The sequence below is a fragment of the Nelumbo lutea genome, chromosome 1 (genome assembly GCF_056320005.1).
Source record: "Nelumbo lutea isolate HS-2025 chromosome 1, American lotus-T2T, whole genome shotgun sequence".
Taxonomy (NCBI): domain Eukaryota; kingdom Viridiplantae; phylum Streptophyta; class Magnoliopsida; order Proteales; family Nelumbonaceae; genus Nelumbo; species Nelumbo lutea.
In genome coordinates, this window is record NC_142684.1 from 73758675 (window position 1) to 73830454 (window position 71780).

General features: G+C 40.2%; 3 protein-coding genes and 1 long non-coding RNA gene across 13 annotated transcripts; 2 read left to right on the forward strand and 2 right to left on the reverse strand.

Annotated features, from left to right (window-relative positions):
* Positions 1-3917: 3917 nt before the first annotated feature.
* On the forward strand, positions 3918-9963 carry GLX1 (glyoxalase/bleomycin resistance protein/dioxygenase superfamily protein). 2 transcript variants are annotated; one of them, XM_088964479.1, is made up of 9 exons: positions 3918-4000; positions 4690-4829; positions 4939-5063; positions 5559-5623; positions 5711-5923; positions 7657-7704; positions 8421-8528; positions 8620-8772; positions 9565-9963. In XM_088964479.1, the coding sequence occupies exons 2-9, from the start codon at positions 4714-4716 to the stop codon at positions 9613-9615; spliced, it is 879 nt and encodes a 292-aa protein (XP_088820605.1). In that variant the 5' UTR covers positions 3918-4000; positions 4690-4713; the 3' UTR covers positions 9616-9963. The 2 variants fall into 2 exon arrangements, with proteins under 2 accessions (XP_088820605.1, XP_088820604.1); XM_088964478.1 differs by having other exon boundaries at positions 4693-4829.
* A 1733-nt stretch (positions 9964-11696) lies between these two features.
* On the forward strand, positions 11697-12999 carry LOC148875352 (uncharacterized). The gene is made up of 2 exons (XR_016104976.1): positions 11697-12361; positions 12456-12999. It is a non-coding gene; the product is annotated as an uncharacterized LOC148875352 (long non-coding RNA).
* Positions 13000-13129: 130 nt separating this feature from the next.
* Positions 13130-45557, reverse strand: ADT1 (arogenate dehydratase 1). Its single transcript, XM_088964477.1, has 11 exons — positions 44788-45557; positions 43226-43293; positions 43049-43141; positions 42767-42967; positions 42375-42455; positions 42190-42285; positions 20576-20653; positions 20398-20487; positions 20210-20277; positions 19826-19907; positions 13130-14059 (listed from the first exon to the last, which is right to left on the reverse strand). The coding sequence occupies exons 1-11, from the start codon at positions 45053-45055 to the stop codon at positions 14003-14005; spliced, it is 1182 nt and encodes a 393-aa protein (XP_088820603.1). The 5' UTR covers positions 45056-45557; the 3' UTR covers positions 13130-14002.
* A 1519-nt stretch (positions 45558-47076) lies between these two features.
* Positions 47077-51220, reverse strand: LPXK (tetraacyldisaccharide 4'-kinase family protein). 9 transcript variants are annotated; one of them, XM_088964484.1, is made up of 9 exons: positions 50897-51220; positions 50660-50783; positions 50241-50477; positions 49989-50138; positions 49539-49748; positions 48072-48131; positions 47785-47865; positions 47480-47633; positions 47077-47364 (listed from the first exon to the last, which is right to left on the reverse strand). In XM_088964484.1, the coding sequence occupies exons 1-8, from the start codon at positions 51073-51075 to the stop codon at positions 47481-47483; spliced, it is 1194 nt and encodes a 397-aa protein (XP_088820610.1). In that variant the 5' UTR covers positions 51076-51220; the 3' UTR covers positions 47077-47364; position 47480. The 9 variants fall into 9 exon arrangements, with proteins under 9 accessions (XP_088820610.1, XP_088820609.1, XP_088820607.1 ...); XM_088964483.1 differs by having other exon boundaries at positions 47077-47368; positions 50897-51211; XM_088964481.1 differs by having other exon boundaries at positions 47077-47368; positions 50241-50480; positions 50897-51205.
* Between the last annotated feature and the right edge of the window lie 20560 nt (positions 51221-71780).

Below are 71780 nucleotides of genomic sequence, written 5' to 3' on the forward strand. Positions count from 1 at the left end.
AAACTTCCAGTTTGGTTTTCAGTTATTTTGGTTAAAACCGAATTTTAATAATATATACTTTATTATATATATTATACATATAATATATATTATAAAATCAAATTTTATTATATTAAATATTAATATATTATATATTTTATGTTACATATTATATATTATAGGGCAAATTTCTTAAACTACCCCTACTATTTAGCTAATTGACTAATTATACCCTTACTGTTTACATAGTCTTAAAGTACCCTTAAATTTTCTAACAATTGTCTAAAACTTCTCTTACCGTTAACTTTGTGTCACATTTAGTTCACATGTGACATCACGTGACTGGTAATTTTTTCAAAATTCCTAAAATACGCTTCTTGGACCAGTTTAATGCCCTCTTCAAAATCGGTTCAACAAAACCGGTAACTACCTTGTTTAATCTCTCTCTCTCTCTCTCTCTCTCTCTCTCTCTCTCTCTCTTTCTACAAAGGGAATAAGTCCCCCATCACGAACGTCGGAGCCAAAAAGTCTCTAGTTTGCATTTTGAAAACCCAGTATAGAGGTGTCAAAGTAGAATGCCGCATGTGCTCTACTCAGCCTCTCATTAATCAAAGAAAACAATGTTTCAATCGGTGCTTGCTGGGTGATCTCACTATTGGTTTCTTTGCTCCTGAATGGATCAAATCGATGGAAGAAAGATGCGTGCGCTCACAACACTCTACAAGCTCTGTTCTATTAAATAGAACAAAGATGTTGGGGCCTCACAACATTCACCTACAATATAAAATCATAAAGTATTTGAAATAACAAACACAAGGAATCTAATAGCAGCAAAAAGACGAAATCCAAGCAAAGACAAATAAAACAAGCACCATAAAGAATACAAAGATTTATGTGGTTCAACCTTACCGGCTACATCTACGGGAAAAACAAAGTTTGTTCTTTACCATAAAAGAAAACTAAGAACAATTACCTTACTGCTTGCGGTCCAAACCAACCTTTACCCTTGTACACCCGTTTTCCCTTTCCTAACAAAAACAAGAAAAAAAACCCACTCTCACATCAATAACACTCTGAATTTTTCTCTTACACCTTTTCTCCCCCAAAAGCCTTAACAGTATATAGAAAAGAAAGATTTTATATATAAAAACTCTTTAACCTAAAGAAACCACACCAACAAAAGAGTAGCGTTAATGCAAAAGCCACGAAACCGTTAGGACTTAGTTTCGGAGTAGGGGAGTTTGAAGGAGAAGACGATGGTGGTTCTGAGAAGCTTAGCTACAAGTCGGGAAGGACATAAAAGAAAACGTCCAATAGGAAACCAGTCTGGATGCCACAAACCAACCCCATTCAAAGCATACCCTACAAGAGAACCAATAAGAACCTATAGATCTCCCACTTGATCAAATAGAGACCACTAACAGAATCAACAACAAGGAAGGAATAAAAAATAATCTATGGCACAAGAAAGATCTAATAATACGATAGATAATAAATTAAAAAAAAATTGTAAATGGAAAGCTCAAGCTCAAGCTTCATTGGCAATACTTGGTAATGGAGTAATATAGGCTTTTCGAATCTCCAAAACCAGCGTACTTAGCTCAGGTTCAATCAATGCCTGCTAGGAATCTCCCTGGAGCTGAGCCAGAGAGAGAGAGAGGAGGTGAATCATGGCTAGATTTAGAGCAGGCTCGCCAACTAATACTTAGCTGTGATGTAGTGATTTTCTCAGTGGTTGTGCGGATACAATTCCAGAGGGCAAAACCGCGATCGAAGATGGGCCGGTGAAAGGGAACGATTTCGCAATACCGACGCTTCTCCGACTATGCGCAGGCAGTGTACGGAACAGAATGTTAGAGACATAAAGCCTTTGGTTTACGTTTTGAAAACCGGTATAGAAGTGTCAAAGCAAAACGCAACATGTTCTCTACTCAGCCTCTCACTAATCGAAGACAACAAGGTTTCAATTGGTTCTTGCGAAGTGATCCCGCCGTTGGTTTCTTTGCTCCTTAATGGATCAAATCACAAACGATAGCTATTGCAGTTACCTCTGCAACACCGGAAAAAGAACAAGAGGCAGGGGATCGATGGATGGTTGTGGGAGTCCGAAAATGATGAAAAGAAGGATAAGAGTGACGGTGGAGGAAGTAGGGGTCCAAAGACTGACGAGATGTACACCGGAGGTGGGTGAGAACATTGAGAAAGTACCGCCGCCGCTGTGGCTTCTCTGTTGTCATTGAGAAAACAATGAACGATGGCTAGACGAAGGGAGAAAGAAGAATGTAAAGGAAGATGATGAGAAAGAGAGATAGATAGAATGGAAGGAATGAAAGAGATCTGTAGGGAAGGGAAAGGGAGATAGAGGTAGAGACGACTGGGTTTGAAAGGTTAGGGTTTTGATGAATCACGTTTCGTTTCCTTTTTTTTCTCATTTATTTTGAAAATTTGAATAAGAATAAAGGGTAATATAATCTTTTTTTAACAATTAGGCCCCATCATAATAAACGCATTGAGCTTTTGACATAAAATTTGGCCAATCTGTCCTTTGGCAGACATGCATCTTATCATTTTGGGACTTTCCGCATGAGATTAAAACCCGGAAGACGTAGGAAACTTCACTTGGAGTTTCCCGAAATCAGTCCAAAATGGGTTTTCACATGCCAAACAGGAATAGACAAATTTTCGATCTTTCCAACTTGTAAGCAGTCGAAAGACCACGTGGAATGGGGCTTTAGTCAATTAGCTAAACCATAATGATAGTTTAAAAAAATTACCCTATATTATATATTATATATAATAATAAAAAGTTTGATTAATTCAGTTAATCAAATTTTTAAGAGAGAATGATTTATTAGCCCAGCTAAAAATTCTTTAGCCCCATTGTACAGGGGGATGAATCTTGACCATGGAACATGGTTTTAGTTAATTAGCTAAACCATAAGGATAGTTTAAAAATTTTACCCTATATTATATATTATATATAATAATAAAAAGTTTGATTAATTAGGTTAATCAAATTTTTAAGAGAGAATGATTGATTAGCCCAACTAAAAATTCTTTAGCCCCATTGTACAGGAGGATGAATCTTGACCATGGATTGATGCCAAATCCACGGACAGGATGTGATTTATAAGGGGGGCTACTAAATAGACTATGGGGGTCTCCAATTCAAAATTCTGCAATAAATTGTATAGTATTTTTCCCAATTTTTAATTCTAAAAACTGAAACCAAAAACCAAATTGGTAAAATACTAAATTAACCAAACCAATTTAATGAAAAACCAAAAAATACCGAATCGAACAAATCGAAACCAAAATTTCTTATTCGATTTGAACCGAATAGTTCTCACACTGCCTGCACCGTAGTCTGTAGACCCCTCCCCGCTGGTTGATCTTCTAAGGAAAATTTAGCCAAACACAAACCTAAAATACTTCGAGACAAGCCGATCTAGAACCAAACAAGCATGTCTCGGGAAAAGCAACGATTCCCTACATAAAAAGAGAGAAAGGTGGAGGTCCGGTAGCCACAGCTTTTAACAACCTGGGCCCCAAACACGTGCCCTCCTCCTTTCCCGGATACCAACAAAACGTGCAATATACTCGCATCGAAAATATCAACCGAGATTCTATTTTGTGTTTGTTTCGAATAACCCAAACAATCTTTATTTTCTTCCTACATCGTCCATCTTCATCTCACCCACCGATCAGGATGGATTTCTATTGTCCCACACCCACGGAGGACTGAACCGAACCTGGTCAGACGAGGCAGCCAAATTCATGATCGCGTGAATTGATTTTGTCACATAATATCATGACTACATCTGAAATGGCCAAAATTGATGATTAAATTGCTTTTTGTAAAGGTAATAACAAGTACTACTGCACAATCACTGATTCATTGTGCATTATAAAATGGTGTGAGAGGGTTTCTCGTCTCTGAGCGAGTGGTAGCCTAATCGGATCAATTTCAATTCGATTCAGGGGGGTTGATTCTCTCCGTTGTCTTCGATCCTCTCTTCTGGTAAGCTCTCGTCCTCCTCATTTTCACCGGCTCTGTAGGTTTTGATGTTATAGAAAAGGTTAGGGTTTTCGCCTGTCTTTTAGATCCTCTTCACAGTTCACACTCTCTGACTTCTGAATATTGGTAGTGAACTTCACTTTTAAGGATTGACCAATTGAAGTCCATCTAGTTCATCCGCCAGAACTACATGAATGGATTTTAGTTGTGTTTCCACCCATTCTTATTTTCTCTTCCAATTGATTGATTAACTGCTTTCTAGCTAACTAAGTCTAGCTAGAATCGAAACTCTATTAAATTGGAATAATTGTTGGAGAGCTTATCTGAGCTTCTTTGTTGAACCTGTGTGTCATTTGGGTGGGTCATAGAAAGGCAATTAGTGACAGAACGTTCATATAGGATGAAGTAAAGGTAGAACATTTCTTTAGTTTATGTTTGGTTTAATAGAAAATAAGAGAGAAACAAAAAGTTGAGGGAAGGTTGTTTAACAATTTTTTTTTAGTATTTATTAAGATCTTTCCCTTGACTTTCTGTTTCTCTCTTATTTTTTATCAAACCAAAAACAGCCTTAATGACTCCAAGAGCTGATAAATAATCGGCTTTAAAATTTGCTGGACTCGAATATTTTGGAGAAATTTTCAAGTTAATTCGTAAGCAACGGGGTTGACATTTCTTTGTTTGCGAACAAAAAGCAGAAAAGTCGGGCTTGGTTGAGCATGGCTGAAGCTGCAACAGTTGTTCCCGGTGATAATGCTTTGGAATGGGCACAGAAGGATAAGCGCCGTTTCCTTCATGTTGTGTATCGAGTCGGCGATCTTGACCGTACCATTAAGTATTGCTTTTTCAACTTGGAACTTATTGTTTTATGTGATGTTGATACTGACAAATGACTTGTTTCCACCATCATAGATGACTCGTTCGCATGCTAATATGTTGATCAGATTTTACACAGAATGCTTTGGCATGCAACTCTTGAGGAAAAGGGACATTCCGGAGGAAAAATACTCCAATGCATTTCTTGGGTTCGGCCCTGAAGATTCCCATTTTGTAGTAGAATTGACATACAGTATGTTAATAAGCTATCATCCTTAATTGGAGCATTTCTTTATATTCTTTTTTTATATATCCTTAATATTATTTTGTATAACCAATTGTTCTATGTTTATCCAACCATCTCTTCTTGGTTATGCCACATGGTTTATGTGGGTCAATGCAGTCCATCTCGTAGACCTTATTTAAGAAATAATGGTGCTAAATTATTGGGACTAAATTCTCTAACCATCCAAAAGAAGTACTTCTATTCTACTGTTAAGTTGTTGAGTCAAAATGAATTCTCTAACCATCCAAAAGAAGTACTTCTCTTCTTGGTTGTCCTTGTTACTTGGATATGGAATATCGATCCATTTAAGGGTCATATGACATTGTTACCAAGATGACAGAGCAAACAATAACATGGAGAATGATAATACTGTTAACATCTATTTCTCTTTTCTGCATTATTATCTTGTTGACTTGTATTTTTCTATGTTCTTATGCATTTACTTTTTGTGCTGATTTACAGACTATGGAGTAGACAAGTATGATATTGGAACTGGCTTTGGACATTTTGCAATTGCAACTCAAGATGTGTGTATCTTTTTATTCTTTTAATTTTTAAAGGCATGATTTTCTTAGCATATTGTCAAATGTAAACTTCTAAATTATGAACTCCAGGTCTACAAATTGGTTGAAGACATACGGGCCAAGGGTGGCAATATCACACGTGAACCTGGTCCAGTTAAAGGTGGGAATACAGTAATTGCTTTCGTGAAGGACCCAGATGGTTATACTTTTGAGCTCATTCAAAGAGGCCCAACTCCTGAACCATTGTGTCAGGTTATGCTTCGCGTTGGAGATCTAGATCGCTCCATCAAGTTTTATGAAAAGGTAATGTTTTCCGGTGTTAGTATTATTTAACTCTCCCTTCATGTTAGTCCAATTTTAGTTTATTCTTATTGCATATAGGGCTGCAAATGGTATCCATTTGTCAGAATCCAGATTCAAATTTAATCAGGTTAAGGGTGATTTGACATTAATCTGTTTATAATTGGACCGAATATGGATCCACCCCTATCAAACCATATATAATCTGATTCTATCATATTTAAGTATATATGCTCATATCTACATAAAATTTTATGCTACACCTATTAATAAAGTTAATTCAATTGTTGTATATTTTGCTAAAGAATCAAAGGTTTAAAACTATAAATCTCATAGAAGTTATTTTCAATTCATTTTGTTCCTGGTATACAATAAAAACACCATTTTAAGTTGAGCTTATTATTAATGCATAATACTTTTGATCATTTTTAATTTGGTTCATTAACTGCATTCAATAACTGATTACAACCAAATCCAATTCAGATCCAATCCAAATCCGATGGATAATATTAGATTTGATACCAAATATTAATGAATACTTCAAATGGTTTTGTAACATCACACAGATGCTCATATTCCTCTATGAACAGAGATGGAAAGCTCTTGGTGCATAGTTTATGGCTCTTTGATGTGAAATTCAGCAACTTTTTTTTTTATTTTTTATTTTAAAACACCATATAGCACAATCTGTAGATGTTCTAAAGAAACAAAAGGAAAAAAGATAGGAACAGAGTTATCATCTGAACTCAAAAAATCTCCTTCGACTTGTACTATCTTTAACAGATTCATTAATATTGATTCATATTTCATTCAGCAACTCCAACTGCTTCTTTGTCTGGTTGGTTGAGGCATTATCTCTCCTTGTGGGAGATCTTGGGTTCAATCTGTAAGCAAGGCAGGATTTCACTGTTCCTGTATTTCCATGCATGATGCATCAAAGCCAAGTAGCCTGTTTCAACAGCATTGATTTGGCCACACTTCGTATGCACTTCCCCATACAGTCTTGCAATATTAGAAACTACTTACCTAATAAAGAAGAAAAAACATCCAGCAGCCAGTTGGAAGCTTACATTCATTGTAGTCTACCTCCAGTTAGTCTGGGGAAGAAATAAAAATTAAGTGAAATAAAATCCACTTAATTCAATATTTGGATAGAGATGAATAAAACTTCCCCAATTACTTGAAACATTTAAGACATTACAGAATGAACTAAATTCAGGGAACATCATACAAGATGACAGAGATAATCATGACAAATGAAAAGAAAGGACATATTGTTCTTTCTGCAAATAAATCAAGTACAAATTATATGGTATTCATTATGAAGTCATGTGAAAGAAAAGAGATGAAAATAGAATAACTTACATAGCATTGAGAAGTGAATCAACTATGCTGTTTGCAAATTTGACAGTCTAGAAGCTATGATACTTGGGTACCTGTATAAGGGTGCCATATTGTGTCAGATACTGCAATTTTAAGTGTAAACTTCATATCTCACTGTGTCTATGCTATGCCGTATCTGGGTAGCATAGTCTACAGGACTTTTGAATCTATTTGTTGGTCGTTAGTCGTAACATGTTATAATATACTAATGGTTGATAGCTATGGTTGTATGAACATCCACATTTATATTGTATCTTAGAAGCAATTTATCTGCTTCTAAGAAACCATCATTTGGTAATATTAGCTATGTTGTTTGATATTATTTTCTCTTTGCTTGCTCTACCTCTTTGCAGGCATTGGGTATGAAACTACTAAAGAAGACTGATAGACCTGAACAGAAGGTGAGTTTGAAGCCATATTATTTATCTGGATCTGCCCAAATACTCAGACACGAAACCTTCTTAAGCACAAAATTTTGACACATCTCACTTGCACCTTAATTCAGAACCACTACGCAACCCACCTGAATGTTTCCATTACCTAAAATCAACATTCAGATTATCTGTCGCATTCTAATTTCTATATATTTTTTTATTTGTGTTGTTTTAATTCTTTGGCATACATCCATACAGAGGAATAAAATTGTTTAGATCATTGTTTTTTTTTTCTTTTTGTTCTCTAGATCACTTTCTCTTGTCTAGGACCCCTTAAAGGTTGGGTTTTGATCTATCTAGATGCACCAAATGTCCATATTTTGTACATATTATTGCTTAGGACAGGTTGGGTGCTTAGATTAGGTCATATAATGGAGCTGCAAAAATATTTTTTGGTCATCAAACTGATAATATTTAGATGGGTGAGTACCATGATTTGCTTGCATGGTTCTGAACTAAATTTGACCATGTGCAATCCCTTTAAGAACCTGAAGCTTACCTGGATAGCTATAATCAAGTGGTGTAGATATTCCTATGGTTTCTGTTTTGCATCCAATCCCAGTCTAGCTTGCATCCTCTCCACATCTGAACCATTTTATCCCCTAGATCAGTTCCATGTTTCCCTTGGTTATCTTTGAGGTTCATCCTTCTCATCAATTTCTTGTCCTGCATGTTCTGTACAGTATACTATTGCAATGATGGGATATGCGGATGAATACGAGACAACTGTTCTGGAGTTGACTTATAATTATGGTGTGACTGAGTACACCAAAGGAACTGCATATGCACAGGTGAGTTAATAACTTTTTGATGTACTTTTTGGTAAATTTCCACCCATTTGAAATAAAAAAATTTTCTGATATTTGAAATATACATTCCTAGGTTGCTATTAGTACTGAGGATGTATATAAAAGTGGCGAGGTTATTAACTTGGTTACCCAAGAGCTAGGAGGGAAGATAACTCGACAACCAGGACCCCTCCCTGGTATCAACACCAAGATTACCTCTTTCCTTGATCCTGATGGCTGGAAAACGGTGAGCCTCTTTTTAATTAAGTCTTTTTCTTTTTTATTTATAATGTATTTATAGAAATAAGGACTTGTTGGTTATAAATTATAATACATGGATTAGTTTATGCTTTCTAACTTTAATTTGATTCATAACACCTGTAAGATCACCGTGCATCAATGTACAACACACCTGCTGTAGTAATTCATTGGGATGAACTTTTCTTTGGCTGCCATTGAAAATTTCCTTTCCATATATGCCCCAGAATAAGTGGTAAATAGAAAAGTGGTATGGCATCCCTCATTAGAGAAACTATGACAAGCCAGATACAAGACTACCATCAGATCAATAATTGAATTCTCACCATCTAATTTTTTGGCACATTTTTTTGCTTTCTTGGTTCCTCTTTGTAAGCAGTAGTTGAAAGACCTGGTCAATCAATATGCTGAATATACCTGAAACCGGACACCCATAACCTTTGAGTGACGAGTTTTTACACCTTAGACCCTGTTGACCAGTTAATATTACCAACGCTTTTTTCTGTCCAGAAAGCTGGTATTTGATTTTGGTCAAATGTGCAATAGCATTCTATTGATTAATATATGATATAATTTTTCTGCCAATTTGGATGATCATGATTCTCTAGAAGTGGAATGTTGTCATGATCCCTGAATTAATGGTTTAGATTGTTAGGATCCTTTCTAGGTTCATGTTTTGGTAGATGGGTGGATGGCTTGGTTTTGATTATAGTAGTGGTTTCTTGCTCTTTCTTTTCCTACATGTCATGACTCTATCATTGCTCTGTGGCACTTTGTGCAGGTTTTGGTTGATAACGAGGATTTTCTGAAGGAGCTTCAAAAGGAAGAGTAATAATGGTTGAAAGAAAAACGTTTGTCATTTAGGTGATCTTTCAATTTATAATTTCTTCTACTCTAAACTAGAATGAATAAAATAGTGTACTCTACATCCATAAAATAGTATTTCTATCCCAGTATGGTTGTCTGTGTAAAAGGGGTCATTGCTTGTAATGGAAAAATCTCGGGCTGAGTGTGTGAAAATGTGGGTACAAGTCTGGCATTATAGCTGGGACCAAAATTGGGTAATGGCCCTTTTTTTTTTCATGGTTGTCTGTGTAAAATGTTTAAGTCTGTTGTATTTTATCAAAACAAAATGTTGGTATTGCTATAAGCTGCTAAGTACTATTTGATCTATGATAAATGATACTCCAACCTTTTAGAGAAGAAACATAGAAATTCCATAAACTAATGAGGATTATATCTCAGAACACACCTGTGAACTTGAGCCATAGATCCTGTATCTGTTGTATTGTGCGGGATGCTATGCCTATACTGAACCATTATGATGGCGAGACTATTCAGTATTCACAGATGACGATCTTCAGTTCCCTGAGAACATAAACAGGACTAGAATCTACGAGGATTATGCACATGGCCTAATTGCTAGTTCCAGTCTGGACCTGATAGTGTTGGTGTTGGTGTTGGTTTCTGAAACCATGTCAACTGGTGAAAACCCCATGCCTTGATGCAGAAAAGTTGTGGTTAGATTTTGCTTTCCTGATACAGATTATTCCTGATCCTCCATGGCTTCATCCGCTTTGCTCTTGGTGTTCCTCATACACTCACCGGATTAACTGCAAATCTGTTTATGTTCATTGACATGATTACCATGGAATTGTGGAGTATGGAGATGGGAGAGTCAAGATTACGCGATCAACATGATAACAATGCATACGAAAGGTGATTTACTAGTCTGTTTGTGGTCATTGACAGTAGAGATGCTCCAGAATTAGACAATATATAAGACTTAATGGTTTGTTGTTAAAATTCAGGGGAAAAAATTGATGCCCATTCTTACATCTTACTATCAGCAATCGGCAGTCTATTCTATTTGCCATTATATAACTACATCGGCCCGCTTTGTGGTTGGAGACGCATCATGCATCAAGAAACAAGTCCTTTTCTATGGTAAACACGAATTTAATCACTAAAAAGGGGGAGAAGAACACCCAGTCAAGTTACAGCAAGTTGCTCAGCTATTACAAAAAAGAAAAAACGATCATTTGAAAAAAAAAACCGCATTACTACAATCTCTACTCGCCAAAAAATGAGCATATGATACAGCTTTCCTTTCGGATATCACTGATCACGGGCCAGATTTCAGCAATGGGGGAACTTCTTTCAAAATGTTCACCAAAACTGAGCTGTCTGATTCAACACGGGAATGAGACAAGCCCAGATCTGCTGCTAACTTGAGCCCCATCAGAACTGCCAGAGGCCCAGAGCTTACGAGAAAAGGGGTGACCGGGGGATATCTGATCTAGACCTAGCTGCCAAAAAGTTTTCCATCTGCTTTATAATTAGCATAGCCATAACCTTCATAAGACGAGTCTGAGAATGCACCGTCACTTCAATTGTCAAGAGATGTGTGGGTGGGTCGCCTATCTCAAAACAAGGGTTTCTCAGATAGCAAAAGGACAAGTTTCAGTATCTGGATAATAAGGTATTTGAAATTAGACTGATACTAAGTACTAACACAACAAAGGCTTTAAATCACATCCCAAAAACAAAATATGTGACACCCACGTAATTCTGTGTTTACTCTCTTGTGTTTTAAGCGGGGCTCTCCTGTAGTGTACTCTAATCCTAATCGAATCCGTTAAATTTTCAAATTTAAATCACATATTGGATTTCGATGTATTGCTGTATTGCATTTGCATACCATTAATCTTTTTTTTTTTTTTTTTTTTTTTTTTTTAATTAGTTTGGATATATGTTCAAACAGAGCTGTTACCTGGTGGGCTGGTCCCTACATCCCGACTTTCTCAGGCCTGTACTGGGCATACCATTAATAAATTAAACTAAAAATTATCAACATATTTTATATGCCTAACAAATGATTTCACTCTGGTATCATATGTCTATACATCAGAGTTTTTTTTTTTTTTTTTGTGGAAATACATCATAGACTCATTGTAAAGTTACTTAAATGAGATTTAAACATGCCACTCTTTAGTAAATGTACAAAGTTCAAAGTTTTTACAAATATAGATAGATAGATACATGCATAGCTAAACATTGTCCGATTTGATTTCTGCATATAGATCCAATCTAGTTTTTATTACCAAAAAAAATATCCAATCTGGATCAACTAACTGGATAGGATTTGAATTTGGGCGAAAGGATACCTCTTACAAGTTACACTGTTTTATCACTAGCTGCAGCCCTTTATGACAGAAAATGAAAATACAGTCAGGAACTCAGGATTATTTTGCAAAATCCCATATTTTCACGTTAAGGGTTTTAGTATTATAGTTTGAGTTCACATTCTGTGCACCCATGTGGACGAGTGAACCTGGCGAATCAGAGTCCTCCATGTCGACCAGGAGAAGGAACACGTAATGTTAACGTTTCAAGTGCCATTAGGCGGGTTCAGCGGTTCAACCGGCCGCAAAATGACAAAATAGAGATCAAAATCCCTGACAAACCTCATTTTTGGCTTTCCCCTGGAGACCAAACCCTACCCGCACACTGGTGACCATACAACAGTGAGTGACCCGAACCAGTGGCCATCAGCGGCAACGGCAAGATCTCCAGTGGTACGTTTCTCTCTTCCTCTTCTTCTTTTTCTCTTCTTCTCTTCTTCTTCATTAGATGCTCTGGCTTTGAATGTGCATTTCTTTATATTGACAGTAGACCTCTTCATGGCTGGGCTCGAATTTGGCTTTTGCCAAATACACAACACCAAATCTATTCAACTGAAGTTCATTTGAGTTCAGGTCTCTAATAAATAGTTTGTCACTTGGTGGTTAGAGATGATAGAAAATTTTGAGAGATTCAAGATGATTGAACATGCAAGGAAGAGATGAAAGATTCCCTAATTTTGGACCGTATTAGCGAGCACGAGTGTAGGACATGGTGTTGTTGCCTATGAATAATTCGGTTTTTGGAAGTTGGAACTAAGCGGAAGAATCAAAAAGAGATGTAGTGGTGGATTCGAGTTCATCCCATCGCCGCCACTGATGCATTATCGGAATTATCAATGATGAACAAATAAAGGGCCAAAGGGGTGTGAAGTGTGAACTGTGAAGATATGGGGGCTTCGGTTAATACTGAATAGAGATGATCAGGGTGTCTTTCTTCAAAATTTCACCGCACCAACTATCTCACAGTATGAGGTTTGGCTCCGGTTGATGTCCAGTTGAACCATCGAATCCAAGTTAACGCACATTTAACCTTTAACGTATAAATGGTCGACATGGTCGAATCCAATTGGTGGGTTCACTCGTCCGGTGCACAGAACGTGGACTCTTTTAGTTTCATATTTACACAAGAAAGTAATCCAGAATGAAACATGAATCGTCGAGTTAACACATAGACTGATGGACAAAGTTTTATTAATTTCTGGAATGATTTGGCATTCTCACTGCCTTTTTTTGCAAAGCAAAGTTACACAATAGTTGCATGGTCTTGCTTCCTTGAAAAGCTTATATGAAGCCAAAATACATTCCCAAACAACGGTTACTTTTTTATCTCCCTGATGTGATTTCACAGTCTGGGCAAAAAGAGCAAGATTTAATAGATATTTTATGCTAGTTTATGCAAGACAACCTCTACTCAAAAACCAAACGTCCACAAGCATGGATCACTCCAATAAGCTTGAACTTTTGAATTCTCCAAATCTGCATAGAAATGACACATGTTGCAACGGAAGTTGACACCTACAAAGGTAGAATAGGAACTGCATCCAAGGCCTTAATCATCATCACACTACAGAAAATATCCAATGGCTTGTAAGCCACCTGTACCAAATTAAATGATGATGCCGATCAGCCATCAACATATCTTGAACTTTTGGTGTAATAATCAACTAAAACTTTTCTGCATATGTCAGACAGATCAACCACTGTAGACCAAAGGATCCACAATCAACCCACCAAACTTTTTGATATTGGTAATTCATAAGCTACCGAAAGTATGACATAAACACTATACCAACTAGGCAACTAGAGCTCATTCGCCTTTGCAACATAACTCCATCAGAATGCAGAACAAAGACAAATGTTGATCCTGTGGTAGGATAATTGCTCCTACTCGGTTCTCAAATCCAACTAGTTCTCGTCCACGACTGGCTAGCTTGACCAGTGTCTGACATATAAGAAGCAAAAGGATATGATGCTTTTTCTTGCAAGTTTTCCAAACTAAAAGGATATGGGAGGGCAGAATCCAATGAGGGACATCTATAGAGACGTATCCATAGGATAGGAACCCAAGACCCGGAGGAATGTTGCAAACTCCTGCACACAAACACCATTTACATAGAAAAACATTGTCAAATATAACAAGGTCTAAGCAGATTAGCAGAAACTGTGATATCCCTGCAACATTCAAAAACATTCCACACTTGAAAATTAAATGCACGTCAAGTCATTGCCAGCAAAGAAACATTGTCAAATATAACAAGGGAATTAAATGCACATCTAATTATTGACTAAAGAACGAGTATCAACTATCAAGTAAAGCAGGCCATATCTTGCAAGGGCTATTAGCACTGACGGTTTTGCCTGAGATGACACAAATTTAAGTAGGAAATAGTTTGGCAATGAAGAGCCAACATGAAAGGGAAACAGCTTTCAAGAAGATGTTTGCAATGAATGAACAGCACCGTTAAAGTTTACAACACATTGTACATCATGACCAATCAAATCGAACCTGACTGGGAAAATTTTGGATCCTTTAACAAAATGAAGACGACAACGCCTTTAGTGAGACATGAACAGAAACTGGTTATATTTTTATCCACTTTTCTTTTAATAGATAATCAGTCACTCTATCTTGATAAAATTTCCTGCTTATAAACTGTTGACAGGTGTATTATATGTACCGTACGCAGGTTTAGTGCCTGCAGGGGTATTTTTGTAATTTTGTAGTCTTCTTGTGTTGTACGGCCAGTATAGTATAAATACAAATGCTTCACTCGCATGAAGTAGTTCTTTTGAGGCCTTAAGTCTGCAGCCTCTTCTCTCTTCTTCCTTTCTTCTTCTTCTTCTTCTCAACATGGTATAAGAGCAGGACCGACTAGGCTTGGAAAACAACCAACTGAGGACTCTCTTCACTGCTGCGTAGAAGCTATAGTCCTGATGCTCGAAGACAAGGAAGATGAAGCATTCTCTAATGCTGCGATTAGTCTTCACTGCCGAGTAGGGTTCTGCTACAAGAAAGCTGACTGTTCAACTTCTTAGCGCAGAAAAGGGTTCTGCCTCATGTTTTCTGGGGTTGCTCGGCTAAGAAGACTGTAGAAAACCATCCCAGATGTTCGAAGAAGGGTTCTGGCCTGCAGAGAAGATTGGGTCCATGAGTGTACTGCCTATTCACAGTTCGGGTGACCTGGGTACTGAACTGAAGTTTCTCTGTTTATGGTTCTCTTCTTGCACTCTTTCGATGGACTGTTAATGTCCAAAAATTCTGAGTAGGGACTGTTTGGCTATTTTGTTTTTCCCTCCTCCGACTGTGTGTTGCTCTATTCAACTCTCTAAGGGACTGTTGTTGAACCCTAAACCCTAAGTGACTGTTCGGCTGCCCTGGAAAGTGGATATCAATTGATTAGGTGTGTTGAACCACCGCATGTATTACTGTATTGCTGTTCCTACTGTGAAGCTGCATGAAAGTTGTAAAATTGTAGGTCATTTAGACCTGGTTACATTGCAAGTGCAGTGTTCGTATATTGTTCTGTGGACTCCTACAAAGTGTAGGTCATACAAACTAGTACTGCAGCTGCAGTGTTTGTGTTTGGTTCTCTGTGAAACCGAAAATCAGCAAGTGCCTAGTTGTGGACTGTAGCAGCTCTGTAAGGCAGTGTACCTTTGTTTTGAGTTCTTCTAAACCTAGAATCATGAATAAGGAAAGATTGTGGTGCACTAATTGTCAGAAGCCCCGGCACACCAAAGATACTTGTTGGGATCTCCATGGAAAACCAAAGTGAGCTCAGGATTTACCTAAGAAGCAAGGCTCATATGTAATTGGAAGACCCAGGCAACAAGGTACCAAGAAACACCACATAGTCAATATGGTTACTCGGGAGAATCAACCCTCCACTTCTACTATGACTCAAACACCACATGGCCAACATAGCTACTCTAGATCTGGCCCAAGGGAGGATATTGTAAACTCCTTCCGTGACCATTTGGAGCTTTATGGTAGAGCAATTCGCCAGGTGGATGCTCCTCCCACCACCTCTTTTGCATCCACATCAGGTAATCTTGCCACAGCTTTCCATGCTGCTTCTCACAACCTTGACTCTCCATGGATCATCGATTCTGGAGCGTCAAAACACATGACTGGTATATCCTCTTACTTTCAAACTTATCACCCTCTTTCCGGAAGAGATAAAGTGAGACTAGCTGATGGATCATACACTTCCATAGCTGGTCAAGGAACTTTCTCTCTTCCCCTCGGCCTTACTCTTTCTGATGTTCTTCATGTTCCAAAATTCCCTATGAATTTGTTCTCAGTCAGTAGTGTTACAAATTCCTTAAACTGTTCTATGACTTTTTTCCCTACCTATTGTGTGATTCAGGATCTGGCCTCTGGGAGGACGATTGGTAGGGGACGTATGGTTGATGGACTCTACATGCTGGAGAATACGGCTGGCCTTCATGTTACAAAGTCTATGAGTCAGTTCAAAAAGAGTAAAATGTATTTGTTGCACTGTCTAGGTCGTTTGTCTTTTGAGACCTTGAAATTTGTTTTCCCAGAACTATGTAAGTCAATGTCTGTTTCTAATCTTTCTTGTCAAACGTGTCAGTTAAGCAAGCATCGTAGAACTCAATTTCCTCAAAGAAGTAGTAAATCTGAGTTTCCTTTTCACATTGTGCATTCTGATGTGTGGGGCTCTATTACTTTACCTTTTGAGAGTGGCTACAAGTACTTCATTACCTTCATTGACGATTATTCCAGATATACTTGGGTATATCCAATGCGAACCCGTGAAGAAGTACCAAAAATTATCCAAGATTTTCAGCGGATGGTCTTCACCCAATTTCAGACTGAGATTCAAATATTTCAGTCAGACAATGCAAAAGAGTTTTTTCATAGTGACCTCACGGAGTTCTTTGCTTCACATGGCTCTCTTCATCGGAGCTCTTGTGCCCGTACGCCACAACAAAATGGTGTGGCTGAATGGAAGAACCGATACCTCCTTGAAGTGGCACGGGGTTTACTACTCCACATGAATGTTCCCAAACGTTTTTGGCTTGAGGCCATCCTTTGTTCTACATACCTCATTAACCAAATGCCCTCTCGTTGGTTAGAGTACAAAGCCCCACATCAATTTCTCTTTCCCAAGGCCCCTCTTCTTTCTATCCCTCCTCGTGTTTTTGGTTGTCGATGCTTTGTCCAAAACCTTTCTCCCATCCAGGGGAAATTGGACTCTCGTGCTATCCCGTGCATATTTCTTGGCTACTCATTCTCTCAGAAAGGGTATCGTTGCTTTGATCCTGTTTCTCGGAAATTCTATGTCTCTATGGATGTTACCTTCTTTGAAGATGAGCCATTCTTTCCTGTTTCTCCTCAGGGGGAGTGTAGGCATGAGGAGAAACTGGTTCAGCTTCCTCCTCTTCCTAATTCTTCTCCTTCTCCCCCTTCTCTTCCTGATCCTCCACCTTTCCGTGCTTTTTCTCGTCGCCATAAAGGCCAATCAAATTCAAGAGCCGTGGAGAATCCAGAGTTGTACCTCAAGTGCCATCAAACTCCTCGGGGGAAGATCATACTCTCTCAGGTAACTTGACTCCCAATGATGGTCCTGACCTCCTTGTTGCTAATGATCTTGACCTTCCTATTGCCTACAAGAAAGGTGTTAGGTTGTGCACTACTAAACACCCTATTTCCAACTTTGTTTCCTATGACAACATCTCACCTTCATTTTGTGCCTTCCTTACCTCCATTGACAGTATTCCTATTCCAAAGAATGTGGCAGAAGCTCTCTCAATACCAAAATGGACAAATGCCATGAAGGAAGAAATTGATGCTCTTCATAAGAATGGCACGTGGGATCTTGTTGATCTCCCTAAGGGAAAGGATCCAATTGGATGTAAATGGGTGTTCACTGTTAAGCATGGGGCTGATGGAACTGTGGAGAGGTATAAAGCTCGTTTAGTGGCAAAGGGTTTTACTCAAGTATATGGAATTGATTATGCAGAAAACTTTGGCCAAAATGAACTCTATTAGAGTACTTTTCTCTCTTGCTGCCAATCTGAATTGGGATCTACATCAGCTCGACATCAAGAATGCCTTCTTGAATGGTGACCTTGAAGAGGAAGCTTATATGGTTCAACCCCCAGGTTTTTTGGCTCAAAGAAGTGAACAGAAAGTATGCAAGTTAAAGAAGTCTTTATATGGGCTGAAGCAATCACCAAGAGCTTGGTTTAGCAGATTTCATACTGCAGTTCAGCAGAGAGGATACAAGAAATGTTAGTCAGATCACACATTGTAAAAAGGGTAGAAGGTAAAATGGCTGCCCTAATAGTATATGTGGATGACATAATTGTTATTGGTGACTGGAAGGATGAGATTCAAAGTTTGAAAGGCTTCCTTGCTACTTAGTTCGAAGTGAAAGATCTAGGACCCGCTAAATACTTCCTTGGAATTGAGGTTGCCCGATCAAAAAATGGTATCTTCATCTCCCAAAGGAAATATGTCCTAGACTTGCTTAAGGACACTGGAAAGATTGGGGTTAAACCAGCTGACTCTCCCATTGACCCCAACCATAAGTTAAGTGGCAGCCAAGGCGAACCTCTTAAGGATGTGAAGCAATTTCAGAGGCTTGTAGGGAGATTGTTGTACCTCTCTATGACTCGTCCAGACATAGCATATGTTGTTGGTGTCCTCAACTAGTTCATGCATGCACCTAGGTCCACTCATCTTGAAGTAGTGGAAAGAATATTGCGGTATCTTAAGAAGTTCCCGGGTGCTGGCTTATTATTCTAGAAACATGGACATTTGAGAGTTAAAATTTACACAGATGCGGACTGGGATGGATCTCAAAGTGACAGAAGGTCTACTAGTGGTTACTGCACCTTTGTAGGAGGGAACCTTGTTACTTGGAGGAGTAAGAAGCAAACCATGATAGCTAGATCTAGTGCTGAATCTGAGTACCGTGCAATGGCACACGGAGTAGCCGAAGGTATGTTAATAAAGAATCTATTGGGAGAGTTGGGTTTTCCAGTAGACAAACCCATGACTCTACTCTGTGACAACAAGGCAGCTATAAGTATCGCTGCCAACCCGGTACTACATGATAGAACAAAGCACATTGAAGTTGACAAGCACTTTATCAGAGAGAAAATCATCACAGGCGAAGTATGCACTCCATACATCAGCTCTGAAGACCAACTAGCAGACATCTTTACAAAAGGGCTAAACCATTCCAGACACCAAGGTCTCTATGACAAGTTGGGCATGATTGATATCTATGCTCCAACTTGAGGGGGAGTATTGACATGTGTATTATATGTATTGTACGCAGGTTTAGTGCCTGCAGGGGTATTTTTGTAATTTTGTAGTCCTCTTGTGTTGTACGGCCAGTATAGTATAAATACAAATGCTTCACTTGCATGAAGTAGTTCTTTTGAGGCCTTAAGTCTACAACCTCTTCTCTCTTCTTCTTCTTCTTCCTTCCTTTCTTCTTCTTCTTCTGCTCAACATAAACAACCCTATCATGGGACTTGTCAGAAATCCATTTTTATCATTCCCTTTTGTCCTTATTTAGAAGATTTTATACCAAACATAATTAGAAAATAGCTTATTCAAATATTGATGTGCCAAATGAGACTGCCTGAGGGTGGACATTGGCGCAACAGTTGGGTTGTTCCATTGCGACCTGGGTGACCAGGGTTCAAATCTTGGAAACAGCCTCTCCGTATGTGCGGGTGTAAGACTGCCTACATCTGTCCCCAGACCCCGCACTGGCGAGAGCCTCATGCACTAGGCTGCCCTTTTAAAAGAGATATGTCTCAAAAAGAATAATTACAAATTTATATATTTAATGCAAATAAGAAAGAATGTACCTGAAGATGTCCCAAAGCATTTTGTGCACGAGGATCTGCCATAGAAGCTTCAAAATCAATGTAGAAAAGGTAGTCAAAATATCTGTCACCAGAAACAGTCAATCAGCATGGAGGGATCTAAACTAAAATGAAAAATTTAACTTCTCTAAAATCACGGAATAAGTCATTTCCTCCAAGGTTTAAAATGGGACAATGACGAGAAAATGACACGCGGATCCTAGATCCCAGATAAAAGTGCATTTACAGTTGAAAATATTTTTTATGTTTTATACAGATGCGGTTCAAGAACACCAATTCTTATGAGAATATACATTGACCTTGTATGGGTACCAATTAAAAGTCAGATATTATCATATTTAATTTGAAAGGAAAAACAGTACTCACTTCGCACTCCCATCATTAGAGTCATCAACCACCCTCAACGGACGTTTTCTCTGTGGTCGGCTTTCAATCTGAAATCCCCATCAACCAAAAATAAAATAAAACAAGAAAAAGAAAAGCAACAAATGTTAATGACTAAGATGCTTAACCAAAACAACAACAAAATCCAATCCAACTTTGTTACTAGGTACCTTTGTCAAGTTGATATTCCTCAGAGCAAAAACTGCCAAGGCTTTAAATAGTATTCCTGGGCCTTCTTCTAAGGTGAAAACAATGCTAGTCTGGGGAAAATGACAAATAACTTGAAAGGTTAAAGAAACAACAATATAATCAGATCATAACAAAAAAAAAAAAAAGAAATAAATCCACCTTAAATAGCCTGTTAGTTCTTGGAATTATAGGATCCCTTGCAAGTATCAGAAATCGGGTAATATTGTCAGAATCATCCTGTCAAATTACATGGTATCAAAACAAGTGAAATAACAGTCATACCATGTAGTAACAATCAAGCCAATTTCCTGCATCCACATTATGACAATAGAAACAGCCTACAGAATTAGACACCCCATAGAATTAAAAGTGCTGTCTCAAAAAGGTGCCCCTGACACATGCCACAAACCAACAGTTTAGGAAAACTCATAACTAATCTTTTCATTTTGTTTTATTTAGTCATTAGCAATATGCCTTATATATCGTCCAAACAGAAGTTGCTACTTACTAGCTATCTATATAAACTAGTTTATACTTGGGGAACGTTATCTTCCAATAATAGAACGTCAAAGTTCAGATATTGTCACATTACCTTAATCAGTATACAGATAACATTAAACAGGATTCATGAGCCCAACTTAATATAGTTGGGATAAGGGTCAAATTTAGCGTGTGTAGACTTGTTAATCCAACCTCGCATAGTTGGGTTAAGGCTTTGACAAGCTTAGTGCCATAAATGTACCTCTGCATGTCTAATAGTGGAGGTCTGGGATCAAGTCCTGCTTTCACTAAGGTTGGGAGAGGTTTAGGGGAGGAATTGTGGACCCTCATAATTTTTCACTACTCAGCCCGTGTCCTTTTTGGCCTGCCCCTAGCTTTTCTAGAGCCTTTGCTAAGGAGAAATGGTTTGGTATTAATTGCAATTAATATTGAAAGATGAAACCTTCCACACTGCTCATAAAACCATGCACATGAATTTTTTTAAATGGCCATAATAACCATTTAAGGAGTAAAATGACATATAAATCCTCTAAAATAGTTGTTTTTTTCTAGAACCAATTAGATTATAACTTGTATAACAAATTTATCTTCAGAAAATATGTAACCTTGCCGCAACTTAAGTAACTTCAGTAAATTTAGGTATATGCATACATAAATATACACAATAAGCACATATATGTAATTCTAGATACCCTAAACTTAATGTGGGATGAAGTAATTAGTTGTATCCAGTATTATTGAATACAATTTTGTTCATTCCATTTAATAAGGTTTTCCTCCTGCATTTTATAGCTTATGCAAACTCAATTACAATTGATTTACTTTCCAAATTTTGTATACAAATTTTCATCCAAGTAATTATATATCAAGTTCTATTATTTGGAGCACGTTTGTACTCCCCTCTCTTTATATTTTGGCACCCCATTTTGCCTCACTATCTATTAATTGACAACTTTGATTTAAAGATACGTTTCAAGAAACTTGGTCATGAGGCCCTATATTAAAGGGATATATGTTTATGTATAAAAAATGTCTGAAATGCCATGTCTAACTATCAAAAAACTACAAGAACATTGAGCCCTTTCAAAGTTTCACATTGGGTAAAAACATTTGAGCTCTTCCAAAGTTTCTCAATTACTGATATAATAACAGCGTGGAATGAAGTGGCACACTCTTCTGAGAAGAAAGAAATAAAGAAAGGTGATGGAGTGGAACAGGTCTCAACAAAGTCGAGCTGAATTTTGAAGGGAGCTCTACAGGAAACCCGAGTCTGGCAGGCATTAGTGGTGTGATCAGAGATTCCTCAAGCAAAGTATTGGCGATGTACTCAGGAGTCAGGACCTTTAGGGAAAGGTGATTCTTTAAAGGTTGGAAGTATTAGCTTTGCTACAGGGGTTAAAACTTGCCAAGCAAGCAGATCTTAAGAACTTGGAGATAGAAAGGGACTCAAAAATAGTGATATCATGGATCAATTCAAGGTGTAATAAATGTAGGACCAGCTCAGTTCTAGTCCTTAGAGAATGTTGAATGGTCTTCTTGATCAAAGTTTTATGGTTGTTGATGGCTGTAATGGCTTCTTGAAGGAATAAAAGAGAAAATAGGGAGAGAAAGAAGAGAGAAAATACCTAGAATCACTCACTGGGTGCCTAGAATCACTCTAAGGCATGGGAATCACTCACCATAGCTAGAATAAGCTGAAGAAAACTCAATATATTTCATTGCCTTTGTGTAAAACGTCCATACATATCTATAGACTCTAAACTCATAATAATCCTAGGAGTCAAACTGTTAGACTCATAATAGTCTTAGGAGTAAAACTGTTAGACTCAATAATCCTAGTAGGATTCAAACTAAGCTGTCATATCCTATTTCAATTCAAAGAAGACTCAATAACTCTAATCCTACTTATGCAATGACTGAAATTTTAAACATAAACAAACTATAACTAGACAATTTAAACATTATCATTGGACCCCACAAAAAATTGCAAAAATGACAAAAATACCCTTGGTATTCAATTCAGTACAAATCCCAAGTACCATCATTATGCCATATCAGGACCTGTTATAAGGCCGCCTTCTTTCTTCTTCTTTCTAGAGTAAGTCTTCAAAGGTGATGATTGATTCCTATCATCTCTCCCTGACTTGAAAGAACTCGACCCGACGAGTTAAAACCTTTCATAAAGATCTGGGTTGAAACTATGAAAGTCTTTAGCAGTGATCCAAGAACTCTCAGACATAGGCTTGCCTTTCCACTTGACAAGGAATTTCTGATACCCTCCTGTAGCAGTAGATATTATGTCCTCATCTAAAACATCCTCTGGAATGTCATTTGGAGATGCAATAGTTGGCAATTTAGGTATAGGAGTCTTAAAAGAATCATCATGTCCATGGTAAGGAGTCAAATCCTCAACACTGAAGATAGGACTAATTACCATGCCATCTTGCAACTCTAGGACATAGGCATTATGTTAAAAGAATTTAGTTGCTGATGTTAAGGTCTGTTTGGATAATTAAAGTGTTTTTTATTTCGTTTTTTCTTTCTGTTATGTCTGTTATTGTACTCAGGGGCACAAGGGTCTTTTCCCTTGTTATTTTTGCCGCTCTATATATATTAAAATAAAGGCTGGCGCCACCAGCACTGTTACATTGCAAAACCCTTCTTTCTTCTCCCCTCTTTTCTTCTCTTCTTCTCCTCTTCTCTTCTCTTCCTCTTATTTCTGGCCGGCCATACTGTCAAGATGGTATCAGAGCGGGAATACTGATTAAAGAGAGCATGTGCTGACTCCTAGAAAAAACAGCTCTACAGCTGGTACAGTTCTCCCTGTTTTCTCTTCTTTACCCTCCTTGGTCATGTGCTGAGTGAAAACCCTATGAGTCTGGGCGGCTGAATGCTGTCGAATCTGTATACCCCTGGTTTTTCTTGGATCGTGTGATCCTGTTCATGTGTTAAGACAACTGTAGGTCAAGGATGACCTGTCTTCTCAATGATTTGATTTGACTATAAGTAAGAAGGATCTCTCCTGCTGATTAGTGGCTGTTAGACATTCTGGAATTCTGGTAGGTTGGGACTGTTAAAACTATACAGGTCTGAAATCTGCCGAATACTACCTCTGTTTTATCCTGAATTTGGTACTGTTTGTGCTCAACCTGGTTGTTAAACCCAAGTGTGTAGGTGTGGACTGAGTGGAGCATTGTTTTGTGGAGTAAGGAGGGGTCCTAAGTCCGGTGTTTGGGACTGATTATCTGTTTGATCATGTCGACTGAGAATTCTGCTACTTCAGAGATTTCAGGGAGCCACAATGGAGTGAGTGGGGGAATGGATATGAGCTTTCCCATGGCTGTTATTCCCTTTGATGGTCTGAATTACCTTGAGTGGTCTAGGGGAATAAAACTCTACATCACTGCTAGGGGGAAAATAGGATACATCAATGGGAGAGTGAAGGAACCGAAGTATGGAAGTGTTGAGCATGATAGGTGGAACCAAGAGAACAGTATGGTGATGTCTTGGCTCTTGGTTTCAATGCTGCCACAAGGAAGACTTTTATGTGGGCTGAAACTGCTTGTGAGATATGGGAACAGGCGAAGTCCACCTATTCAGAGCAAAGACACTATGCCAAGATATATTAACCGCAAGCTGAATCCTCTACTTGCAAGCAAGGGGAGAGGAGTCTCTCGATGTACTATTCTGATTTGACATCAATATGAAAAGAACTTGATCACTATCAGAATGTGAATTGGAAATGTGATGAAGATGCAAAGGCCTATAAGTCACTTGTATCTCAGCAACAAGTGTTTGCCTTCCTCCTAGGGCTGAATCCTTCGTATGAGTTCATCAAGGTGCAGATCTTGGGTAGTAAAGACTTGCCATCAGTTCAGGAGGTGTATGCCTTGGTGCAGTCAGAAGAAAGTAAAAGTGTGATGAATGGTGTAGAAGGGGAGTCAGTTGCCCTAGCTGTCCGGGGAAATTCATATACAAATGACGAAGGTGGTTTTAAAAAGGGTGACACTCAGAAAAAATCATATGATAAGAGCAAACTTTGGTGCACTCACTGCCAGAAGACACGACACACGAAAGATACATGTCGGGATCTCCACAGAAAACCTAAATGGGCACAGGATTTGGGTAAGAAGTCAGCACCTGATCAAGGCAAGAAACCAAGCCAGCAGAATAAAAAAAGGTATAACTCAACCAATATGGCATTGACAGAGACTAGTCCTTTGGTAACTCAGAGAGGCATCCCAGTTCTGACCCTAAGGAAGATATTATCAACTCCTTCTGTGAACATTTGGAATTGTATGGTAGGACTCTCCGCCAGATGGATTCTGGTCTTACTCCCTCTACCTCGTTTGCGTCTACATCAGGTAATGCCACAGTCTTCCATGTGTCATCTCATACTACTAGTTCTCCTTAGATTATTGACTCCGGAGCCTCAAATCACATGACCGGTAAGTCAAATTTGTTTCAAACATATAACCTTCTATCTAGGAGAGATAAGGTAAGACTGGCTTATGGTTCTTTTTCTACCATAGCTAGCCGAGGCACCATACCTCTCCCACTTGGCCTTACTCTTCCTAATGTACTGCATGTTCCGAAATTACCTATTAATTTGTTGTCTATTAGTAGTCTAACTCACTCCTTGAACTGCTCAGTCACTTTTTTTCCGTCTTCATGTGTGTTTCAGGAGACCTCGGGGAAGACGATTGGTAGAGGAAGCATGGTGGATGGTCTCTACGTGTTGGAGAATAATGTTGGTCTAGTGGCGACAGAGTCCATAAGTTCGTCAAGTGAGAGTCAAGCCTATTTATGGCATAGTCGTTTAGGTCATCTTTCTTTTGAGTCGTTAAAAGTTATGTTTCCAAAGTTGTTTGAGTCCTTGTCAATGAGTCAGTTACAATGTCAAACTTGTCAGTTGAGTAAGCATTGTAGAAGTTCTTTACCTTTACGAAATAAAAGATCTGAATTTCCATTTCATATTGTTTATTCTGATGTTTGGGGCCCTGTTACTCTACCTACTGCGGCTGGCTATAAGTACTTCATTACCTTGATTGATGATTATTCTAGATACACTTAGGTTTACCCTATGCGATCTCGAGATGAAGTGCCACAAATTGTGAAAGTTTTTCAATGCATGGTGTTCACTCAGTTCCAAACGGAAATCCATATCTTCCAATCGGACAATGCAAAGGAATATTTCCATGGTGATCTCACGAAGTTTTTTGCTTCGAGTGGGTCACTTCAGCGAAGCTCTTGTGCCAGGACACCCCAACAAAATGGTGTGGCTGAACAGAAGAACCGTCACCTTCTCAAAGTCGCTCATGGCTTATTGATTCATATGAATGTGCCAAAACAGTTTTGGATGGATGCAGTCTTGTGTGCAACATATATCATCAATCGCATGCCCTCTCGGCTACTAGAGTATAAGGCCCCACATCAACTCTTGTTCACTACAGCCCCGCTGTCCACCATTCCGATGCGTGTTTTTGGGTGTCGTTGTTTTGTCCATAACCTGTCCCCTACTCGTGGTAAGCTTGATCCTCGGGCTATTCCTTGTGTTTTTCTTGGTTACTCTTTATCTCAAAAGGGGTATCGCTGCTATGATCCCATTGCTCGCAAGTACTATGTTTCCATTGATGTCTCATTCTTTGAGAATCAACCTTTTTTCTCAGTTTCTCCTCAGGGAGAGAGTAGGGTTGAGGAGAAACAAGCGACGACTCAAATTCAATTACCTCCTTTACCCGATCCTCCTCCATTCCGGGTTTTTCATCGTCGCCATAAGAGCCAGCAGAGTTCAAGAGCCGTGGAGCCTGACACTGTGCAACCAACATCATCGGATTCACCCGAGGCAGATCCGTCTCATCAGCCAGGTACACTTGCTCCCATTGATATATCTGTTCCTCTAAATGTTCATTCACCTTTCACCAATGATCTTAATATTCCTATTGCTAAGAGGAAGGGTGTTAGGTCTAGTTGAAAAACAGTCCTAGAAGTAGGGACTGTGCTAGAAAACAATGAAAAAACTAACAAGAGAAGATTAGAGAAGATTAGAGAAGAAGAGAGAGAGAGAGAGAGAGAACTGCGACAAGAAGGATTAGAGGATGAGGAGTTCGAACTTAATCCTCCCTCTAACACTCTAATACCTTTTATTTAAGTTAATCTTTGATAAATTACAGAGAAGCCCTTGAGTGGGCAGAAAAATACAAGAACACTACAGAGTATGGGCCCAGAATAAGGTCCATAACAGAAAGAAACATAACATAACATGAAGTGACAGTCTATGGGCCATTCGGCCCATCTCCTCTACACTCCCCCTCAAGCTGAGCATAGATGTCAATCATGCCCAGCTTGCTAGTGTCATGATGAAGCCTTGCCATGGAAATGCCATTGGTGAGAAAGTCTGCCAATTGTCCTTCAGAAGTAATGAATGGAAGACACACTTCTCCGGAGGAGACTCTTTCTCGAATAAAGTGTCTATCAACTTCAATATGTTTGGTTCGATCATGTTGTACCGGGTTGTGAGCAATGTTGATGGCAGCCTGATTATCACAGTACAACATCATGGGTTTGTCATGATCAATCCCAAGTTCTTTCATTAAGGACCTTAGCCACAACAATTCCAAGACTCCATGTGCCATGGCTCTATACTCTGCTTCTGCGGAGGATCGGGCCACAACAGATTGTTTCTTACTCCTTCAAGAGACAACATTATCAGCCACCAGACTGCAATATCCTGAAGTAGATCTTCTATCATCAATATTTCCAGCCCAATCAGCATCAGTATAGGCTTCAAGTTTCAGATGACCATGCTTGGTAAATAGGATTCCTTTCCCTGGAGAGCCTTTCAGATAGCACAAAATCCGTCTTGCTGCTGCCATATGAGTATCTCTAGGAGCATGCATGAACTGGCTAATGTAACTGACAGCATACGCAATATCTGGTCTAGTCATGCACAGGTACAGAAGCTTCCCAAGAAGTCTCTGAAAAACCCCTTTGTCTTCCAACAAAGTTCCATCTGTAGCTGAAAGTTTGTGACTCATATCAATGGGAGTTGCAGTTGGTCTTGCACCCAGTTTTCCAGTTTCAGACAACAAATCAAGAACATATTTCCTTTAGGAAATAAGAATCTCATCCTTGGATCTGGCAACTTTTATGCCAAGGAAGTATCTCAACTCCCCCAGATCCTTAATCTCAAATTCTGTACGGAGGAAAGACTTAAGAGCCAGAATGCCTGAGGCATCATCACCAATCACTATAATGTCATCAACATACACAATGAAATACACTGCTAGAGATCTACTTTTCTTCACAAACAGAGTATGATTTGACGGTGTCTGAACATAGCCGAATTTAACAAGTGCAGCTCTAAATCTCTCAAACCAGGCTCTAGGAGATTGTTTAAGACCATAAAGAGATTTCTTCAATTTACATACATTTCCTTGCATACCTTTCCCATACATCCCTGGAGGAAGACACATGTAGACCTCCTCATGTAAGTCACCATTCAGAAATGCATTCTTTACATCTAACTGATAGAGAGGCCAATCAAAGTGAACTCCCAAAGATAAAATAACCCTCACAGATGTCATCTTGGCAACAGGGCCAAAAGTCTCCAGGTAGTCAATCCCATATGTTTGTGTATAGCCTTTTGCAACAAGTCTGGCCTTGTACCTCTCAATAGTTCCATCAACCCTGTATTTAATGGCAAAAACCCACTTGCACCCAACTGGATCATTCCCATCAGGCAAATCCACCACCTCCCAAGTATCATTTGCATGTAGAGCATCCATTTCGATCTCCATGGCATCTCTCCATTCTGGAATCCCAAGAGCTTCTGAGACAGACCTAGGAATGGGGTTAGAAGCAATAGAAGAGAGATAGGCAAAGTATAAAGGAGAAAGCAGGTCATAAGAAAGGTGTTTGGAAATGCAGTGTGCAGTACACTTCCGCTTCCCTTTCCTAACAGCAATGGGGACATCAAGGTCTGGGAATGATGATTCCGAAGGAGCTGAAGCAGTACCTGTTATCTCATCTGTGATTGGGAATGTATGAGCCTCATCTGTTGTAAAGGAAACTACTTGCTCATTTCTGGATCTCTGCCTTTGATACACCTTGGGATTATGGTTAGGACGAGGTGGTAAAGAAATAGGGGCACTAGGACAAGAGGTATGAAGTGATTGATCCTCCTTTGACTCATTTGGTGAGGATACAGGTTTGTCAAGAGACTCAACTGGGACAAGAAAAGGAAGAGCAAAAACTTGTGACAGACTCTCCCTCTGTGGACAATGTCCATCCTGAGAGGAACCATAAAAAGGAGAAAGTTCATCAAAGGTAACATCCATAGAGACATGTCGGGTGCCAGTCTTTGGATCAAAACAACAATAACCATTTTGTGTGGGGGAGTAACCAAGGAAGATGCATTTGTGGGCTTTCGGTTCAAACTTGTGTCTTTGCACACTTGGAATGTGAACATAACAGGTACAGCCAAACACACGAAGAGGAATTGAGAAAAGATCCTTGTCTGGATGAAGAAGACAGAAGGGGGATTTAAACCCTAAAACCCTTGATGGCATACGGTTTATGAGATAGGTAGCAGTAAGTACAACATCACCCCAAAATCTTGTGGGAACATGTGAGGCAAACAAAAGGCTCCTTGCAACTTCAACAATATGTCTATTTTTCTCTCAGCAACTCCATTTTGTTCAGGGGTTCTAACACATGAGCTTTGATGAATAACCCCCATATCAGAGAGATACAAGGATAAACTCTTCTCAAAATATTCTTTTGCATTGTCAGATCTGAAAACCTTAATTCTGGTATCAAATTGAGTTAAAACAAGCTCATGAAATTGCCTCACAAGTCTTGGGACTTCATCCCGAGATTTCATTAAGTATATCCAAGTGAATCTAGAGAAGTCATCAATAAACAAGATAAAATATCTGTAACCCCCCATAGAGGATAAGTGGTAAGGCCCCCACACATCAGAGTGCACAATATGAAAAGGAAAAGAGGATCTTTTATTGCTCACAGGGTAATTTTTTCTACAATGCTTTGACAACTGACAGGACTCACAATTGAGACTGGACACACTGACTTCCTTAAACAGTTTTGGAAACAAATGGCTTAAAGCAGAAAAAGGTAAATGACCCAACCGACAATGACTCAACATAATTTGACTAACAGACTTTGAAAAAGTAGAACCAAAAGCAACATTCTTGGGATGATCAAAGCATTGGTCAGGGGTGTCGAGCAAGTATATTCCATTCGCTTCATAGCCACTCCCAATCACCTTCTGAGACTTCAGGTCCTGAAGCACACAGTGAGAAGGGAAAAAGGTTACACAACAATTCAATGACTTGGTCAGGCTACTTACAGATGATAAGTTGGTATTTAATTTAGGCACATGAAGAGTGGAAGATAAGAGTAAGGAGTCTGTAGCCTTGACAGTTCCTTTGCCGGAAATAGGGGTAAGAGAACCATCAACTAAGATGATTTTGTCACGGCCAGGAAGTAAATCATATGAAACAAACAAAGTGGAAAGGTTGGTCATGTGATCAGAAGCACCTGAGTCTATGATCCAAGGGGTTTTGTGATTACCTGAGGTGGATGCATGGTTAGCGGAAGCCTTTATACCTGAGTGAGCAAATGCAATGGTGGCTGGACTTCCAAAAGGGATGGATGATGAAGATACACCTTCAAGCTGACTGATCATCTTTCCAAACTTCTCATATTCAGCTTTCAAGGCTGCCAACTGTGCACTGGTAGACTCAACCTCTGTATCTGTGCTTGTGGCTGCATGTGCACTTCCTGTCTTTCTACTATCATTCTTCTTTTGGAATCTGATAGGTACAAGATTGGGATGCAATTTCCAACACTTGTCCTTTGTGTGTTTCGGCTTCTTACAATATTCACACACCACCTCCTTCCTTCTTGTGCCATTGTGAGCTTCTGTAACCCCTTTGGATTTAATTCCCATATTTGCAAAATGATCATTGATACCGACTCCTTGAACCTGCACTTGCTTCCTACTTTCTTCACTGCTGACCAAAGTATATGCTTGTGACAATGAAACATCTTCCTTGGACAAGATGTTTTGCTTTGTAATGTTGTATTCAGAGTTCATCCCTGTCAAGAACTCAAAGACCCTATTCCTTTCAACCAATTTTCTGTAGGTTTCAGCATCTTTGGGGGTATCTCATGTCACAGCCTCTATCAAATCAATCTCTTGCCATAAAGATTTCAGGGTTGAGAAGTATGTTGCAAGTGACTTCTCCCCCTGCCTTAGATTCTTCACATCACTTCTCAATTTGTAGGCTCTGGCAACATTCAACTTCTGGGAGTAAGTTTCTACAACACTATCCCAGATTTCTTTAGCCGAGTTCATCCACAGGTAATGTTGGCTAATCTATGGCTGCATTGAGTTCACAAGCCACCCAATCACTGTATAATTCTCCTGCACCCATTTCTCATAGGAGGGACATAGGAGGGATCCTCCTCTAGGGGAGCTTTCTTGCTCCTAGAGATAAACCCCCACTTTCCTCTACTGCAAATATGAATTTTCACAGATTGTGACCAGGCCAAATAATTGGTTCCATCCAATTTAACTGTAGTTACAGCCAACAAGGAATCAGTTGTAGTTCCCGAATTATGTCCATATTCAGCAGTGCTCTTGTTCTCAATTTCTGAGTAGTCCATTATGTAACAGTTTCAATTAGGGTTTCGGCAAGCCTTTAAAAGTGATCTGACTTCAAGGAACTCAGATTGAGTTGAAATAATAGCAAAAACTGCAACCCACAAACTCAGTTCAGAACTGACAGCCATGAGAACCAAGTTCGGTGGCAACACTTTCAAAGAGAAGAAACCCTGGTTCAGCCTTCAAGGAACAATCAGCAGGCCTCCAAACAATATGTATTCCTAGTTCTCAACAATAATTTCCCAAGGAGAACAAAGAAAACAGTCCACAGTACCTAAAAGGACTTTTTACAAACACTATGCATGCTACAGTCAACACTTCACTGTTAACAAGCAGAAATCACTTCAATAACACTTTGTCTAGGTCCAAGAAACAGCTGAACTAAAGTAGAGGCTTGTACCACTTAATTTAAATCAGTTTTCAGCAGTTTAGAAGCCCAAAAACAATCAAACAACACTTCTAGAATAACCCAGAAATCAGTCCAGCAATAGTGGGCCGAATGGAGGTGTGCTTCAAATGCTTTAACAGTCCTCCCAAATACCAAAAATAACTCAACAAAGACCTCGAGAAAACAACTTACAGTATCTCTGGTTTGAACTTCAAACCAGACCGAACTCTTTGCTCTCTGAGCTAGCTTCGAAAACCCTTTTCTCTGATTTCAAATCAGGCTGGAAAAAACTTGTTCTCTAATTCCTCCTGGTCACCGAACCCTTCTCCAAGTGTATAGAAACTTGGGCACCCTCCAATGACCTCCAAGAACCAGGCGAATGACTGTAAACATTCAGCCCTAGAACCTCCTCATGCAGTTGGCTGAACTAGAACCACATGAGGGACACGCCAAGTAATGACCCGCTCTGATACCAAGTTGAAAAACAGTCCTAGAAGTAGGGACTGTGCTAGAAAACAAGGAAAAAACTAACAAGAGAAGATTAGAGAAGAAGAGAGAGAGAGAGAACTGCGGCAAGAAGGGTTAGAGGATGAGGAGTTCGAACTTAATCCTCCCTCTAACACTCTAATACCTTTTATTTAAGTTAATCTTTGATAAATTACAGAGAAGCCCTTGAGTGAGCAGAAAAATACAAAAAAACAGAACACTACAGAGTATGGGCCCAAAATAAGGCCCATAACAGAAAGAAACATAACATAACATGAAGTGACAGTCTATGGGCCATTTGGCCCATCTCCTCTACAGGTCTTGTACCACTAATCATCCTATCTCTAATTTTGTGTCCTATGAGCATGTTTCGCCTTCATACCGTGCCTCTCTCATCTGTGGACAGTGTCCCCGTTCCTAAGACTGTGGCAGAAGCTTTGTCTAAACCTGAATGGACAGATGCAATGCAGGAAGAAATTGATGTTTTACACAAAAATGGCACTTGGGAGTTGGTAGACCTTCTTGAAATGAAGGAACCAGTGGGGTGCAAGTGGTTGTTCATGGTGAAACACAAGGCTGATGGAACTGTTGAAAGGTACAAGGCTAGACTGGTAGCAAGAGGCTTTACACAAGTATACGGAGTGAACCATGCAGAGACTTTTGCTCCAGTAGCAAAGATGAACTCTATCAGGATTCTTCTTTCCTTGGCAGAAAATCTTGACTGGGATATTCACCAATTGGACATCAAAAATGCTTTCTTGAATGGTGACTTGGAAGAGGAAGTGTACATGACCCAACCTCCAGGGTTCTGTGCCAAAGGCAGTGAACAAAAGGTGTGCAGGTTAAAAAAATCTTTATATGGGTTGAAACAATCACCTCGGGCTTGGTTCAATAAGTTTCATTTAGTAGTTCAACAGATGGGGTTCAAACAATGCCAGTCAGATCATACTCTATTTGTGAAAAGAGGTGAAGGTAAAATTGCAACTCTTATTGTGTATGTGGATGACGTAGTGATCACAGGAGATTGGGAGGTTGAAATCCGGAGACTGAAAAAATTCTTAGCCACTAAATTTGAGGTGAAGGATCTAGGCCCCTTACGATACTTCCTTGGAATTGAAGTTTCCCACTCTCACAAGGGCATCTCTATTTCCCAACGGAAATATGTACTAGATCTACTAGAAGATATAGGCAAGTTGGGGGTAAAACCATTTGATTCACCTATTGAACCTAATCATCATCTGGGAGACAGTTAGGGAGAGTTTTTGAAAGATGTAAAGATGTTCCAAAGACTCGTGGGGAGACTTTTGTATTTGTCTATGACCAGGCCTGATATTGCCTATGCAGTGGGTGTCCTTAGTCAATTCATGCACAGCCCTAGGACAACTCACTTTGAGGCTGCAGAGAGGATCTTGAGATATCTCAAGAAGTTTCCTAGAGCTGGTTTGTTGTTCCAGAAACACAGTCACTTAAAAGTGGAAGTATATATTGATGCAGATTGGGCAGGAGCAGTCAATGACCGAAAGTCTACCAGTGGGTATTGTGCCTTTGTAGGATGAAACCTTGTCACGTGGAGAAGCAAAAAACAAAGTGTGGTGGCTAGATCCAGTGCTAAAGCAGAGTATAGAGCGATGGCTCATGGGGTTGCGGAAATCATGTGGATAAGAAATCAGTTAGGTGAACTGGGTTTCACAGTGAACAATCCTATGTCACTCTACTGTGACAATAAAGTTGCCATCAATATTGCTGCTAATCCAGTCCTGCATGATAGGACGAAACACATTGAAGTGGACAAGCATTTTATTAGAGAGAAACTTGAAAGTGGAGAAGTGTGTACACCATATGTCAGCTCAGAAGAACAACTTGCAGATATCTTCACCAAAGGTCTTCATCATGTGCGGCACAAAGATTTGTGTGACAAGTTGGGCATGATTGACATCTATGCTCCAACTTGAGGGGGAGTGTTAAAAGAATTTAGTTGCTGATGTTAGGGTCTGTTTGGATAATTAAAGTGTTTTTTATTTCGTTTTTTTCTTTTTGTTATGTCTGTTATTGTACTCAGGGGCACTCTCTGCCCCCTATATATATTAAAATAAAGGTTGGCACCACCAGCACTGTTACATTGCAAAACCCTTCTTTCTTCTCCCCTCTCCTCTCTTCTCTTCTCTTCCTCTTATTTCTGGCCGGCCATACTGTCAAGACATTACAACTTATCTTCTTGATGATTTTGTAAGGACCGACACTCTTTGAGTGGAGCTTCTTGTACACACCTTTAGGAAGACATTCTGGTCGTATATGTACCATAACCATGTCTCCCTCTTGATAATTTTCCAACCGTCAATGAATGTCAGCTCTAGCCTTGTATAAATCATTGCTCAAAGCAATTTTTCTCTTAACATCATCATGTATCTCTCTTATGTGCCTAGCAAATGCTTCTGCTTCAATACTAGTACATGTATCTGGTGTAAGGTAACTAAGTCAATTGGCCGCTTAGGCTGAATACCAGTCACCACTTCAAATGGACTTCTTCCTGTGGATCTATTTACTGAGCTATTATAAGCAAACTCGGCTATTGGAAGCACTAGATCCCATCTAGAAGTATGATTACTAACTAGACACCGTAAAAGATCTCCTAAGCTTCCATTTACTACCTCAATCTGACCATTTGTTTGGGGGTGAAACGATGTAGAGAATTTCAACCGAGTATTGAGTAGTTTCCAAAGTGTTCCAAAAATAACTCATAAACTTGGTGTCCCGATCTGATACAATAATAGAAGGTACTCCATGAAGTCAAACCATTTCTTTGAAAAATGACCATCTGTTGCAAGGTAAGAAATGAGCAATCTTGGAGAAACGATCCACCACAACATAGATTGTATCGTGACCCCTAGCAGTATTGCCAGGGTTCATAAGGAATATATAGGGGTGTATATAGCCTAGTATTCTACTTTCGTCCTTTGGCAAGTTGGCATGTCTTGCATTGCTTTATTATACAAGCAACATCATTCTTCAAACTAGGCCAATAAATCCTATCTTCCACCATAGCAACGGTCTTATCTCTACCAAAATGACCTGCTACACCTCCAGCATGCAACTCCTAAGTCCCAAATAACAAAGTCCTGTAAAGAGGTATTTGGTAGACATAAGCAGATATCATAAAACAGATAACCATTATGTAGTGAAAAGGAAGGATACTCATCTTGCTTCCCAACTTGTAAGTCAGCATATATGACATCGAAATCCTTATAACCAGTATAGTCTTGATTTAGTTGATCAAAACCAATGACTTGGATATTCATAGAATGAAGTATGTAAACCATCCGACTTAGCGCATCTGCCACTTTATTCTCATTTCCAGCTTGGTGCTTAAGAACGAAGGTGTATTCTTGTAAGAATGAAACCCACTTCCCATGCCTATAATTTAGTTTCTTTTGGAAATTCAAGTACTTTAAAGCTTCATGATCTGAATAGAGCACAAACTCCTAGGATATTAAGTAGTGTCACCAATGTCGTAGAACTTGCACTACTGCATATAACTCCTTGTCAGAAGTTGAATATTTCTGCTTGGCTTCAATTAGTTTCTCATTATGAAATGCAATGGGATGGCCTTCTTGCATGAGAACCCCTCCAATTCCTACACCAGATGCATCACATGCCACTTCAAAGACTTTAGAGAAGTCTCAAATGCCTTTATTGCTGCCTTGGTCCAATTAAATTCACCTCTTTTCATTGCATCTGTAATTGGAGCCATGATAGTGCTGAACCCCTTAATAAATCTTCTATAAAAAGTTGCTAGGCCATGGAAACTTCTAACCTCTTGAAGATTGGTAGGTAGGGGCCATTCTAATATAGACTCCACTTTCTCGGGATCAATACTTATGCCTTCATCAGAAACAACCAACCCCAAAAATTTAACTTTGGGTGACATGAAAGAGCATTTCTTTAAGTTGATGTAGAGTTTCTCTTGGCGTAAAACTCCCATCACATGACATAGATGATCAATATGTGCTTCTAGACTATGCTTATATATAAGAATATCATCAAAATAAATAACTAGGAAACAACCGATGAAGGACCGAAGTACCTGGGTCATCATCCTCATGAAAGTACTAGGGGCATTGGTTAGTCCAAATGGCATAATTAACCACTCGTATAAGCCATCTTTTGTCTTAAATGTTGTCTTCCACTCATCATCAGGCCTAATCCACATTTGATGATAGCCACTCCTTAGATCGATCTTAGAAAAAATGGTCGCTCCAGGCATATATCAAGCATGTCATCAAGCCTAGGAATTGGGAACCTATACTTGATAGTAATCTTGTTGATTGCTCCACTATCAATGCACTGCCAAGAACCATCTTTCTTTGGAGTGAGAAGAGCTGGAACAGCACATAGACTAAGGCTTTCTCTAATAAAACCTTTCTTTAGGAGGTCAACTTGTCGTTTAAGTTCAGCTTGCTCTATAGGATTCATACAATAAGCTGGTAAGTTGGGAAATTGTGACTCTGGATGCAAGTCAATAGCATATTGAATGTCTCTCGTGGGCGGTAACTCATTAGGTAGCTCTTCTGGTGCCAAATCTGAAAATTCATCCAACACTCGGATCACTTCTTTAGGCATTTCAATAGCTGAAACAACACCTTGTTGTTTTACCTCCTTGGATATTACAACATATGCAACTCCTGTCTCCTTGCTTTCTACTTCAAACTCTTTTTTGGAGAGCAAATACAATGGTTTTTTCTTAGATTCAGCAACGGGCCCTTGGGTTGTAGTCTCCTTTTGAGGTGGTCTGGCATGCCTTTTAATAACTTCTGGTGACATTGGCTTCATGATAACTCGCTTCCCATTAAATAGGATGTGATAGGTGTTCTCCCTTCCACAATGGTAGATATCCCTATCATACAACCAAGGCCTTCCAAGCAATATGTGTGTAACATTCATAGGAATAATATCACACTCACACCAAATAGAATCAGAATAACTACCATAAGAAATAGTAACAAGGGCTCGTTTGGTTGCCGGAATTGTTGTCTTATCAACCCAAGCAATCTTGTATGGTTGTGGGTGTGGTTGTGGTGTCAACTTTAGCCGATCCACAGTGACTTCAGAAATCACATTCATACTACTGCCACCATCTATGATAAGCTTACAATACTTGTCTCCACTTTTTACTATAGTTTGAAATATTGCTGTACGAAGCCAATCTTCCTTGATTTCTTCCTTTGGGAATGTAAGAATACGCCGAACTACACCAACATAGTTTCTGTCTTCATCTAAAGCATCATCATCAGTGAAGGAATAATCCTCTTCTTCAGCTAAGTCATCACCTGGATCACCTACCACTTCAATGCCTTCTTCATAAATGATATTGAGGCTTTTGGTAGGACATTGGTAAGCCATATGGCCCTTTCCTCTACATCTAAAACAACTATCAAGCTGTTTTTTTGTGAGTAACACCACTAGCAATTGATTTATTCTTATAGTCAACCCCTTGATAAGGTCTAGACCCACTATGCTTATTAGAGATGGCATTAGAATATGCTAGCCTAGAAGTCTTTCCCCCATCAGCTTGCTTACGAGCTGCATACTCCCCGGCTTGTGATACAAATTGCCTTGTATTTGTTTGCTTTAAACTCTTCTAAATTTTGACAGCAACTTGATAGGCATCCTCTAAGTCAAAGAGACAAAGACTCAAGCCGTTACCATTTCTTTCTTGACTTCAGCCCATAGATAATTGCCTCTCACTTTCAGTAGTATCACATCTAATAGATAATTCATCAAATTTACGCATGTATTCAACTACAGTAGCGTACCTTGCTTGAGGTTAGTCAATTCCTCATATTACTCATCTTAGAAGTCCATTGGGAGGCACTTGTCTCTCAAATGTTTCTTCATTTCTGACCATGTAGAAATAGGATCATCACCTCTATTCTCCAATCGTCACTCCATGCTTCTCCACCATACTTTAGCATGACAGCCAAGCTTCATACGTGCAAATCTGATCCTCCGATCATCAGTCGTCATACCAGTCAAAATATTCCTCCAATGCAGCCAGCCAAGCTGAAAAAGATTGAGAGTCTAAATCTCCATTGAAATCAGAAACATCCTTTACCTTCTTGGTTATATTGTTTGCATAACCACCATGTTCAACTTGTTCCATCATCTCATCAAATAAATTTGTGAGCGATGCTTCTTAATCAATCCCTTGATGGGTATTTCGGGTTCGATTAGTTTGTGCAGGTGGTACCCTTGTGCAGTTTGCAGCTCTTTGTCATCCTCTAAGATTAACAGATCCTTCATCTTCACCATTATCATCTTCATGGACAGCTCCACTATTCAGTCCTCCATCCCTTTCATTGATTAGAGGTGCTTCTTTCTGTATTTCTTCTTCTTTATCTTCTTTAAGTTCTTTTACTTGTGCTTCAAGGGTTTCAACTCTCTTGCAAAGGGTAGAAATCAATGAATCTCTTTGTGTATCAGTCAGCTGACCCTTGTACTGCTTGCCACTACATGTATCCATGACGATAACAACCTATAACCTTCAAATTGATGTAGGACCAGCTCAGTTCTAGTCCTTAGAGAATGTTGAATGGTCTTCTTGATCAAAGTTTTATGGCTATTGATGGATGTAATGGCTTCTTGAAGGAATAAAAGAGAAAATACCTAGAATCACTCTAGGGCATGGGAATCACTCACCATAGCTAGCATAAGCTGAAGAAAACTCAATATATTTCATTGCCTTTGTGTAAAACGTCCATACATATTTACAGACTCTAAACTCATAATAATCCTAGGAGTTAAACTATTAGACTCATAATAGTCTTAGGAGTAAAACTGTTAGACTCAATAATCCTAGTAGGATTCAAACTAAGCTGTCATATCCTATTTCAATTCAAAGAAGACTCAATAACTCTAATCCTACTTATGCAATGACTCTAAAATTTTAAACATAAACAAATTATAACCAGACAATTTAAACCCTATCATTGGACCCCACAGAAAATTGCAAAATTGACAAAAATACCCTTGGTATTCAATTCAGTCCAAATCCCAAGTACCATCGCTATGCCATATCAGGACCTGTTGTAAGGCCTTCTTCTTTCTAGAATAAGTCTTCAAGGGTGCTGACCGATTCCTATCAGTAATGCTCCTTGGATTTATAAACATCCCCTAACGAAGATTGTAAGCCTAGAAAGGGAACTCAATGCCTCGTTCACATGGATCAGGAGAACTGCAATTACCAAACAGGGAGGTTCATAGGCATAGCTTTTCTGGGCTTTATTGTAACACTGTGGTGCAATGTTTGCTTTCTACTTGCTGTACTTCTGTAACTGATTTTCTTAATTGAATAAAATTCTCCTTTTGCTGATCCAAAAAAAACAACATGAACATTGAGAATGCAATGGAATCATTTCAAATTCTCATTGGTATTTTAGGAAATTTATAAGCACCACAAGTACATTCCTAAGTAATTGAACATTATGAGTATGACTAATTGCCACAAGGCAAGTAACACAGGTAAAGATCCAAAAAAGGTTGTCATAAATAAATGGAAGTTTGTTTTGTCATACTTCATTCTATTTCTCTTTTATTAATATGAAATACAATTTTTTAAGTATGATTATGTCCTTCATGGTCTAAACACTATGAGTACATTTTTTGTCAGTAACAAAAATTTTATTTCAAAACAGTAATGGATGGTAACAGCTATGCAAATATATGAAAACAAAACAAAAAATCATGGTCTAAACACTAAACCATATCCCAGCCTTCCGTGGACATATCTTTGAATCAATCTCTTACAAATACATCAAAACCCATTATGCATAATGCTAAAATAGCTTTCAAATAGAAAAAACCCTACTAAAAAAAGTTCTAGTTCTTAACCAGAAAAATAGGAAAAGTTGTATCTAGTGTTAAGATGTTGTTTGGTTGAAAGCATTACATTCAGATTGTGTTTGGGTCAGTGTCTAAAACCAGGTGATCTGGATTGAGAATTGCCCAATCTGGATCGAGTCATCAGTAGTCCTGGCAGGTTCAGCTGTAGACTAGGTATTAATCTGTCAGAGCTTGACTTCGTATGTAGATCATTGGATCACCAAAATCAGGAGATTACAGATGACAAATTTGGATCAAATCTCTCCAAAACAAAAACTCCAGTCCACCCCAAGACTTTTATCATATTACAAAATACAGATATTATATATAGTATTTTAAATATAAATCAGTGACTTGATCAAGTCAGTTTCCAGTCAACCAATTTTTATGTTCAGGATTGAGTAGGCAGAAAACTGAGTTTTCCAAGCTTCCTGGTTTTAAGCATCGGTTTGTGTTGGTTTGGAAATAGAAAAAACAGCATAAAAAAGGCCCTACTTTCCATGTTTTGTTTTTTGCACAAAATATACGGCTGTACTGAATCCAGAAAACAGGGGACATTTTGCCAAATTTTCTGCTGATTTAGATGCTTTTCAAATAAGTAGGGGAAATAACAGCATAGTCATTCCTAAATACATTGATTTTGCACTTTCATTCCCCATTTCCACTTCCATGGTTCCACCCCACTCCCCACCCCCAATTCCAAACACAGCTTTATATCTGAGAATGTAAAACTTGGTTGAAAGGACATGTACCATACACACATAACAAGTTGCATAGATAAATATAACTAGTTATGCTCCCCACATGCAAAGTACATAGAGGACCTGATAAACCTTTTTTATCTTTTATTTATACATTAAATCACAGTTATCCACAATTAAAGGTGGACCCAAAACATGGAGTTACATAGTTTAAAAAGATAAAAGATGGGAAATCATTATAGGTAATAAAAATTGATGTGCGATGCACTTTGAGGGAATAATTACAACAGAAATTCCTATAGATTGATAATTATAATCATAAATAAGATGGCATTAAATGTAGTTTTCACTTAAGGCTGTGTTTGGGAAGAGTGCAAATTCCAGTTCAGCACATATATGCACTCTGGATAAGAATGCATTTGTGCATTGATAATGACGGCCAACATGGACTCCAAGACATGTTTGCATTCAAATGAGAGCAAATGTGTGCAAACTTTGCACTCAAGTTGTTCAATGTAAAAAAAAGGTGGGACTCCAAACTCAAGATTCATGTTTGTACCTATCACAACTAAAAATTATTTGGCAAGAATACAAAATTATCATTACAAAGCTAAACTAACTTTTAATTTCTCTGAACCAGACATTTGTATTTGCAAAGTTCAAAATTTCGACATGATACGTCTCATATCAGGTGTATTGAATCGAATCGGTGGCCTATCGATATGCAAAATACAAGTCTTTTGGGGTCAAACCCCATTTCATGGGGCAGGCATGCCTTAAACCAACCCCTCTGAAAAGGTTTTGAAAAAAACTAAAAACAAATGTAAGTTTGGGGTTCAAAGTACAGGTAAACACCTTCCGCCGTATCGAGGTGTATCGATACTTTGAACCTTGTGTATTTGAACCAATCATTTTTGTATTTGTACTCTTCCCAAACACAGCCTAAAGGATTGAAGAAAACAAATGATAACACTACTGGCAAGAATGTTATCGTAAATCAGAGTGCAACAAGTTGCCAGGTGCTACTTTTTGTACAAGGTAAATAGTTAAATATATGTGGAGCCAGAGAGTCATTTTTTTCACAAAATATGCATACTTGCATAGTGCTAAAAACCTCCAAAGAAATCAGTACCTGAATTCCTTCTGCAAGAATGTTAAGCCCATAAATTTCTGCAGCTCGAGCACTTGCAACAGCTCCAGTATCTCTCAAGCCATTTACTGCTACAAACTGCCCCAGAGTCCTCACATTTAAAAGTACAATAACCTCCAAGATAACTTCAGAAAAACTCAAATATGGTGCAGAAGAGACATCTGTACCTGAGCAGCTCCTGCAGTATCATCCACACTTTCTCTGACAACACCCAACTTGCTCAAGTTATTTTCACATTGAGAAAGTGCCTGCAAGCAAGCATCTTTTGATTTGTAAGAAGAGCTTGGATATCTATGTGGAGTATGCACAGTTGTTTTCTATGATTTTAGCATGCAGTGGAACATGTACTCACCCTTTTCATCACTAAACATCAAGAGCCAAGACTCAACACCCCCCCCCCCAAAAGAAAACATCTAGTAGTTGAAAATTTCCCCTAGCCAATATTTACTACTTTCTCCTTTATGATACTGAAACCATGTATGCACAAAGGTTCTCGGAGAATGGTTGTTGATACCATGTAAATACTGCCTGCCTTCTTTTAACAAATGAAAGAACAAACCTGGGGATGGCTTAAGACACGTTTTAGGTCCTCCTTTCTAACACCTGGCAGTCCCAAAAGGCAGTGCTTAACAGCCAATTGCACCTCACCCACAATGTGCAGCCTATGCTGTAGGAGCAGGTCATAATTACGATGAATGCTTCCACCTAGAGAGTTCTCCATGGGAAGAACTGCTTTATCAGCCAGCCAAAGTTCAACTGCCTGTGAAACATAAACCAATGGTATAAAGCTTGCAAAGTTGACTGAACCAGTCTGATCGTATTATAAAAAATAATTTTAAACCTTGAATGCAGCTTCAAACTGATCGCAAGGAACAGCCTCACATTGAGGGTATGCTTTGAGAGCGGCAGCCTCACTGAACGCACCTGGGACCCCCTACATCAATCAGTTGACATAACCAATATAAGAACAAGCAAAAAAGGATCATTGAGGTGCAAGTAACTAACATAAGCATTTTACCTGATATGCTACGCGCACCTTCAAACCATCACTTGGGGAAGCAGAAAGGTCAGATACAGATAATGGCCCTACAATTCATACAAAATATTAGAATTATGAAATGGGACACACCCTCTGAAAACTTGATGTACATCACAGTAATTTAAAAAGAACTAAACAAAGACTGGCACTGAAGCAAGATTCGGCAATGATGACATGACAAGGAACAACCAAAAGTTATGTGTGACTAACTTAGACTCAGGAAAATGCTTTACCAAACCATAGACTCCTGTTGAAATTATAAGACTATGGTTGAATATTTGAACCTCCAATTTTAAGACAACCTACGCCAAACTAGACCCAAGGGTCAAGTCGATCATTTCAGCTTAACAACTTATACCAGCTTCCTCTCTATAGGTAAGTTCCAGTCTTCTAATTGCAAGATGAGACATAATCTTCTACTTGCAGTTTTTAGGATAAGAGGCTATAAATGTTGCACAAATTGCAAGTATTTATCTAAAATATAGTAAACCAAAATAGAGTAAATTTTTCATGTCTGACATAACTTATGTAAGGATATCCAGCATCAAGTAAACCTAGCAAAATTTTCATCTGAAGCTGAAAACTGAACACAAAACACTCATTTACAAGGAGGTACAGTTAAGTCCAGAAAGCATGAGGTTATTGGGTTGACGGGGTGGGGGATAGCTAGATCTACCAATCCCATTACTGAACTTTCTGTTCAAGCAAGATATTTAAACGCAATAAACTCAAAAAGCACTTCGACAATGACTCCTTAGCCGGGAATCGGGGACTAGTATCCCAACTTAACTAAATACATGCAGATCAAAACTTAGCCGATTATAGAGGCCATTAAAATCAAACCTTCTTCAATACCTTGCATATGATTTCCCGATGATTGGATTAACAGAGATAATGCAGTTGCAGGCACAAAACAAATTTTCTTGAATAATGCAAAGCCCATTACAAACAACATATTTATTTCTCAAATGAAGATGATCTCGTTTGATTAGCATATTCGGTAAAATTAACTTTTTACGAGCTGAATATCAATAACAAAAGTAAACTAATAATATAGTATTTATCTATGTATACTTTGAGAATTGCGAGAGGTTGATTCGTGAATCTGCATACAGGGAGGAATCTAAAACAGTTAATTCAGGAGAAAGGAAAAGGTAAAGGTAAATCCCCGGACGAAGGAGAAATAAGAAAAGACAAAAATAGAAGAAGAAAAAAATGTATCCACAAGCACAAAGACGAGCTAACCCCTAAAAAGAATTAATTCAAAATAGGAGAATAGGCACCAATATGCACGAAAAAAAGTAATAGCTGACCTCTTAACGCAACGACAACCTAAAATTCACCCAAGTATGACAAGAAATATTCACAATTGAGATCATGAAGCTGTTTCTTAACCATGTATAAGTTCCAAATTTTCTTATTCTATAACTTATCTGTCAAATTAAGAAATTACAGAAATTAAGAAAAATCTTTATTGAAAAAAAAGAAAGTAATAATAACAATGAATGACAAAGTGAACAAATTGGAAAAGCATAACCCACTTGGAAGAGAGCTCAAATCCTTTACTAATTTTGTAGAATCATTCTCCGTCTGATCAGTCAACTGCTGCAACTCAACCGCTGGTAACGTCGGGCTCTCATCTTCAACAGGCGTAATCGCCGACAAGCCCGCAAAAACACTACTACATTTCCATTTGCAGAAATTATCGGTCTCTTTCCTCCAATTCAAAGCTAGCCCAAAACGCCTAGAACCAGAATCACCCGTCCCCAAGTGAGGAAGAGAGCAACCCCAAACAGACTTCAAAGCCATCAAAATCAGTTATTTCGGTAGAATGAAGTTTCAAGCGAAACCGCACAAGACATCTGAGAGTATCAAGTGCTGTGAGAGATTGACGAGGGAAGAGCAAAAGGAAGAAATGAATGAGAGGAGAATTATAGGTGAGCGGAGCGCTGGCGGCACGTTTTCTTGTCTCAGATGAACGAAAGGGAGAAGAGAGATGTTTTCTTGTGTTCTTGGGACCAAGTCGAGAAAGGAACATGCAACACAAATATAGGACAAGTGAACGGCAAGATATTCTAGTGGACACGTGGCACGATCATGGAATAAAAAGGGACCCACTTATCCATGGTCTTGACCTGTCCGACCTGAAGTCTAAAACCGCTTAAGTTAGAGGAGAGAGAGGTCTTATATAAAATAAATCAGTTGGTCGGAAATGGGATCAAAAGAAGAGAATTTCAGAATTTCATGTCAGGCGGCGGCGAAGGCAATGAAAACAGGAGAGAGTGGAGATGGAGTAATGAGTTTGAAATCCAGGTTGATCGATTAGGTGAAGTGTTATTTCAATGCTTTATTTCTTGTAATGAGAAGCAATGAAGCCGTCAATGTATTTGTTTAAATGACATTGGACTTTTTTGTTGCCTTGGTGGTGAAAACCGAGAAGCGGATTTGTTCTCCTTTCGGCTTTCACTGTAATTATACTTGCCGACTACGAAATGGAGGGAGATCCCTCATCCCTCCCTCATTTTAGTGGAGCTCGAAATGAATCTGAAATGAGTTATTTGGATATTCAATTTTCAATGGAATTGGTGAGGGAAAAGCCCAAGCATTGGCTACCAGTCTACCACCAGGGCCGCATCCTCTCTACTTGACGAGACTCACCAAATCCAACTGGTGATCGGTAGCAGTGTACCACTAACATAGGTGGTAGTGGCACCAACCTCCATTCAGCAGACAAGGGAATTGACTCACCGCTTGCTATGTTTTTTATGTTTAATACTTCTTTATATATAATCAAAAATAAAAAATCTAAAGTTTAATGTTACCAGCGAATTTATGGGATGTATAGCAATGCATGATCATTTCGTAGTATTCCATGCATCTTTTGAAAATTGAATTGCCTAAATTATCCTATTTTCTATTTTAAAATTGCCTCCTTTTATTTTTTATTTTTTTGGTCTATTTGAAGAGAGTTATATTAGAACAAGTAAAAAGGCCATACAAAAAGAAAAATGCTCACCAAATCAAGGCATCGTAGTACTGCTATACATAAAATCTCTCTGTTTACACCTGATCTTGCCAACATATCTGTACATAAAATTGCCCCTTTTGTCATACACCTGTTTTAAAGCCTAAACTTTAGGTTTTCTATAAGCTATTTCTTTTCTATGTTCAAGATTTTTCTCTATTTTTCTAGAAGGCAATTGCCAACTGGCAAGAATTGTTCTTCAAGGTTTATCCATCCAGTAGTACGCTGAACCATTGACTCTTTTCCTTTTTTGACAAGCAAATTGACTACACAGAAGGGGTAGCCCTCCCCTCAAACCCCAGTGAACATGGGATTCCCGATTCAATCAGGATTTGATGCCAAGCTCTGCTACGACCAGCCAGAGTTCATTGGACATCCCAGGGAATGGCTGGTCGGTGCTAGCGAATTAGGAACGCCTTCCCAATCCCCATGAATAACAACATACAAGGATGGGAGATGTTCCCGATGTGCGGCTAAAACGTGTGAAGAGCACTCTGGGCCTAGGGAGAAGATCCAGACTCTCTATTAGCATGACCCAACGCTTTAATGCTATGTTTGGTTTAAAAGAAAAAGGATGGAAAAGGAAGGGAAATTATTAAGGAAGAAGTTTCCTTTTTCTTTCAAACCAAACACAACCTAATGGAACCTGAAAATTGGAAATTTCAGCAAAGCATTTTGCAACCTGAAAAACGGCATTATTTCATCTACTAATATATGGTAACTTGCATCTGTTTCTTTTTTTTTCTTTTTTGAATAGTATTGCTATTGCATATCTAAAGGAACAAAATACATCAGGCTCATGTACTTCAAAAAACTGTACATTGTGAATATACAATTTCTTTTTTGGGGGATGGGGGATAAGCTGTGAATAAAACAAGTTAGGATTGATTTGTATTGCTGTTTACAAAAATAGTTTTAATCAAGAGAAAAAGCACTATACACAAACCACCGAAATGGCTTTTGAATCATCCGAAATGTTCATTCTTGTACTCTACTTACAATTAACTGATTAAGGCGCTTCTTCATTCCACAAAATCTGAAAGATCCACTCTCCCCCTTATTAGAAGCTCCATTCCAGATCATATTTTCACTTCTGCCTAAAAATTAAGAATTCAATTCAATTCCTAAATATGCCCAATACGGTAAAACAGCATTTGGATCAAAAACTATTAATCTGAAAAGGTGCAGGTGGCAAGAAAGTAGCTCACCTCATGAAAAGTTGACCTCCATAAACTGTTTAAGCAACTTGTTGAAGCACTTCTCCGTGTGCCCTCCAGAAGGCACAATTTGCAATTGGCAGCAGAGTACCAGAACCTTGTAAGGATCCATATGTCTTAGAATTAATGGGTCTCGATCATAATCCTGCTTATATAAAAGAGGCCAGAAGTGTGAAAACTCATCAAAACATCAAGGTGGAACGTGGAACCTCTATTTTCCAACACAGACCAACCATGTTAGATGTAGTTACATATGTTTCACATCTTAAACCGGCAACCATGATCCAACAACTAACCTTTTCTGTCACCACAACAATTGGCATGGCACCAAATTCATCCTGAAGTTTTCTAAGTCTCTGTTTCATCATCACGATGTCCTATAATGATAAATAAAACAGCATTATCAAATGTCATACATTAAATAAACGGGCTATTCAAATTAGAACAAGCAACAACTGCTATTCCTTTTATGCAATTTATACATTAAATGCAAACTGTTAGGATTCCCTTCTAATGAATTTAAGCATGCAATATATATGGGAAGTGCCTAGTGAAAGCAAGATAGGTTGAGAAATTTTCTCACCTTATATTGAAACCAATGATGATCACTGAAGTCTAGCCGATCAACATACAAAGGTCCCATCTGCAGCAAGTTATTCCACCATTAGAATGGTCCTTTGTTCTGAATTTATATGAAAGCAATTTTAATTGAGAAGTGTAATGAGATATGCAGAAGGGAGGGGAAACAAAGGAGATCATCCAACGAAAACAAGGTAAACTATATTTATAAAGGAAAACAATATATGAAAAAAGAATTCTCTATTTTAAAGGATTAGGAATGGCATAATATCATATTCCCCATTTTATGCGTTATCAACATCAAGAATAAATGATAGTGTACCCTTCTGTTGAGTGAATATTCCTTGAAGAATGATACTGATGTATATGTCCCTTCCAGTGTCTCCAACATGGAAAGAAGAAAGTAGATAGGAGTGAACTATTTCGAAGTCTCACTTCCCTGACTCTTGTTGTGTACTTAATAAAATTGACAAACATTAATGAATGGAATACAATATATAAAGAGGACCCCCACTCAGAAAGGGCAAGCAATTCAAATTAGGATCTCTCTAACCTTCTATCAGATATCGAAAATGGAAGATGCAAAAAAAAAAAAATACCAAACTGTAATGTATACAATTCTTGGCACTATGACCTTTGCCATTAAGTTTATCTTCATGATTAGATCATTTCTCAGCTTAGGTTTCACTTAACTGACTACAGATGTATCACATGTGCTCAAGGTTGGAAAAAGATCCAAGTGAAGAAAAAGGATAAACAAAAAATAAGCTCCTTTTTGCTAAAAAAGGCTAATCTATGAACTTTTTATCTAGAAATGAATTGTGTTTTTACCCTAATCAATTGGGGACCTACCTTCAACACCAGGTCCACCACCCTGGGGATGGCTTACAAGATTCATTACCATACTCTAACAAGATACTTACCTGGACAACATTTAGATTCAGCTCTACCCAAATTGGCTGATCCTCAATACTACTAATTTGCTGATGTTTTATCTAAACTATCTCCACAACTTATATACCTAATGTGTCTCAAGTTAATCATCCTTCTTTGTTATCAATGTGATCAAAATAGCAATAATCTCTTAACTTATGCAAACTGTCCTGCATACCTATGTAAGACCCTCAAGAAGAACAAATTTGGAAAAGGCTATAACTCCAACAAGAGCCATGCATGTTCATTTCAGGGATCATTCAGTGTATCTTCCCTGGAAAGGTTCCCTGTCTATCCTGGTTGGACTGCATGCAATTGAACAACATTCACTGCATGTAATTTCAGAAACTGAGTTTTAACACCACTCCTTTTCTACCATATGTCCTAAGATCAGTCAATACTGCTTTTTAAGAAATAAAAATGGTCGTAATATAATTACATGATCAAACTCATTGTTTCTGCAGAAGATCAATACTTTAATGCATCTAGCATTTCATATAAAGTGCATTGGCCATAAAATGGAAATGAAGAGGAATACCTTCTCGATTTCCTGTACAAAGGCACTTGCAAAACCAATGGCAGAGACACAAAAAACAGCCATATGAGACACCACCGTTAATGGCAATTTAGAACAGTAGTTCTTGACTTCAAAGAAATATGAGGGGGCCAATTTAGTAAGGAAAATAGGAAGATTCTTCTTGACTTCTCGTATCATTAACTCAATGTCTTTAAGTTCCCTACTAGGTACCTGCACCAGAATTAAATGAAAAAAAAAAAAGACTTTTATCCGTTGCCTTTTGTTCTGCATCATTTCTCGATAGTCTTGATATAAAGAACAAAATAATTAATCCGACCCAGAAAACAATACACCAAATCAGAAATGCTTACACTCTAGAAACCCCAGTACAAAAAGATAAATATCTTGGCATAAGCCAGCTCAAATCCAACCAAAACTGAGAATGAGATGTGGGTTCCTGTTATTCTATACCATTTCAGCATTATGGATAACGGCAACATCTGCTCGACTAAGCGCACTCAATGGTTCCCTTAAAGGTCCCAGTGGAAGTAATTGACCATTTCCCCACGGCATCATCCCGTTTACCATTAAAATCTCTAGGTCCCGATGTAAGCGCCAATGCTGCCTCCCAAGCAAGCGTAAGATACCAACAGCAGATCATGCTTCTGTGCGAGATTGAAATATTTAAAGGAGTTCGAAAATTAAAACGTTTATTTATATTACCTGCAGTCCATCATCCAGGATCACAGCGCCAATTTTATCTGTATTGGACCTCATTTCCACATTTAGGTCGGTATGAAGTCTATCGAAGCATTCCTTTCTACTACGGGAATCCAAGTAACCGTATCTGCCGAAAAAGCAAGCTGCAATTGCAATCCGATTTGCACCTATACCAATCTTTGCAGGTGTTCCAATGAGATGCCGTTGGAGCATCTTAGCTTCATCCCTACCAGCATAACCCTGCTAAAAAAAAGAAAAAGAAAAAGAAATCGTCTTAAATCCGTATTTCCCATCACTCCAACCGCATCGCTAACGAAGAAAAAACTATGACTAGGCGACTCAAAAGTTGCTACCAAAACTCTAGTAACGTCTCTAAAACAAGTTTATGGGAACAAGGAATTGATATTGTCAAAAAGTCTTGCCCTGGTAAGAATGAGAGGGGAAACTCCGGATTTAATAAACCAGTGAGCGATAAATTCGACCATTGGTGTCTTTCCATTTCCTCCCCAAGTAAGATTCCCAACGCTAATCACCGGCACGGGCAGCCTATCAAAGCATGAGAGATTTTATTTCACCGATTGATTTGGGATTGCAAAGAATGACGGGAAGCGAGAGGGGGAAAGAGCATGAGTAGATACTAGGGAAAGGAGGAGTATTACCTGTGTCTGTGAAAGAACCCGAAGTAGTAGAGTTGGTGACGCACGAAGAGGGCGAAGCCGTAGATAACGGAGGAGAAAGATAGTAAGGGAATGAGAGAGCGTTGAAGCGGGGAGAATTTGGGAAGGTCTTGGCGTCTGGTCTGAGCTATTTCACCCACCAATCTTCTCAAATTTTCCATTCTGTTTTTGGGGATCAGAGGAATGGCGGGAGGAAGGCTGGTGAAAGAGCAAACCTGCACCCGCCAAATTACAAGCGTAGTAGGCTAGTAGCCTACCTGGAAACCGGAAAACTGAGCTTGTTATCCCTCTTGCACTTTTTGCGTTTTCGGCTGCATCCGTGAATGAATACTTCTAGTTGGCCCGGTTAGGAAAATCCGTCAGGAAACAGATCGGATCGGTTCACACAAGTGTCACTCAATTTTGATTTGTTTATTTTTAGGGCCGTCGACGGGTCGGTCCCAGCATCGGAGCCAAGGCATATAATTTTGGGCACCCAAACCCGAACCGATGGTTTACATGACAATCGGGTCTGACCCAATTATAATAAATCGATAATAATGGGGAAAATATATCAGGAACCGGAATCAATCCATCAGTTTCTGTTCTCCAAACCATTGATACTGACCCAATTATATACCCCTTACCATTAGGCTGTGGTTGCACTGCAAATAAATTTATACTGATGCAAAGGTACAGTAGTGCGATTTCTTATTTATTTTTATTTCAAATTTTACCTGTTTTATTGCAGTATAAATAAAATAAAATAAGATATGGAACAGACTAAAGTAAAACTCAAAACAAAATTAAGCTAAAATTTTCATTATTTTCATTTGCACTCTCATGCATTTATACCAAGCTTCAAAGTATCGTTACGTATCGGCCCGTATCGGTTGATACGTATTGTTCAGGGACCTTTCCGATACGCCCCTATAGTGAGTGTATCGGGGGTCTGGCTGGTTTAGGGGATGGAGGGGTCCTAGATCGGCTCCCCTCAACCAGTTTTGAAAAAAAAATATAAAAAAAAGTAAGAAAACAAGTATCAAAACACCTAATACGCCCCTATCGACATATCGGGCATATCGATATTTTGAACCTCAATTTATACTAGCGCAAAGAAATTTGTACTACAACCAAACACAACCTTAGTTTCAAAAACTACTAATATATATTTGGCATAATACCAATAGGCCTTAAGCTTGTAAAGGCTTCCCTTCCTTTCTCCACCTTTTTTCCTTCAAACCAAACATAATCTAAAGGAATCAATGAATATTAGTTACTTAGTCCTCTCTCTCCTCATTTTCACAAAAAAGAAAAAAAAAAAAAGTTTCATCGTGGTCATTGCCAATCTGGCCATTACAAACATATTTTTACATTTTCCAACACCAACACATGCAAATTTTGCAACAAAAAAAAATGACTCAAGCATCAAATCCTTGCCGACCATCACTAAAAACTGCTCATCTCCTTCTTATAAACTGTCCACAATTGATGCTCTCCTCTCATCGATAATTTGTTAGATGCTTTAACTAAAAATAAAATTCTTGGTTGTGGTGGAACAATAACCAATGTTATGTTTCCATCTTTAATGATGCGCAATGCCTAATTGCCGCTAGTTTTAGGATTTATCTCTTTGAATTAATTAAACAATTAACACAGACATGCCATGTTTTTGGAATCTCAAAGGTTCATGTATTGGTGGTAGATCATTTTCTCTTCTTCATTGTTGTCCTAAACCATCTTCCATTGAATCCCGAGTGAGATACAATGTTAGGAACCTTAATTTCTTTAAGAACCCTTGAATTAGGGGTGAGTATTTCAAAAATAACCGAAATCAAAATTTTTGGTTCGGTTTTTGGTTAAAACTGAATTTTAATAGTGTGTGTATATATATTATGAAAGCAAAATCATTATATTATATATTAATAAATAATGTAATAAATTATACAATATATGTTATATATTATATATTATATATTACATATTATATATCAAAGTTTGATTGATTTGGTTTGTTCAGTTAACTGAATTTCTAATTCTAAAAACTGAAACCAAAAACCGAATTAATCAAAACCCAAAAAACGAAACCGAAATTTTTTGTTCGGTTATTCGGTTTTAATTGTATTATGCTCACCCCTACCTTGAACGTTCTGTACACGGTCCCATCTCATGTGACAACACAAGCTTCGTCATCTTAGCAATGTAGATCGACCATTTCTCTTTGAACAACGACATCAATCCCTTAGATATCCCTACATCAATGTCCATATCACTATTGCTCACCAACGTCAACCATTTCTCTATGGTACGCCAATCTTTGTCACAATTAGACAATTTATTAGTGTCTTAATAGTCATAGTGCAATTTTATGAAAATCAAATGAGCAATTAAGGGCATAATTGTCTTTTAAATTTTGTTAGTTAGACTTAACATTTGAAAGGTTGACAAGAATATTGGATAAATTTAAGTAGTTTCCTAAACTTATAGGGTATATGTAAGTAATGATCATTTTTTCTTATTTTGATAAGCAATTGCAATACCATGTTGAATTAGCATTAACAAAATAAAGTAAAGATGGAGGGTTAACGGGCTTTACTCTTGTCTTAAGTATATATACCTTGGCAATGCTTCCATCTAATGGGGTGCTTGGTACAATGGCATTCCTTGTTGTTTCATTTCAAGTTTATCAATACAAATTCTTGAAAAATATGTACTCACACTCATACATGAGTGTTATTTCAACAAAAAAAAATTCTAAGTGTGAGAAACATCAAATTTGACATGTTATATAGTAATTTCTACTGATCAACTCAAAACATTTCAAATTGAAAAAGTCTATCACATAAATTTGTATTGATGAACCCAAAGGAAACAACAATGCAACTACCAAATACCTCTTAAAATAGTGGAGCTAAAATAACTAGCTAATTTTTTTATAAAAGCACAAATGATAAGAGGAGAATAACCATTATAGTAGCATGGAACAAAGTGACACGACCTAATGAATAAAGAGGAATTACAATTCTCATATATAAAGAAATTAATTTTGCTCTCTTTTTCAAAACAAATATAGGTTATGTCTTAGAAGAGTGCAAATACAAATATGATCAATACAGAAACCTTGCATATTGTATTTCTTAACCTTGTATATGCACTATATGTATTTGCATTTGCACTCTTCCCAAGTTGAGCCCAGAGACAACTATAAGATGAAGAGATAGAGGGGGGAGAGAGAGAGTCATTCAGAATCAATAATAAAGTCTAAATACTAACACAAGTATAGTATTTGACAAACCAAGGCAATGGGAGATGCCTCTATTAGAGATGTGGTTTTAGGATATTAGAGGCAAAGCCCTAAAACATATCTACAAACAATATCTTTAGAATGTTATTTGCACATACTTAAGTGTCTAAGTTTGCTATAAGGTTGTAGACAAAATCATTCCCATGACACAAAGCATCTAGTAATAAATTATAACCATAAAATTGAAGAATTTTCAAAGAGATTTTTTTTATGAAACAGTAGTAATTCGAATTGAGAGACTATAGAATCTATATATGTGAATTATATATGTAAAAATGACTTAATTTGCACCATCTTTTATAGATTATGGGGAATCATCTTGAAATGTTTCAAATATTTGGTAAGAGGTTATTAGTACAATCACAAATTCAAATTAATTGTTCACTATTAGTAGTTTTAACAATTAATGAATATTACAATTTAAATATATCTCTTAATCGCACCAAATCAAGCCATAACCACTAGATTAAAAAATTAAACATCAATAACCATGTTTCAACATCACACGTCATCTAATAGTATTCATTTGTGGACGACGCAAATGTGTGTAAAATGCATTTCTAAAGCGATTCAATGCCCCCACACACGTGTGCATATGTTGCAAGTATCATGTCTCTATACTCCCCATTATATATTTCTAATGTATGTGAACAAGCTTCTATTAATAAGCTAAAAAAGGTCTTTTAATTTTCCAACATGAAACAATGTACAAAATTGATAAAACAAAAGTCAACACTTTTGAGGAGAATTCAAATTTTTGAAAGTTACATTTTCAAATGAAAATGTATGTGTACAACTATGTAATCAATTAATGAAACACCCAATAGTTCATAAATTGAGGCCACAGTATTGGAAAAAAATTAATTCCTATTATGGTTTATTTGGAAAAATAGATGCAATTGGGATTTTTCAAATGAAAGGGCAAAGGCCAACAAGGTTAGTTGATATCGCAACCAAAGAATTAATTATGAAAATGCTATTTCTGTCTTAGAAAATGAGAAAAAAAAAAAAAGAAAAAAAAAACATCAAAAATGGGTAAGATGTAACCATCATAGGGAGGGAACTTTGGAAGTCAATTTTGATACTCTCTTGAAATCAAATGTCTTCTGCTTATTTGGATGCATTGCAAGGGATTCATTAGGTCAGGTGCTAAAAGTGAAAGTAGATCAAATTGGAATCACCTTTATAAATGTAGTGTGGAGTGTTGTGTAGCAATGGAGGCACACAACATAGTAGCTTAATGTGGATAAAAGGGTGACCCCTAGCTTGTTATGAATTGTCTATTGGGTGGAGATTCTCCCCTATGGAGATATTTTCCTAGTTTGAATTTGCAAAGAGATTAATGATGAAACTACTTACGCATGGGTTCTTAATGGGGCAAACATTTACACTAAATGGTCATTGGGTTTAGCCATCTTATGAAGGCCCAAGGACTGTGGGCAGATGCAAGATTAACCCACCAGGTATAACCCTCAATGGTCTTACACTTAACCTCTCAGCACTTAAGGATCAAACACTGCCTAGAAAGAGAGGACCTCCCCCTTGGCTGCAAGGTACAGTGTTGCACTCTCTATTCACATGGATCCCAGGAATTAAAACCTTTTGCAAACATTTTGTGAAACCATAACATATAAGTATATATCTATATAAATATATTTTGTAAAACAAATTTCAAACACATTTGTAATCAACTACTGGCAGTTTAGGTTTCCATTAAAGAGAGTGCATTCCCCGATCATTCACTTTATCCGACAAAGGGGTTGATCCTGTCACTATGATCACCCACTCAGGTGAATTCTCAGACTGTCCCAACATACCTAGGTTTTGACCCCCTCTAAGGATCTCACTAATTGATATATCAAAGACAACCCAATCTGACGCCTAGTGCAGTACCATAATCGAGTCTAGGGGTCAGGTGTAATATTCCAGTTTTGCCCATCTATCTCCAAGGTTCAGGGCAATATTGGAATTTGTTCCGAGTCAGGGTTTCAAACAAACTCACACTGCATGTACTTCAAGTCTCACCCAGGTAGCTTAGACAAGCCACCCCAACTAACTTGGCGACACATCAGTGTCAGCCTTGGTAGGATAAATCTCCCTAGATCTATCCAATGGCTGTGAAGATTCTAAACTAACACAAGTCTTATAAGTGTCTAGTTTAAGGGTATTACACAGAAACACACCAAATCACATGAATCATTTATGCACTTTTATTCATTTACAATAAATGTCATCAATTACATCAATTTGATTGGAGCTAAGGGCATACATTATCTAACTCATGTTATGATACTAAGACCGATCCCTGAGAGATTCTAATAATCATTTGAAATATATATATATATATATATATATATATATATATATATATATATATATATATATATATATATATATTTAGTTCTTATATATCGAGCTACTTAGAAGTTCATTCTATTGTTGAAGAAGGTTAAGAGTTGAATATTGCTCACAGACATTAAGCCCAATAAACTTGCTTGAATAGCAATAGCATGGCCAAAATATTGTTGACAGTCTAAATCATTTTGTTCCTTCTTTTCTAATCCCAACCATAGCAATTAACTATTCTTTTTGCTATTGCTGATGCAACTAGTCCTCTATATTCATTGAGGTCTCTCTCGCTATTATTGTTAATATTCATTGAAGTCTCTATATCATTGGTTGGTATGAAGAAATTAGGAAACACTCGCTTATCTATACCACAAACCATATTTCAGTTGCCACCTATAGGGATGATGTGGCCAGTTTAAATCTTTCACCAAGGGCAAGAGGGGGGCCTTCTACCTGTTCGATTTTGCAATTCAAGCCACTGTTCTACAACAACTTTTATTATTTTTTCTGTTGTGATGGCACGCAATCCAGTCACTCCTATCTGGCACTTGCGTGGCTCCTGAAAGGTACCTAAGATGGAGAAGATGAGAGGTTCCCGGGGGCTTGCCCGATGGGAACACTCCGACGCTTAAGTTAGAGTTCTGTGAAAGGTGCCAAGAGAGGAAGAAAGCTAAGAGTGCAGATAGCGCGAGTATCAGAAAGTTACCTCTGTCCTTTGGGATTGGACTACTTATAACAGAACTCTGTCGAATCAGGCCCACCTGCCTCTGACAGGGTTGGTATAACCGCCACTGTCGTCCTGCCGCAGCCGTTACAACCAAGGCTGAGGTGGCACACGGGGCCGTCATTGCAGGGTATGTACCTGTCAGGTGTAATACACCTTCTAAAGGTGGCGGGCACAACACTATCTGACGAGGGACGTGGTTGCAGTCTCCAGGTTTGTGAGGTACAGTGGTCGGGCAGGAGGCCTTCCTGTGATGTGCTGAATTGCTCTTCTCCGAGCTACCCTATACCGAGCTACCCTGCAAGTGACGAGCTGCCTGTGGCAAGCTACACCGAGTTGTTTGGCCCGAGGTGTCTCTACCTTGGGGTATCTAGAGGCAGATCGGGGTGTTCCTGCTTGGGAGTGGCCTAAAATCCACTGAGAGGAGCTCAGGCATTAGGAAAGGTCAGGGGGCCCCGAGCTCGGAGGTAGCTCGGGGTGCCTCAGCCTTGGGAAGCAGATGCAAGCCAGGTGGCTCTCGACGAGTAGCCTAACCCGCCGAGTTGCCAGACTAAACTCGGTGATCCCTTCCCACTGAGTTGCGGTTGCGCTTGCTGTGCTGTCACGTTGAGTCATCGCTTGAGCAAGGTCATACCCACGTGTACCCGTGCTATGAGGTCGGGCCAAATCACCCTCCATCAATTGCCCCCCACTCCCTATGCTGGCAGTGTTAACCCAGTGCGGGGAGTTCATGACGCACCGAGTGGATTTGGCTTCGGTACTCATGCCACTCCGCCGCGTAATTCGCCTAGTTGGACTAGTTCATTTCCTGGTTCAATCAAAAGAAACTCGGGTCGCGTTTGGTTTATGCACAGACGTCACGCGATTTGGACTTTACGGACGCCAAAAAATGCGCTAAACTAATTTCACCTCGAGAAACTCGTAGCCAATTTCTTTAAGAGCCGTTGAATCTTCTCAATCTCGACCGTTGACGCCCGGATGCAATGACTATAAATAGTGGGGTACCCTTGGTCATTTCTTCGCCACAAAGTCTTCAGCATCAGTGTTGAGCTCGCGTCTGAGGTTCCTAGCTCGGGTCTTCTAGCTCAGTTATTTCCCCAGTTCGGTTCGTGTTTTCTGCGATGAGTCCCCGAGCTTCCTTTTCTTTTCTAAGCTTTCTTTCCTTTCATGCTTTTCATGTCGTCTAGTGTAGATAGCCTTATTGATAAGCCTGAGGTGGGTACCTCGGCTTAGGGTGGCTCTCCTGCCGCCCAGCCGTCCGATGTACGGGTGGCTTCCGGTCATCTGGCATCCACCTCCCACCGAGGTCGAGTGCCAGATCAGTTCGGCCCTTCCACCATGACTCTGGAGAGACTTCAAGATCTCATATAGAGGTTCCACCTTTCTAAGGAATACTCTTACAGCCTTCCTACTGGCAGTTTTTCATGGGAGCATGGTCCCGATGAGATCGTGGTCTTTAAGGTGCAACTAGTCGTTGGACTCCGTCTCCCTCTTCACCCCCTGATTGTTGAGGTGCTGGTGCACTTTAACATTACCTTGAACCAGCTTCACCCGAACTCCATACGGAATGTGGTTGGGACAATTTCCCTCTACTTCGACCGCGCCTTCTCCATTGACCTAGATATCCTCTGCTTTATCTTGGCAATAAAGAAGAGCGCTTCGGGCGCTCTCCCCGGGCACAGATGGGCTTATTATCTGTCTCCCCGCCTGGGCTTTAAATTAATGCACAAGCTTTTGAGTAAAGTCCTGGCCTAGAAGCGGGACTACTTCATAGTTCGGAGCAGCACGGGGTGGCCTTTCCCCACTGATTGGAGGGTGGCCATTCAAGACCCCGATGTTATCCTCGATGGGAAGACTAAGAAGTCACTTCAGTCATGGGCTCAACTCGGTTTGAATTACAAGGACTTCACAACCGAGGAGAAGCTCATCTAGGTCGGCTTGAGCCCAGGTAGGTTTGTCTTTACTTCGGCTTTTTTGTTCGCATACTTTCTTCAGAGTTACTAACGTCGAGCTTCACTACAGGTTCCATGGAGGCGGAAAAGATAGACAGTCAGAGGCTCTTCCACCAGATGAAGAGGAAGAAGCGTGTAGCCAAGAAGGCGCGCATCGAGTCCCCACAGGCCTCTATCGAGGCTCAGCCTCCACAGGCCCCGGCTCCGAAGCCTGAGCTCCCCGGTGCTCAACCTGTCATCGACTTGGAGGGAGACATGGCGCCTCAGGGGTCCGAGGTGGCGGCAGAGCCCACCCCTAATCCTGCCTAGACTGCTGTTGGGGATGCCACTGAAGTTGTCACCGAGGCTTGCCCTGTAGGGGCTACAACCAAAGCTCATCCTACTGAAGTCGCCGCTGAAGCTTCCGAGGAGTCCACCCATGTGGCAGAAATGTCGGTATGCAGCTTGGTGAGTCAGGATGGTCAAAGCATTCTGAACCCTCAGTGCAGCCTTCAGAAGAGTAAGGAGGCTGCGTACCCGGAGGAGGTCTTAGAATGGGCTGATCTCACTCCTGGTCAGCTCGGTGCCCGAGCTGCTTCTCATACCATGGTGGTGAGTTCCTTGCGACTTCTCTCCTTCTCTTCTTTTCTTCTATTTTTTTTTACTGGTCTCCTTTTTTGTAGGTGAACTTAGCCGTGCGTGCCTTGATCCTTCAATCTGATTAGCATCTGAGATGGGCTTTGGAAGTTGAGAAGTCATCCCGCACAACTCATACCGAACTAAGGGCAGCTCGCGGTCAGATCCACCGCTTGTAGAATGATGCCTCAGCTCAGAAGAGCTTCATTGAGGTGTTGTTGGTGGAGAAGAGCGAGCTGGGCTAAGACAAGGACAGATTGAGGGTCGAGATGAACGGGTTCAAGGTCGGCCAAGAGGCCTTGAGGCTCGAGATGGATAGCCTCAAGGCAGACCGGGACGCTCTGAAGCTTGAGGTCCAGGGCCTCAAGGAAGTGAAAGGAAAGTTGGAGCACGAGGTGAAGTACCTTAGGGGTGACCTCAAAGAGAAGACTAAGATCTTCGAAGATGCCCTCAAGGAGACCAAGGTTCAAGCTATCATCAACTATGTTAAGTTTTCGAGGTTCGACGACATGATGACCGAGGCCTACCACAAGGGTTTCAAGCTCAACCGGTGGTTAATCAGGCACACCTACCCCAACCTTGATACGAGCGCCATCACCACTTCGCGGATCACTGGTGACATAGTGCGCCAGTCAGCGGATGATCCAGACTCTGAGGACGAAGGTGTCGATGACAATGTAGAGGCCACTGTTCCGGTTAATGCCCCTGAAGAGGTCCCTAGCAAAGGCAATGAGCCTCCGAAGTAGTTCAACCCCTGTACCTGCGAGCTTGATCTTTTTTTTTTTTTTGGTAACAAACTTTTTGTAATGGAATGTTTGTAATGAAAATACACTTTGCTAAGTGTTGTGCAATTTACTTTATTTGCTGAAGTGATTATTTTACCCCAAACTGTTAAGCTATCAAGCTAAGTACCCGAAGCGGGGTTTTCTCGACTGTCGTCACTCCGAACTGTCTCCCAGTACTTAGCAGGGGTAAACTTATGTATACCGAGGTGAGCAACATAGTAGGGTATATGCCCGACCTGTCTGCACCCGGGTTAAGTTGACATCGATTGTCCCTAACGGGTTCAACCTGTTGTATGCTGGGGTGGGCTATGCATCACAAAGTTCGTACCCGAGCTGCCTGCACCTTAGGCATTGCAAGTACTTAGCCTATGTCGATGAGGCGTTTAGGTCTTCCATGGTGCTGAGGTCTTTCATTAGCTCGGCATTTTGGCCCTTAGGCTGGGGGAGCGGCTTATAGTCCGCTCTCCTAGAGTTCACCCGTGCCGAAGAGGCGACAGGGTCTTATAGTGCCGAGGTCATGTTAGCTCGGCATTTTGGCCCTTAGGCTCTAGGAGTGAAGCGTAATCTACTCAGTTGTTACTGGTAATAGTCTTAAGTTGACAATATTCCATGCCTGAGGTACCTGTCTCCCTTCGATGGTTTCGAGCTCGTATGTTCCTTCCCCGAGAGGTTCCGCTTCTTGACCTTGGCGTTATAGTACCGAGCTACTCATTGCTGGTAAGCTGCAGTCCTGATGTACGCGAGGTCCCTAATTCATCGAGTTAATCGAGGTTGGTACGTAGCTCATCCTCATTTTTCTTATCATTGTATGCTTCCAGTCGCAGCGTAGGTACTTCAATTTTTGTCGAGATAACTACTTCGGTGCCGTAGGTGAGGTTGAAGGGAGTGTTTACCGTGGTAGTTTTCTTCGTGGTTCGGTAAGCCCATAGAACACTGGGTAGCTCGTCTGCCCACAATCCTTTAGCTCGGTCCAAACATGCCTTCAGTCCGTGGAGGATGGCTCTGTTTGTGACTTCTGCTTGACCGTTTGCTTGAGGGTGTGCAACTGAAGTGAAATTATGTCAGATCCCCATGTCTTGGCACTAGTTCTGGAATTTGATGTCCTCAAACTGCTTGTCGTTGTCAGAAATTAGTACCCGGGTAGCCCGAAGCGGCACACAATGTTCTTCCAAAAGAAGTTTTGGACGTTCCAAGCTGTGATCATTACAAGAGGTTCAACTTCTACCCACATGGTGAAGTAATCCACTGCTATAATAAGAACTTCCTTTGGCCTGCCGCTGGCGGGAACGATCCAAGTATGTCGATGCCCCATTATGCGAAAGGCCATGAGTTTGTGAGGTACTTGAGGTTGGTAGTAGGCTGATGGTGAATATTGGCATGCTTCTAGCATTTGTCACATTTTCTGACAAGCTCGAAGGCATCTGCCTTCATTGTTGGCCAATAATACCCCTGTCGTAGTGCTTTTTGGGCGAGGGCCCTGCCCCCCAAGTGTCGCGGAGTACGAGCTCGGCTTCGGTAGGTCGCAAGCAACGTAGGTAGGGGAGCGTGTAGGATCTCTGGTATAGCCGTTCGTCTATTATGACGTATTTGGCTGCCTGGCACTCTACCCTTCTAGCCGCACTGCGATCTGCAGGGAGGGTCCCGTGTAGCAAGAAGCTCGCGAGTGGGTCAATCCAGCTCGGCTCTGCTTGAATGACGGGAGCGACCTCCTCTACCCCCCCCCCCCCAAGAATGCTAGGCCGAGGCAGGTCCTCTATGTACACGGTTCTCGTGGTGATATTGCTGGTGCTGGCTAACCGGGATAGAGCATCAACCTCAGTGTTCTCCGACCTCGGGATTTGCCTGATGAAGTGTGACTAGAGTTGAGCAGAGCCTCTCTTACTTTGGCTAAGTAAGCAACCATGGTTGGTTCGCGAGCTTTGTAATCTCTTGTTACTTGGTTGACTATGAGCTGGGAATCGCTGCAGATGACGATTTGTTTGGCTTTTACATCTCTGGCTAAAGCTAGTCCAGTTATCAATGCTTTGTATTCCGCTTCATTGTTGGATGCCGCAAATTCGAAGCATAGTGCGTACTCCAATTTCGTGCCACTTGGGCCGTGCATAACTATTCTGGCTCCGTTGCCTTGCTGGTTCGAGGAGCCATCTACGTGAAGAATCCAAGGCTCCTCATCCCAGTTCATGCTTGGCCTAACTAGAAGAGATGCCACTCTAGCTGCTACCTCACGGGGCCCGAACTCAACAGGCCTGGGAGTTCCGGGCTCACCCGGCATTGGGGCCTCGTGCTCAACCAGCTTGGGGACTTCGAAGCTTAAAGTAAGACTTGCCTCAGAGGTCATACTTGTTGAGCTCAACGGCCCACTTCGTCAGTCGACTAGAGACCTCGGGCTTAAGTAAGACTTGCCTTAGAGGTTTGTCGATGAGGACGATAACAATATGAGCCTGGAAGTACGGATGGAGCTTCCGAACTGCGATGGCCAGTGTATAGGCTAGCTTCTCTATCTTAGGATATCTCGTCTCTGCTCCCTGCAATAATTTACTAAGATAATAGATGGGTCATTGGACCCGACCTACTTCCTTTATCAGTACCGATCTGACCACTTCGTCACTTGCCGAGAGGTACAACTCTAAAATATCGCCCTCTTCGAGCTGGGTTAAGATTGACACACTAGCGAGGTATTTCTTGAGTTCATCAAACGTGAGCTAGCAGTCTTGGGTCCATTCGAAACCTTTGCTTTTAATTGCCTTAAAGAAAGGCAGATAGCGGTCTGCTGACTTGGACATAAAACGGCTTAGGGCGGCTATGCAGCCATTCAATCTCTGAACCTCCTTCAACTTTCAGGGTGGTCTCATATCTAAGATGGCCTTAATCTTATCCGGGTTGGCCTCAATGCCGCGCCGGTTAATGATGTACCCTAGGAATTTGCCCGAGGTGACACTGAAGACACACTTGTTTGGGTTCAACTTCATGTTAAATTGTCGCAGAATTTGAAAGACATAATGCAAGTCTTGTATTAATTCGTGTGAGAACTGAGTTTTGACAACCATGTCATCTACATAACATTCTATTTTTCTGCCACTTAATGGCTCAAATAATTTATTTACAAGCCTTTGAAAGGTCATCCCAGCATTTTTCAACCCGAAGGGCATAACCTTGTAACAATACAGACCGAACTCTGTGATGAAGGCAGTTTTTTTCTTCGTCCGCGCAGGTCCATCCTGATTTGGTTATAGCCCGAATAGGCATCTAAGAAACTCAGCAACTCGTGCCCTGAGGTCGCGTCCACCAGGCAGTCGATTATGGGGAGTGGGAAGCAGTCTTTTGGGCAGGCTCGGTTTAGGTCGGTGTAGTCGACGCACATGCCCTACTTGCCGTTAACCTTCTTTACCAGAACGGGGTTGGCTACCCAGCTCGGGTAATGGACTTCTCTTATGAAGTCAGCTGCGAGGAGCTTTGCGACCTCCTCGTCGACTACTTCCCATCGCTCTAGGGCTAGGTTGCGTTTCTTCTGTCTAACAGGCCTAACTACAAGATCAGTATTGAGCGTGTGAGTTATAAGACTAGAGTCTATACCGGGCATCTCTGCCGCAGACCATGCAAATACATCTAAGTTTTGAAGTAAAAAACTTACTAGTTCGGATCTTAGGTGTTCCTGGACTGAAGCACCGACCTGAAGTGTTCGAGCTGGGTCTTCTACTGAAGTCGAAATAGCGACTGTTTCTTCCATAGGTGCAGCTCATTCTTCGCCTTGCTCCGTAGGTCGCACCAATTTGAGGTTGTCAACCACCTTGGTCTTTCCCTTGAGGGTGACGACATAACACTTGCGAGACTCAAGCTGGTCGCCCCGCGCTACCCCCACTCTGAAGTTTGTAGGGAACTTCATTGCCAAATGATAAGTGGAGACCACCACACGTAGAACATGGGTGATCGGCCGGCCTATTATGGCATTGTACGGGGAGAAGGCCACGACCACCAAGAAGTCATGGTTGAGTCTGGCTACACTGGGCCATGTGCCAACTTCCACAGGTACTGTTATTTTCCCGAGGGGCCTGACTTCTTCTCCGCTGAAGTCCACCAAGGGAGTATTAGCGGGCCTCAAGTCACTTCCCTGCAACTGAAGCTGGTCGAATGTGGCTTTGAAGATGATATCCGTCGAGCTACCCGAGTCAATGAGGACGCTCCTGACCTCAAAATCATTGATCCTTACTTTTATGACGAGCACGTCATCGTGGGGGTAGTGAACCCCACACGCATCGTCCTCCGTAAAGAAGATCGGCTGCTCTGTCTTCGGCCGCTTAGGAGGATTCTGCTCTTCTCTGGCAGCCTCACAAACTGATGTCCGAGCTGCCACCGAGGTACAACCCACAACGATCGAGCCTCTGACTATCATGTTGATGGTGCCCTGAACTGGCCTCTCTTCCCGGGGCTGCCTCTGTGACTGCTCTACCGGCCTAGTGCTGGACTCGGGAACATCCTTACCGTGCTCCCCTTGCCGACCTACTTTATTATTGTTATTATTATTTTGTACAAAATTCCTTAGATATCCGCGACGAATGAGTTCCTCTATCTCGTCGTGGAGATTCTTACAGTTCTCGGTACTATGACCGTGGTCTCTGTGAAAACTACGATATAAGTTTTTATTCATTTCATTAGGATTCCCCCTCAGGCGGGGTGGCCATTTCACGTACGGGGCATCCTTGATTGCCATCAGGATTTCGGCCCGCTTAGCGTTCAGTGGGGTATAGTCAGTTCGGTCCGCTATAGGGGGTCAAAACGGCTGACCCGGCTTTGCCCCCCGAGCTATGTCCTTCTTCTTTCGACTGCCTCCTTGGCTGGAAGGTTCTCCTTTTCTCTTTCTCTTATCGGGCGTGCTCTCGCCCTTTTGGTTGATCTCTTCTTCCATGGCTATGAACCTGTCTGCGAGCTTAAGGAATTCAGTTATGGTCGCTGGCTGGTTGACAACCATGTGCCACTTGAATTCTTTGTGCATCACGCCCTTCTTGGCTTCTACAAGGCGCACTACGGGGTCCAGGCGGGGTATCTGCATGCATGCATCATTGAACCGCTTGATATAGCCCCGGATGGACTCTCCCTCTCTCAGAACTATGCCCAAGTTCTTATAGATTCAGGTGCAAGGTTCCAATACCACGTGCAGGCCGCTCCTCTGAAAGTGGTGGAGAAGGCCACACACATGCAAGAATCACTGGCACTGGCTAGGTGCATCTGTGACTAGAAAGCGTCTACATGATCATTCGGGTTGAACGACCCGTTATACTTATCGAGAGGGGGGAGCTTGAAGTCCTTGGGCATTGGAACAACCGGGAGCTCGGGAGACAGGGGGGATGGAACAGAAAGGAGGGGAGCTTTAACTTCACCCGAGCTTACCTTTTCCCTGCCTCTAAGCTCGGGCAGGTTGTGGGTGGTAGTTCGGTGAGCTCCACATTGGTGCACCGTCTTTGCTTCTTGGCGGGCTCCACATTGGTGCTGCTCACCTCCATACTGTTAGGAATAGTTTGCACAGGAAGCAGCTCGGGCTGCTGGTGATGATTGCAGACAGAGGGGTTCTACTTAGAATCTGCAGCTAGGATCTCGAATTGGTTCTCAAGAAGTGGGGCTTCGAACTTTGATTGCTGGAGTGATGTAGACCTGGCGGGTTGGGGTCCTCCCGACCAGACTGCCCGCGGCGAGACCAGAGTGGCTGGTCTTTCCTTTCTACCGTGGGAGGAGGCTTGGCTCTAGGAAGCCTCTCCTTGGTGAGAAGGGTGTTCATCCTGGCGGCGAGACCTAGCTTGCCGTGAGGCTAGGTGCCGAGGAGGCAGCTGAGGGAATTGCTGGTGATAGTGATATTGGGAGACTTTGTGCAGCACCTGCTGCTGGTAGAGTTGGAACTGTTGAAATTGCTGCATCTGGGCTTGCATGGCCCGCATGGACTGCACCAGGTTGTCGAGTTGGCTCTGGCTTTTCGTCGGAGGGACAACAGTTGGTTCAGCAAATGTTGTCTCAACAGAGGGGGGAAGGGGAACACTCACAGGCGCCACTGCTCGTGGCATGTTCAGGCTAGGGACTCCATCCACCGAAAGAGGAATGGTGAACTATCCAATGCAAACCACGGGGACCTGGAGTTGTTCCCTGGCGATGTCCATCTCCATGCTACGTCCGACATTGCTTGAAGAAGCCATGAATACTGAATTTTCAGAAAAGAAGGAACTGTGAAAGCTTAGAGGAAGGCTTATAGAAGCGTTCCCACAAACGGTGCCAAATGATGGCGCGCAATCCGGTCACTCCTAGATGGCACTTGCGTGGTTCCTGAAAAGTACCTGAGATGGAGAAGATGAGGGGTACCCAGGGGCTTGCCTGGCGGGAACACTCCGACGCTTAAGTTAGAATTCTGTGTGAAAGGTGCCAAGAGAGGAAAAAATCTAAGAGTGCAGATAGCACGAGTATCAAAAAGTTACCTTTATCATTTGGGATTGGGCTACTTATAACAGAACTCTGTCAAATCAGGCCCACCTGCCTTTGACAGGCAGGTATAACCGCCATTGTCATCCTGCCGCATCCGTTACAGCCAGAGCTGAGGTGGCATGCATGAGGCCGTCGTTGTAGGGTACGTACCTGTCAGGTGTAAGACACCTTTTAAAGGTGGCGGGCACAAAACTGTCTGACGAGGGACGTGGTTGCAACCTCCAGGTTTGTCAGGTATGGTGGTCGGGCAGGAGGCCTTTCTGTGATGTGCCGAACTACTCTTCTCTGAGCTACCCTATACCGAGCTACCCTGCAAGTGGCGAGCTGCCTGTGGCAAGCTACATCGAGCTGTCTGGCCCGAGGTGTCTCTACCTCGGGGTATCTAGAGGCGGATCGGGGTGTTCCTGTTTGGGAGTGGCCTAAAATCCACTAGGAAGAGCTCAGGCATTAGGAAAGGTCAGGGGACCCTGAGCTCGGAGGTATCTCGGGGCGCCTTAGCCTTGGGAAGGAGATGCAAGCCAGGCGGTTCTCGGCGAGTAGCCTAACCCGCCGAGTTGCCAAACTAAACTCAGTGAGCCCTTCCCTCCGAGTTGCGGTTGCGCTTGTTGTGCTGTCATGTTGAGTCATCGCTTGAGCAAGGACATACCCACTTGTACCTGTGCTATGAGGTCAGGCCAAATCACCCTCCATCAATTGCCCCCCACTCCCTGTAGCTCGAGTTTTTTTTTCCTGGGTTGCTTGAGAGGGTCTTAGGGAAGTTAGTACTTAAAACCCGATAACATCACTTCAAAATCAGTATCAGGAGAATTTGAGAGCATGTTTCTCCATATTTTATAAATTCCAATAACCATTTTCTATTGTTTTTCACATGAAATAAATCTAGGCAACTCCCATATTGGGTTGTTACTTGGAGAGAGGAGTGTCTAACACCTTCACTTTCCCAATCCTTAGAATCTAAAGTCTCTCGGTTGTGTGCATTTTCTGTAGAGAACAAAGTTACTATCAAAGGAAGTAAGTTAATTTTCAAATATGAAAATGATGGCCCATTTCCTCTTAAAAATGGGTGGAAACTCCTATTTCTTTGAACCGACCATGAGCTTCCTAGACCTCATATGCATGGGACTTTGGGGATAAGGATTGTTCCTCGTGAATGACCAATTTGTATGAAGGTGATTGAATTGGCCCTTGTGAACAACTTGATGTACTATCTCCCTTCAACCATTTGAGCAAGATGCATCAAATATAGGAAAAATCCATGGACCAACCCAATTGTCTCCACCTTATAGGAACTACGAAATCACTACATGGATGCCTTTGGTATCTAGGGGTTACAGATTGACCATAAAACTTTATTCAATAAATGAAAGGCATTAGTTGTCCACTCTAAGGTTGGGCAGTAAGGATTGGAGAAGGGCAACCACTCATTTTTAAAACCAACATTCTTAAGACCAAAGAGTCATGTGAAAAAGGAGGGAAAGCTCTATGTGGGGCCATCTTAAAAGGTATATATAAGTAGTGTTGAGGTTTTAGACAAATTGTGTAGTCTATAGTGATAGTTTTTTATTATTTGTTGTTTATATAAGAATTGGGAACCATAAACTCTTGTTGGGTCCTTTTTTTAAGCAGCTATTTTAATTGTTTTATGTGTTAGCCGCCCTATAAGGGTATATTGGTCTTTGTACTCTTTTATTATTTTAGATTATAAATAATAGTGAAGAGGGCGATCAACATTGTTGCTCTCTTTTCTCTCTTAAATCTCTTCTCTTCCTTTTCTCCTTTCTTCTCCTCCTTTTCAAGAAATATATTTTTCTTTTACATATTTTTATTTTAGCACTTCTCTACTTGGTATCAGAGCTCGAATAGGGTTTCTTGGAGTTTTTTCCATGCAATCCTAGATCATCCGATTGTATGAAGAGATAAAGGGATGATTGATCTACTCCAGATTGCCTAGTTCTTGGGTTTTTTTGGTGTGATCTAGTCATGAGGAGGGTGGTTTATGTTTTGGCATCAAAATCAGGAACTAAAGTGCGGGAAAGAGTCTTAGTCAAGTTGGACTCTTGAATTTTGTTCAGATCTTGGGCACTCAAGTATTGTTGGACTTCTCTAGGTATTCTATAGGGAGTGGTTAGGTTTATGGAATTTTCTTGGCCTTCTAGATTGGTCGATTTACATTTTTCTCTGGTGAGAGATAGTGGGAGGAGAAAGATTTCTCTTTGGATAGAGTTTTCTTCTTCTAGAAAGGTTTGTCACCTCTATGCTTAATCTTCAAGGCTCTCTACCTAATTATTTTTTGCTTTTGAATTGTTTGAAGTAAAATGGTGAGTTGGAGTACCGAGCAGAAGTCCACCTGTAACATGGGTTTTGAATTATTAATACAGTGAAGTTTGATGGTACAAATTATTTATAGTGGGCATAATCAACCAAGATGGCCATTGGTGCTTGTGGGAAGTTAGGGTACATCACTAGGAGGAGAAGAAACCTAATATAGATCCTTCCTGATAGGTATAGGAGAATTACACGGTGATGACTTAGCTATGTAATTCTATGTTACTTCACATTGGTAATTGATGAAGGAAGATTTGGCCCGACCTCGTAACCACTCAACACGTGGCAAAGGCAACAGCTCAACACAACAGCACGCCCAAGGCGCGAGCTTCGAAAGGAGGAACTAGCGGTCCGAACTCCCTACAGAGAGCCCGAACTCCCTGCAAGGAACCCGAGCTCTCCCTTAGACCCCGAGCCTTACGAAACAACCTGAACTAGCCTGCCCCATGACTGTTTGGGCCACACCTCCATCCGAGCTCAAGACTTCACCTCGCACACCACTCCAACACTTCGCCTCCAGAACGCCGAACTGAACAACCGTACCTGACACCGAAGGAGTCCGTATCCTAAGGCGGCGCACCTGATTGACTTGAGCTTTGACGCTTGACAACTGCACTTCAACAGCCACCTGCCACCGCCATCTCTAGTTACAGAGACGGCTCCGACAAAGAGAGCAGTGGCGATTCTGCCCCAATAGAGGTGATGACACCCGAACTGGCAAAAGCGCAGGGGTAATCATACCCGACCTGACAGAAGCCTAGGAGTGAGTGCGCGAAGTGGTTATAAAAGGCTCCCTCCCCCCCCCCCTCCCAAGAAGGAGGTATGTGAACTTTGCACTATTTGGTTTATTGTTTTGCCTTTGAGGATACTAACTTGAGCTTCAAAGCACTCTCACCAGGTCCCTCCCCGGAGATACTCGCTTTCTTCCCCATTTCAAGCACCTTCTGCTCCAACCAGAGGCAAGATTGTCGACAGCTAGGACTAGCCGAATTGCGCACCATCAATAATTTTTTTTTGGTGGGCTAATACTGCAAAGGAGATTTGAGATGGAGCGACTAAAACCTATTCCCATAAACAAAATGTAGATAGAGCCTACAGTTAAGGGAGGTGATTAGTACAAAACAAGGAGATAGACCACTTGCAACCTATTTCTCCATGTTGAAAACTCTTTGACAGGAGATCAACAACTTAAAGGTTGTGGGTTGGGAGAGTATAAAGGACAACAACTTATTAGGGGTTAGTAGAAAAGAGTAGGGTTTTTGAGTTTTTGACTAGGCTAAAACCCGAATTCAACATTGCGAGGCAACATCTCCTTTCTAGAGAAAGTGCAACTCTTTCTCAAGCTTATGCCTTTGCCTCCGGGGAGGAAAGTAGGAGGAATGTCATGTTGAGATAGCCTGGGATTGATTAGTCAGCTATGGTTAGTACAGTTAAATTTAAGCTAAATGAAGATAGGGGGTGGAGTGAGGTTAGGAAGGAGGACAAGAAGGACTTGGTGTGTGACTATTGCATGAAGACTAAGCATACTAGAGACACCTATTGCAAGCTTTACCCTCATCTCGTACCAGCTCGAATAAAAAATAATAAGAAAAATGGAAATGTGGCAATTATAGGAGACCGTTCAGGACCCCACTCTCAGGCTGATCTGGAGTCCATTGTAGCAACAACAATGAGGATTGGATTAGAAAAGTATGGACAACTTATGAGTAAGAAGGGTTCAACTAGTTCTATTTCTTCAAATGGGTAGAACAACGTAGGAGCCAATCATACTACTTCCTTCGCTTATATAGGTTGTTCACATGCAGTTGCAAATCACATATCCACCTCAAGTAAGGACTAAAGAGGGGTGTAACTAGATTATAGACTTAGGAGCATTTGAGCACATGCCCAATATATCTACCTTTTTTAGTTTTTACCAGTTGTGCTTTGGTAGAAATATAGTTTCTATAACAGATGGTTCCCATATTCCCGTTGTTGGGAAAGAAACAATTAGAATGACTACTGACATTACTTTATTCTATGTCTTACATGTCCCTAAACTCCACACTAACATTCTTTCACTAAGCTCTTTGATAAAAATTTTAAACTGTTCAATGACTTTTCTTCTTGGTAATTGTGTTTTACAAGATTTGGAATCAAAGAGGTCGACTGAGAGTGGTTGTGAGGTGAATGTAGTCTACCTTCTGGATGAGATTATGAGATATTATAGCCATCATGTTAGTAGCAGTAGTAGTAGTGGATCATAATCAGTGAATTAGATTATGCTTTGGCATAATTGTTTGGGTCATCTTTCTTTCATTTCATTGAGGTTTTTGTTTCTGAAGTTGTTTTAAGTCTATTCAGTTGTCTAGTTTGGAATGTAAAAGTTGTC

Coding starts and splice junctions, on each gene's coding strand:
- GLX1 (XM_088964479.1), top strand. CDS start 4,714: ATGGCTGAAGCTGCAACAGTTGTTCCCGGTGATAATGCTTTGGAATGG. Junction 4,830..4,938: donor GATCTTGACCGTACCATTAA/GTATTGCTTTTT, acceptor TATGTTGATCAG/ATTTTACACAGAATGCTTTG. Junction 5,064..5,558: donor TGTAGTAGAATTGACATACA/GTATGTTAATAA, acceptor GCTGATTTACAG/ACTATGGAGTAGACAAGTAT.
- ADT1 (XM_088964477.1), bottom strand. CDS start 45,055: ATGGCTTTGAAGTCTGTTTGGGGTTGCTCTCTTCCTCACTTGGGGACG. Junction 20,488..20,575: donor GAACTAACAGGCTATTTAAG/GTGGATTTATTT, acceptor CATTTTCCCCAG/ACTAGCATTGTTTTCACCTT. Junction 14,060..19,825: donor ATGCTTTGGGACATCTTCAG/GTACATTCTTTC, acceptor GTTTGTGTGCAG/GAGTTTGCAACATTCCTCCG.
- LPXK (XM_088964481.1), bottom strand. CDS start 51,075: ATGGAAAATTTGAGAAGATTGGTGGGTGAAATAGCTCAGACCAGACGC. Junction 50,139..50,240: donor TCCTGGATGATGGACTGCAG/GTAATATAAATA, acceptor CTTGGGAGGCAG/CATTGGCGCTTACATCGGGA. Junction 47,634..47,784: donor TTGTTGTGGTGACAGAAAAG/GTTAGTTGTTGG, acceptor TTATATAAGCAG/GATTATGATCGAGACCCATT.